Below are 72,089 nucleotides of genomic sequence, written 5' to 3'. Positions count from 1 at the left end.
GACTTGGATCAATTCAGAAAAATGCTGCTCCTCCAGCTGTGTTATCCACTAGCTACATATTTTCCCATACATCCCACCAGTTTGACCAGGGAGGTTGGACTGGCCTCCTCATCTCCAACAAATGGAAATTCACTACAAACAGTAACTCCTCTCCGAGGTTGTCATTTACTGTCCACCTGGACAAAATGGACAATTTTGTGGATGAGCTGGCTAGGCACACTATTCTATTCGAACATGAACTGCCTCAACATTTCCTCTTCATCCCTCAACCCAACCAGGGCTGTGGGAAACGTGGGTGAAAGCTTTCCTTCTCCGACTATGTTGTATCTGTCTCTCGGTCGGGTCGCCATGTGCAGTAAAACATACGAAATATCAGGCTTACCTGACTCATTATGCCACCCTGCTCTTGGTACAGGTCATCGTTATCGCTCAACTCGACTACTGCATCGGCCTTCGGACTGGCATCCCTTCATGTGCAGTGAAACCCTCTAATGTGCGGTGGTGCATCCAGTCTTCAATCTGCCTTAAAGGGCACGTCTCACTCGACTGCTCATCAAACTCCACTGGCTACCTTTGTCTGGAAGGATTAAATTCAAGTCACCAATGCTTTCGGCCTGTACTCCAGACATTTATTCTATGTAAGAATGCAAATGTCAGAGTTCTTCCTGCTGGCCCTCTACTTAATGACGTTTCTAACACGTGACAGATGCTAAACTAAAAAACGACTAAACAAATATCTAGGATGAAGAACAGGAGCCTTGTAGAGGACACTGAAGAAGATGCCAACTTGGAAACACAACAAGAATCAAGACATTTAGTGATAAGCGCCAATGCCGGTGTCAATGTCAGATTTTGGCTACATTTCATCCTGCCTCCTGCAGATGCGACTCCTCACGTTAGAAACAGTATTCTTCGTATATATGAAAGGAAAACTTACTTGTGTGCCTGCACGCATTTACTTTTACTCAATTCAATGGATTACAATCCTTTTTGGCCACGTTCTTTTATGGAACTGCAAACAAGACAATTTGCTATCAGAGCAAACTTGATACTGGTGTTGTCACCTACACTGAAGAAGTCTCTGAACCCACCAGTACATGCGATCAAACAATGGCAGGTCAGTTTCAGCTGTCAAACCTGAGGTTATAATAAATAATTTAAACCAAACATTTAGGAACATGAGCACTTGAATATCTAAAATGATCAAATACATCTTAGACAAATCATTTGCAATTCTGGTTTCAGGTGTGTTTTATTTTTGTAGCTTTCCTATCCACTAACATGGACAAGGCCAGGTTTGTTACCTATACTGCAGCCAGACACCAGGGGGCGATCAACAGCCTAAGCCTGAGAAGATTTTACCTGCTAAACATTAGCATGTCGTCACAGTGAGTATGATGCCATGCTAAGATTATAATCATTTGGCACAAATTCAAGTATTTAGCATTTTAAAATATATCTTGGGGTAGAGTCATGACACATTTTTATGGATATTTATAGAAATGTATTTGAGAATGTATTTTTCCCCAAATTTTCTCAAAGCTGTGAACAAGATATAAAAGTTGATATTTCTGTCAGATTTTTTTCTTTAAATGGTTAATTTAACTCACAGAATACATCAGAAAATGCATATTAAACCTATTGTTACTAAATAAAGGTTAACAATGCATTTATTTTGTAAGGGGGGGGCGCTGTAAAATATGCTCTCGCTGTCACAAAATGGAGGCTTTGAGGAGAGAAGAAAAACACATGTACTGTAGTTTGTAATACAGCATGTGCAACATAATCATTTCACAGGCTCATGTCAAAATTAACTCCAACAATCTGGGCACAAGGGACATTAGGGCGATGCAGAAGATGGGATCAGCAAGTCCCATCAATCATTGACGACAGCAAGCAGGACTCTGGCAGCGTGATGGATGACAGCGGTGAAATGAGACAGAGAAGGAATGCTCTATACAGTTTGTCACACTAAGTTTATACTGGCACACATCAGTGCTTCCACACATCATGATCAGGGTTAGCACAGACAGCTCTAAACAGGGTAGCCCATGCTAAGGGCTGCTCAATAAAATGGTGGAGGAGAAACGCACAGTGTTTGTCACCTTGCTTTCGATATGGTATTTTGTTTTAATCATTCCACAGCACATGATAGCCAAACAGCCATCAAGCTAACTATTTACTTACATGTGACCATGCAAAAGGATGTCTGTCAATGAGGAGTCAGTATGGAAATGTGCAGGAGGTGATAAGAGGGCAAAGACTCCGTGTGTAAATGTAAAATGCCACAGTTAAATACAGTATCAAAATCTTAGTTCTTCCTCCCCATCACCTCCCTTTGATTTAACTGGAAGCAGGGCAGGCAACACTGGGAGCTGCTGAGCTCCAGAGCAGCAGGCACATGAGGACAGCGTTAACATTTAGAGGCTTTGTAAAACAGTCAACATTGTCAAAATTACCAGGTGGTGATAAATGCACTGGGAGACAAAAATAGTTTGCTTTAAGCAGGATGCTGTCAGCCGTTGTGTGTCGCCAGCAGCCCAATAAACTGAGCACAGTGTTGGACATGCTGTCCTACACACTGTTAAAGTCTTCACGCTGCAGCACACTTGTGGCTCAAAGGGGACATGGCTGTTTATACATTTAATCCTCTGTTTGCAATGGCTGATGTTAAGATTACAGTTTCTCAATGTGTATGGGGTTGGGCAAAATGACACAATTATCAAGGGACGCTCCACAAACAACTTTAATCCCAGAATAGAAAACGTAATCTTTCCTTTGTGTCCAGAGCATGAGATTTTAAAAATATGGTGAAAGACAATTCTGAGGCATCTAATCAATCAATCAATCAATCAAATTTATTTGTATAGCCCATATTCACAAATTACAATTCATCTCATAGGGCTTTAACAGGGTGTGACATCCTCTGTCCTTAACCCTCAGCAAGAGTAAGGAAAAACTACAAAAAACCCTTTTAACAGGGTAAAAATATGTAGAAACCTCAGAGAGAGCCACATGTGAGGGATCCCTCTCCCAGGACGGACAGAAGTGCAATAGATGCCACGTGCAGGAGAACATCATCAATAATCAAAGTCTCTAGCAGCATTGATGAAGCACAGTCCATGCTCAGCAACCATCTAGACCACGATCCACCATCCAGATCGGTGACATAAATTTGTCACCGATTTATGACTTAATACCATAGACCGTCGCGCCATCGAGACAAGGAGCAAAGATATTCAGAGAACGAACGTTGCCATCTTGCAAAGACGTCATTCAACCAATCACGTGTCTCGGCTGTCAATCATTTTACTCTGTTTGTACAGCATCAACACACTAATTAAAACCAAACTTACCAGAACACTTACCAATTGCATGGAGGAGGTGGGCTTTGTGGCCTATAATGCAGCTAGCCACCAGAGGGCGATAGAAATGCTTTGGATTCACTTTTGGGCCACTACCATGTTGTCCATTTAGTCCGTCAAACGCCTGCAAAATAATATTTTCATCTGCAGCAGCTGTAATTCCTGTTTTGTGCTAATAAGGAGTTGTTATCATGCTAACTTCTCCTCAAGTGCAACCTCAAAGAGTGGAGCAATGTCTGGAGCATGGTTTATTGTCAGGTCAAAATATAGCCTCCTGTAACTGCAACATATAAACTAGAGAAATAAGAAGCATATCCGCTCACTTATAATGTGTTATTATCATATTTTAGCCTGTATATGAACATCTGGCATGAGCATATGAATAGATTACTGCTCATAATGATTTTGACCTCAAGGCTTTGATGAGAAACATGACAAAAAACACTGGGCTTGACTTGTATCACTTAAAGTAAGTTAGAGAAAGAATAATTTGCAGAGACCTGCAGACCAAAACAAACTTACAGCACATAATCAAATCCAAAAAAGATCGTCTTCACCCAAACACACTGTTTGACTCGACAATCAACCCAGCAGCAGTTTTATGGCTCATTGTATTCAAACAGCAATTATGTCCCTAAAATATAGTATTCGTCTTTCAGCAAGAAACCCAACCCAGTCGTCGTTCTCTTCCCACAGCTGAATAACCTTTATTCTTTTCCCCAACCATGGACTCAAGTTTCCAGCAACCGTTTCTTTATAAATGTTTACTTCATGCAATAAAAAAAATCTTATTTTAAACCAAACCTGTGGTGTTTATGACATTGTTAGTGAGCATTTGAAACCACTCATCACAGAGTTGTTTGACTGAAGTACATTAGGCTCATGCAAGTTCAACTGAACACATTTTGTTTTTTTCCATTCATACCTTCAGTGTCTGTGTACAAGTTCAGTTTTAGGTAGACATGACTCAGTCATCTCGCCTATTTAATAACCAGACGGTCAATTAAACCCCCTCACTAAAATTGTGAGGAAAATATCATTATTCTTTTTCCAGAAATGAAATAAAACTGTTACGAAGAATAACCTTGAACGGGGCAGTAGTTCAATATCATTAATAGAATTGTGTTGTGATTATGTGACCATATTGTGTGATTGCTATACCATTATATGTCTGGTGGCACAATACACAGAAGGTTTAGCGCTTTTCATTACACTGATCATCTATCCAATTGGTTTATAAGGACAATAATGCAATATTCCAAACTTTGTTTTAATTCACTCAAAAATCATAAGTTTTTTATAGTATTACCCTCTACGTGAAGAATTGAAGTCAGTAGATTCTCCTGAAATCCTGAGCGCTCGTTTTTCCAAATTTACTTTGGCACAGTCTGCCACCTGCTGGCTCTATAGTAGTAAGCGTTTACAGGATGATTTAACTCCTGCTGTGAATCATAGATATACAGGACTGTCTCAGAAAATTAGAATATTGTGATAAAGTTCTTTATTTTCTGTAATGCAATTAAAAAAACAAAAATGTCATGCATTCTGGATTCATTACAAATCAACTGAAATATTGCAAGCCTTTTATTCTTTTAATATTGCTGATTATGGCTTACAGCTTAAGAAAACTCAAATATCCTATCCATTAATAAAGTTACTTGATAAAATTATTTTGTGTGGGCTTCCACTTACATTACTTTGCAAAGCAGAGTCATATTCTTGAAAACACGACTTGGGGATTCTGAAATAATCTTGATAATAATAATAAAAAATAATAAAAAATATTAATAACTACATGATGATGATGATGATGATGACTATTATAAGTGTTGTTGATGCAATGCATCAGTTGATCTCAGACCTTTATTCACACAACACATTTGGAATAAAACGATGTCAATGTTTGCGCTGCTGACGCCGAGGCGCATGCGCAGTGGGCGGAGCGGAGTGTTATGGTTCTCGGGCGGAAGTGACGCGCGCACTCCGCAGCTCCGAGAAGCGCAGGAGAAGCTACAGCAGCAGCGACTCGAGCGACGAGAAGGGATCCCGCGGCCCTGTGGCTCAGCTATTCTGAAGAACAGCCGAAACCAGCGTCCATTACTAAGATGACTAGTGGGTACCCACACACAATCTTGTTGACAGGCTTTCACGTACATTGATCGATTGCATGTTGTCTAGCCTTGGCCGTTAGCCGACAAAGGATGGCGTCTATTTGCTGAGGCAGACGTTAACTTATTCGACTGGGATTCACGCCAGTGTTGTGTTGGTTTGTAAAACACAGACACACACACACACGCCACTGTTAATGCTGAGGTGGAGGCTTTAGATGGAGTAGACCAGCCTGTGTTGCAGTGCTGCTGTTTGGGTTTAGGATTATCGTCCGGGATGGGCCGCTGAGTTGTTAGCGGTCCAGTGGATAGTCTGAGCCTCGGCCTACCGCGTTAACCTCGGCGAGCAGCGACCCAATTCGACGTTTTGTGTGTCAGCACCGCTTGTAGCTCACAGGAGGCGACATTACTCACCGGTGTGCGTACATGTGTTCGCCTGCGAATGTTCCTGCGGCGTTTTTGTCCTACTTTCCCCAACGGCACAGGCCCTGGAGGTGGAGGCAGGATGCTCTGCTGCCCCCTGGGCTGCTGTTCTAACCCGTACACACTCGCTGCCACGTCGGCTGCTCTCGGGTTTCGCACCGGCCGTGTTTACGCCATTAGGCCGTCCCACTCCTCATACACACAGATTGTTTTTACAAATCAGGGTTTTTGACGCTCGTGTTTCGCTTGTCCCCCTGCTCCTCTCGTATGTATAATGGTAAAGTTTTTTAAGGGTGTAGCCCACACACCCAATGTGCTGCTGATAACAGTTTCACAGACTCATTGTTGTTGTTTTACCTTTTGTTTGGCACTGCAGGGGGAAACCAACGTGATCTTGCACGCGCCAAGAATGCCAAGAAGCAGAATGATGGGGGGAAAGGCAAGAGGGGCGACGACGGGCTGTCTTCTGCTGCAAGGAAGCTGAGGTAGGCAGCAGTGTGCATGAGATTTAAGAAACCCACAATCTTTAGGCAGCAGTGTGCATGAGATTTAAGAAACATACAATCTTTAGGCAGCAGTGTGCATGAGGTGTAAGAAACATACAATCTTTAGGCAGCAGTGTGCATGAGGTGTAAGAAACAGACACACACACAATATTACTGCAGCAGTGTGCATACGATCTAAGACACATTCACACACAAACCTGAGCAATTGATTTTTGCAATGCTGAAACATGTTTAACTGCAACTTAATTGTAACTTTTTCAGTCTAACATCCAAGATATGTCCTCCAAACATCCTAATGACACAGTTGATATTAACCGTGGAGCAAACAACAAGCTAATAATTTGCACTCGAGAATCTATTCCAGTTAAATCCTTAAAGATGTCACTGTTGTGTGTAAGTCAGTGGAATAACTCTGTATTGTTTTATTCTCCCAAAGGGATGCCGAGATAATGCAAGAGAAACAGAAAAAGGCGAATGATCCTGGGAAAAGCACCGAGAAAAAATAAAGACGGGAGATTAATTCAACTTTTCCAGATCATCTCCTGTTCAGTATTCTTCCTGATATTTATGAGAATGGATCTGTCATCTTCGTCTAGTCTCGAGATTCTAGGATCCCACCTTCTTCCCTATGGCAAATGACATTGCTTGTCGGATTTGTTATTTTACACGGTGAAATTATGTCTGAGCAAGATAGTGTTGTCCCACGTTGGTTCTGCATGCAGAGGACCATCAGTGGTGTAAGCAGCGAGAGAGAGAGATGAACAATTGCTGACACAAAACATCTGTGTAACACTCGTGTATTTTTGTAAGAGAATGTCCCCTGCTGGTTTCAAATAAAGTGTATCTTTTTATTTCATGCTGGCTTGAGTTACTCTGAATGTTGGTGTTATAGCTCAACAAAAGGCAAATGTTTACTTTATAATTATGTTTGGTATTTTAAAGGTATCTCATTAATATGTAATATACTGAATAGTAAAGGCCGAATTATAGTCCTGCGACTGCAACCGCGGAAGGCCACGCAGTTGCATCGACGGACTCGTTTTGGTTTATGCTTCTCTAACGTGTTGCGCCAGAACGCTAGGCGGAGTAACGTTTTTTGTCGAAGATAAAACACAAAAAGAAGAGACGTCTTCTTCTTGGTTGACTATTTATTTACATCGCCATTCTGGCCCCTCATAGCCTTTTTCTCCTTTTCACCATATGTCAGAGAGGTGCACATTACCCCTCCCCCCCTTTAAATGTACAGGAAGCTTTTAATATAGCATCTGAAAGACACTGCGGTCAAGTGAGCAGTCGTTTGTCTTTTCGTGGTCAAGTGAGCAGACGTTCGTCTTTTCCTGATTTCAAGTGCGCCCGTATTACAGAATGTATGGTAAATGCAGGTAGCCCATTATACGTTCACTCACTCAGTATCAAGCATATTTACTGTATCATTTTGGAGAAATTCAGCCTCAAACTTCCTTTTTTTTGTTGAAAAAGACATGCGCAATAGTTACTGTAATGTAAAATCTCTTTGATCCATAATCAATGAAGAGATTTTACTAAATAAAAATCAAACATTTGTAGCTTCAAGTAGGTAATTTCTGGATATTTCAAAGAACTATAATTCCAGAGTGAGACTGATATGACTGTGTTCAGGACCTCTCAGGCTACCCACACACTGAATATCAGACATTTTTACTGTATAAATTTTCCAAAGTGAAGTGCAACATTTTTACCGTGTAATACATAATTTCTGGATATTTCAAAGTACTAAAAAAATACTTTGCCCAATTATTCCAGAGTGAGACTGATATGACTGTGTTCAGGACTTTACGCCCCTTAACCAAATTATTGGTTTCGCAGCAAGTTTAAATATTCACTATGTTGGTGGCTTATTGCATCCAACGCGACCATGCACTCATGACGCGAACATTCTTCATAGATTAGTCTTTTTCCCCTCTCCATAATGGCCTGTGGGGAGTGCGGCGGTGAGCGCACGACAGCCACCAAGGGCATCCCCTTCGATCTCGCACTTGCTGCTTAGCTGATGTTAAGTTATTTTTGCAGTTGGATATCTTGTGTTCTCCCCACAGCCGACCTGTCAGCTTAACTGTAATGAAGCAGGGAGAAGGAGGGATCACGTGGAACCTGAAGCATCGCACTGCAGCACTTTCCTCCATCCCGCTCCTCAGTGATGAGGTCAGCCGTACTATTCCAAAACTCGCTGGCATTCCCCTGCACTGATGTGACGGCCACCTCTGCTGACAGACCTGTCAGGAACACATCACAGCAAACAAGGAAGAGTTCTCCTTTATTACTAAACGCAAAGTTCAGTGCAGACTTTTCTTTTGTTAATTAATTATTTTTTACAACATGGCGGTTGATTGGAGAGAAATACGTGAATGGTCAGATCCTGTCGTACTTTTGTTTGACAATAAAGGCTGGTTCATGCTGCCTCCATGTTGAAAATAGATTTCAAATGATGAACGAACTGTCACTGCCTCCAAACTTCCATCTTTTACATTGACATCCATTAGAAGGCAGATGTGAGAGGAAAGCAAGAAACATGGCGTCGTGGAGGAGGTTGTGATAATGTACGACTCAAACTTACCAACTCTTAAAGTCTGGCCTCAAAACGCCCTGCCATTGTTGACATGTTCTTCCTCCTGTTTCAACTGTTTCGTCCGTATACGAGAACGTTGAGAAGATGTGCACAAAAACTGTTGAATTGAATGCAGAGTACGTACAAAATGCTCCGTCTGATGCTGTGTACGTATCTTACATTGAGCTCAAATGACCCTTAAAGCTAAGTTGGTAATCCTGGCTATGATAGGGTTAGGGCTGCATCCCAATCCTACCCAACACTTGAACGCACACTGTCTAACAACTGCCAGAAGCCAACTTTTTGTATGAATCCCCAGCTGAGGTCTCTTTTAAGCATTGGTCGTGTTTATCACAGTCCTGCGTGGGCCACTTCCTTCTCAGATGACTTTACTTATTAATGACTAACCAAGTCAGAGAGAGAGAGGTGTATTATTATGTATGGGTGTGATTAAAACTGTAAAGATGAGCAATGTCCAAACTTTGATTTGTCTCATACACCGCGACAAAAGATTCAAATGATAATATGCACGAATGAAGAGTACTATGAGTAACTTTGTTTGTGTGGGAGTTCATGGGATGACTAGACAGGGACAGCTGTGACTCACTAGCAGGTAATTGTCGAGCATGTCCTGAACTGAGTCTTGATGCATCAAGTTAAGAGACAGGTTGTTGAACATTTCCTCTGTCCCAGAACTGTGTCCACATCTGCAATATAAAGGAACAACGTGCATACAATGACAGACGCAAAGGTCATGACCAGATACATTTCCAGTCACATAAACAAGAATAAAATACGTGTTTTTTCTCCGTGTGGCTTTACCCCCTGCAGGTCCTGGTGTTCTGCATCCTGAACCACAGCTGTACCTTGACGGGGCGTTTGTAGACTTTTCCCGTCTTGTTTGACAATTCTGTCATCACAGGTTTTCCAGAAAGGACATCAGAAATTCATGAGCATCCTACAAATGGAGAAATGCAGAGGGTTCAATGCACACAGGATAAAATCAAGATCAACTAAAGATTTTCTTTTATGGACAACTTTAGAAAATGCGCAGTAGGCTTCTGCGCAGGTTGTGCCCATGCATTATTATTTTTTTATTCAATTTAATGAAATTTTATTAAATTTAATTGAATTGTTTTTTAATTTCATTTAATTTCATTTAATTTCATTTAACTAAATTGTTTATATTTTATTTAATTTAATATAAAATTAATCATTTATCATTTATGACTGTGCTGCAGCTTCAAGGACTCTGAAAGACATTTATTATAAAGGAATCCCTTGATGTTTAAATTTAGTAGAATATCTCTTAATGCAAGATCGACCTTCCATTAATAACATAATATAACATCCTGCCCACACAACTTGTTGATACGTCTGTGTTGTGTAACACTGGAGTCTGGAAGATCCACAGTAAATAAACCACCCATGCCAGCAACAATATAAGGCTGCAGTAACACAGTGACCACTAGGTGGAAGCACACTGCCATGTAATTTAAATTCTGAACGTTGGGTCCATTCAGAATGATAATGAGTAGAAATTGTGTTAGCTGATGTGGTTATGTTGTATCGTGTGCTCTCTCTCTCTCTAGTGTTGAGTCAACAGCACACAGTTTGAGGGATTATGATTCAATCTGAAGGCTTTGGACGAACACTTATTCTGCTGAAATGAAGCAAAACACACAGACCCACATGTACCCTGCAACAGACCATTTTGTATTATGACTGTCATCTGCCAGCGTGAGCCCAAATGCATACTGCTGATGTTTCACTGAGCCAGTAGGCCACACCTCAGCCTATTTATAGTCAATAAGCTGTGTGTCTACTTACTGAGATCCAGTGGGTTTGTGTCCTCCGATTTACAGAGCGTATAATTAAGTCACCAGTTTAGCTTTCTTCCATCTCAGATATCGGGAGTGTGGCCGAGGAGCTGAATAGTGATGAGGGGCAAATGCAGAATCAGCAGGTTTCTTAAAACTGAGAAAATTCAAACCTAATCCGCCATCATTTTTCTTGAAACAGAACCAAGAGAAGAGCTTAGTGGTGATGAGTGATCAGCATTTAGAGAAAAGGACTTTGTAAACCTATCTCATTAAATTCCCACCAGCTCCATCTCTTTAGGCCTTCTTTCCTGAATTTGATGAAATATGGGAGCACCGGTAAAAACAGTGCTGTAGCAGAGCTTTGATACAACTCACAATTAGAATGGTTACATGAGTGCATACCACAACCGAGCGCAACAAGCTGGATCAAATTGTGCACACTCACATCTCTGTTTCCTGAAGGTGCCTGATTTTTCTTCATCAAGATCCCACACTGATCCCTAGGGAAATCAGTGAAAAGCCATATCCTGCAATGTTACAGAAAGTGAAAAAAAAGTAGAGATTGTTCCTACCAAATTCGAATGGACTCTTTAACACCCTACAATGACTCTATATAGCATACAACTCTTAAAACCCCTTACCACCACTGAGCACAATCAATGACAGAAATCTTGAAACAACTGAAACCATGGGATACATGTTAATTAACATTAAAAGACAACATAAGCAATATTAATATCCCAGGCTGAGAGACAGAAACCCAGCAGTCCTCACACAGGAGGCTTCTCCCTCTGATTCTGACACAGGAGCACATGCACCTCATTGATGACAGATTGGCAGAATCAGGGTGGGACTACAGCAGAGACAAGAGAGGAAACAAGGACAAAGCAGAAACAAAGGAATCTGTCCCAGACTTTTTTGCTTAATCCTGCTAACTAACAGATAAAACAACAAACAAGCAAATAAACCAACAAACACACACAGACGAAAATATAATCTCCTTGGCGGAGGTAATGATGGGGCAGAAGGAACAGACATCGACCAATAAGTCCTCAGCATCAGGCAGCATGACATAATTGTAATATGTCTGTAAATATTTATTAATTCAATTATAATTTTAATATCACAGCACCATAACATTATACCAACCTACAACACATCATTTACTCTTCCTGTTCTGCTTCATTGATTTTTAATGGTCTTGCACATGACTGCTTGTTATTATGGAGATTCAGACGCTGAAGATCATTTTATTTGAACACTGTTGCATTTTCTCTGAACCAGAGGCGCCTGAGCTCCAGGCAGATGCAGGAAATGGTGTGTGTGAGTGCATTTGTCCCCACGCAGAGTGTCGTTGGCGCTCGATCTTTGGAGAAAAATGATTGGCCTCTGGTTGCCTGTGAGATGGTTGGAAATACAGTCCATATACAGTCCGTAGCATATTCTACTCAACATTTTCAGCAGTTTGCGGGTGAAAAAAAGCCCTCATCAGTACTACAAGTATTTAAAAGGAAGAGTCGGACATTTTGTGGAAATGTGCCGTGTAATTCATTGGCCTCCGGAGAGCCTGAATACTGCAGGCAGTTAATCCAGCTCATAATCCCTCTGTGAGTTTATAGGGTGCTGGTTGGTCTGGTTGGTCTTACCTCTGGAAAGAGCAGGGGACGCTGCCACTGTGTCTAGTTTGGACTGATTTCCTTTCGTCGACTGGGAAAAGTAAATCTGCTTTTCAATTTCACCATCAACGAAGCATCACCATGAAATATGCAGTACGCAATCACCGCGAAAACGCAAGGTGACTGTAATTGTTTCCAAGGCTGCGGCAAACAAAAGGCCCTTTTCACAGTGCACTGATTTGTTAATAATGAATGGCAAATTACCGTCTTTGCTCCTCATCAAATGTTCGGTGACAGCAGACGAGCGGCTGGTGTTGAAAGCAAATGGGATCTGTCACAGGGTGTCAGAGGAGGGAGAGAATACATTGAGATTCAGAGTGAGAGACAGGAAGACAGACAAGGGCAGATATTGGAGAACAAATGCTTTGAGAATGGTCAGGCTTCTTTTATTGTTGTTGTCAACCCTGAGTCCCTCTTGACGAATGGCTCTGGGTGCTGGGTCTCCACTCCATCGCTTTCACCTGCATGTGCAGTCTGTGAGGGAACAGGCCTCTGATTCCTGCCGGCAGCTGATCTGTGTCTCAGCAGGAGAGTCAAGACTTCAGTGAGCTGAGCTTTATTCACAGCCCACTGTCCAGTATGAGCAGAATTCCCTGCAGGTTATGTTGCACACGTTGGGGCAGACTTTGGGACTGAGGCTCAGCAGCAAACTGACTGGGGTCAGTTTAGGCATGTCCATGAAGACACACTCCCTTATTAGTACGTTTAGTGAATTGATCAGTAATTTCATATCCTGATGCAGGCACTGACTCGGTTCCATGGAGCAGCCTCACTGGACTTAATCTCTGTGGTTGTCTCATTATTTCTCAGGCTTGGCGATAGATTAAAGGTTATGATTTCATCCTTACTTTACTGATGCTAAACTTGATGTGATCAGCTCGACTTTATTTAAGAAAACAAGGGTCCTAAAATAGATCTTTGTGGTGCACCACATAAAATGACAGACTAGAAGCCTAACCATTTGTTATTACATACTGTATTGCTTCCTCTCTCTCACATAGCTAATATTCATGTTTTTTCCATTGTTCTGTTTGATTTTGACACAAATTCAAACCCGTTCACATGTAGTTTGAGTCGGTAGTGAGAATTAAAATGTACTTATACTCCATTAATAAAGTTAAATATAGTTTGTATGTACTGGTACTTTACTTCAGTAGATTCATTTTCAGCAACTTGTCACTTTTACTGTACTATATCAGCAAATATCTGTACTACATTTTTACAATGCACCGTGTTGCATGGTCACATTGCTTTTATGCATTTTTTGGGAAAAAATAAATCAATATTGAGTCGGGAATTAATCCACTGATTAGATATTAATTCATATGACAGTGCAAGTTCTTTCAATAGCAGTCTGTATTATTCTTGTATTGGACAATATATACACTAGGCACAATGAAAGAAAACCCTTGCATTGGGGAATAGGCTACAATGTGTAAGCACTTGTATATATAGTATATATTTTTTGCATATTTTAAAGCCAGGACTTACATAACTTAACTCAATTAGAAATGGTAATATTGTGCTTTTACTTTTACTTCAGTATTTCTATTTTGATAAAATGCTTGAGCACTTCTGCCATCACTGGCATTAGGTCAAGCTCTGTAATACTCATATTGCAAGAGAGTCTAATGAGTTGCATTTGACAGACGTGTAAAAATGTGTTACGTAGTAATGAAGCTGGTTTTGATACTCGTAAATTAAAAGAAATCGTGTTCCACTGAGTCTTCTTGTTGTTTATGAGGCCAGATGGTCAAAATCTACATTCACAGACTGCACGCACTCAGATTTCTTTTAAGCACTTAACCATCGGCTGCAGATGATCGAATGGTCAGATAACATCTGTCATAACACAGCAATGACAGACGATGCATTTTTCTCTCTCTCTCTCATCTGTAATGTGGTCTTAATATAATAAATTGTGAGCCATCCCAACAGGCTGGATGTTTGCAGATGTGTTATGCAAAAGATGGTCAGAGATATACTGTGCACAGTTGTCAGAGGAGGTGGGGTGTTGCCTAATGTTTGCAACAGCTGTGGTCGGGAATAGATGCGAAAAACTGAATACATAAAAAAAACCCAAGAAAATCCAGGTGAAGATTCTCATATTTGTTGATGACTGCCAAAGCCGAGTGAATCACTGAAAGACGACCATCTGCAGGGGCGTCAGAGTGCAACAGTAAAACTGCAGAGGAATAATAAGAGAGAGAGATCTCCAGCTTTGAGGAGCCTGTTCGAGGGCAAAGTCCACATCTGACTGACAAACTGGAGAGAAAACAGAACCCAGTCTTTACCTGAGCTGTAACCCGATCTGACAGAAGAGCAGTGGGTCATCATCCGTCAGTCCAGGGCGTCGGCTACACACACGCAGCACAAAAATAACTATGTATTGATTCACTAAGCTGATGTTTATGACAGGGCCGCCCTCTGTGTCTGTGAGTCCAGGTGGGTTGGAGACGCTCAGGCATCTTCCTCCGAGTGGACAGTCAGAGCATACATTTTCAGTGTGGTGCTTAAATAGAATGTGGATATTTCTGAGGAGATAACGATTGACTGGTCAGTTGTACGAGAGCAGAAAAATACACTAGTAAAGTGACAAAATCCTAAATGATTTGATGGACTGGTGAGACAGCTATTTGCCACATTTCCTGATTTAGGAACGCATGAATTGACTTCGAGGATTGCAGGGGGAGCTGGAGTCAAACCCAGCTGACCTTAGGAGAGAAGCAGGGTACTCCTTGGACAGGTGGAATTCACTTTTTGAGAATCATAAATTCTCAAAAAGTAAATATAAATGATCAATAAAGATAATTTATTAAATTAAGCTGTAATTAAAAGTTAGTTGATACTCCAGACACACTAATCAACAAATGACATTGAATGTCTAAAATCTGTTTAGTACGGAGTCTGAGATGAACATCTGCATTAATTTGACAACACGTGCTGCAAAGTCACAACACATGAAAATACAGAAAATGTTTATCCAATGACTTCTATCTATTCACACACTCTTCTTATATGTTCCATTGTGATAGATGTAAAAAGCAGGAAGGGGTTTTAATCATATTAATCAAAAAAACATTTTTTCTTTCAAATCTATTTAACTTTGACCCCCAGATTTAATATGTTTGTTTCTTATGACTTGAGTTTGTTTTAACACCTAGATTTGCTAGTAAAGTCTTTCTCTCAAAAAACTGTTCTGTGCAAAAGCCGAGACTGAACACAGCAATTCACAATATAAAGTGGACTAAGACGTGCATGTGACAAAACATGTATTTTATTCATTTATCTTAAAAAATTAAAATAAAGTGCTTTTTATGTACAATATAATAAAAACAACAGTCACAAATCTCAATGATACAAAAAATACAGTTGACAATGTTATTTGTACACAACAAATAATAAAAAAAATCATGCAGGCAAGACCACATTTGTCTAATAGTAATTCAGTCAACTAGGCTTATGTTGTTCAGTATGCTGAGGCCAAGCTGAGCCCATATGGAGAGTTTGGAGCTGTGCTCGTATTGAACTGCAGGACAACATGGAGCAGCACAAACAGTTACTACTTCTCTTGTGCTGTGTTTCTGTTGTACGGCCGTTTCTACTAAACCCTAAACAGATGTCACAATGGATTGGCCTACTTACGCCAGTTTAGGAAAATAGATTGCTGAAAATAAAATATACTTGGCTACATTCATGTCCAGTACAGTATGTTGCATTACAGAGGAGCCACTCAAAATGAAGCATCAGTCACCGGGGGATCATCTGCTTTTTGAAATTAATAAATATGCACAACCTTTACCACACAGTATTTACACTTTTGGCGTTATTGACTATGACGGTAAAATGATTTCATTACGATTACAATACAAGATCAAAAAGTTTGATTATTGTTAAATACTGAACTGTTCAGATACGTTTTATTAAAAAGTTCCATCACATGACTTTTGACACAAGCAAAGACAGGGTGGTACAAGATTTTGAGCAGCTCCCAGGTAAAGTTAATGATGGCTTGGGTGAAACTGTAAATCTATAGTAGACCCGTGTTGTGGAGTTAAGAGCGCCCACGGAGGATTACAATCACGCCATTCACCACATTTCTGTTGGCGAGGTCACTGCTGGGTAGAACACAGTGTAGCACATGGCTAAAGGCAGAACTACGTGACGTCTAAAGGCATTTTATATTCAAATCTTTGTGAGGTTATCCATCAAGCAGATCAAAGCAGGTTCTCAGAGACTTTCCATACATCTATTATCCATTCCACTCATCCTTTTAGGGTCGTCGGGTGGGCTAGAGCCAATCCCAGCTGACCTTGGGCGAGAGGCAGGGTATTATACTGGACAGGTTAACACTTTCCAGAGACGTTTACAATTTCGTAGTCAGTTTTGATGAACAATGCTTTTAGAATCTGATTATTCGTTAAACATCCATTGGCGCATGACACTCACATTAAGCCATGGCACAAGTTTCAGTGGTGAAACTTTGCCCCCCCCCCCCAGTTCACGCTGAATTAAACATTTGCTTCCTGTGGTGCGACAAATCAGGGCGTTACTTCACGTGGAGTTCAACTTTAGTGAACTTTCACCCGTGATATTTGTGCCATATTTGGGTGTGTGTGACCAGGCCTTAATGTTAAAATAAATAATGTAGCTGAAGCCAGCAGCGGGTTAGCTTAGCATGAAGATGGAAATCCGGAGGAAACAGCTGAGTTCACTTGGTTATATCCTTTTTTTACAATGTACAAAAGCCTACTGCTGTTTTATACGCAGCCCTGTGCCAAACCATTTTTTGGCTGAGGACACTGACTTTGATGTATTTTCGATTTTCAACTTGAACGTGACACAACTCCAGGGATGCACAGGGAAAATTCTGTTCAACTGTTACATTCAGACCAGTTGTTTCCGTCGGTTTCCTGTCTTTGTGCTAAGCTAAACTAAGCTAACCAAATTAGCCTCTAACACTAGCTTCATATTATGCATACATGAGTGGTATCTATATTCTCATCTAACTCCTAACAATATGGTGATTAAACCTATTTCCAACAGAATCACACTACTTTAATTCGGTATGACATAAAAATCTAGACAGACATTACGTTAGTAGGCCACCAACTGATGAGCCAAGCACAAATACTTGAAATGGAGGAAATAGCTAACCTGGCTCTGTCCAATGCTAACAATAATAAATAATATAAATGTTGTACTTTGTTTTTAAAACCCCAAATTTTCACAACCTTTTTTTTTTTTTATACGACTTTTTAAAATTTTTACTCTGCTTTGATGTAATGGATGAAAATCTGTCCAGGTGCTGAACAGACAGCGTGGTCAGAAGTGTGCTGCGTTCTGTGCAAGAGTTGAAATGTTCGCTGGAGTAGGCAGTAAAGCATCATTATGAGAAAAAAAAATATCAGCAGTGTTCACTCTCTGTTTTCAAGACTATCTCTACAACACATCTTGCACAAGTCCCTTAAAAACACACACTATTACGCACATACACTTTATATACACAACAGAAACAAAAGAAAAAGAAACACTGACCACTGTTGCACAGTTTACTGTGCGGTTACTTTGTCAATTTGTAGCACTTGTAGCATTACATAGTGTCTCGTCGTCTGCTCAGTGTGGAAATAGTAAAAAAGCTGACTGTGTGATACTGGAGTATATACTGTAGGATTATTGACCATGAACTGGTGATGTGTTCTAAGACATGTGGGGCCATATTGTCCCTATGGCCACGCTAATGTTTTTCATCCAGATTTACACAACACTAACCGCCTTCTAGATCTTTGGGAAGTTCTGCTTGATAAGTCTCAGAAGTCTAAGCAATGTGGGAGTAATAGTGTTTGCAATGGCTGCACTGGTCCCTGCGATAACTGATTTCTACGAAAACCCCTTTTCTTTAGCAGCTGCTGTGTCTCTCGGTCTCTCAGTAGTTGCATTTCTTAGAACGTGGTCTGAATTTTTACTGAAATGTGCAAACCTGTAAGAATTCAACACCCTGATTACTTGTGCTTTCACATTTACAACGTATTGACACTTGACTGTCGTGGATGGCGCGTGTATGAAATGTGAGCTGCTGCGGTGGAGGTTATACTGAGTCAACTCTGTTTTTATAAGCAACCTCTTGATGCCATCTCTGCACTACAGCAACTCTTAGTGGGTTTAACTACATGGATTTCATTGTTAGTGCTCATCAAGCTCAGTCTAGTGTGAAACTAGTTTCACCTGTTTGTTTCAGTGTGAACACTGAGAAGGCAGATGAATCCCCTACGTACTTGCTGAAGGAGAAGTGGCCACCACACGGCAGGTAATCTCCACGCCATAGTCCTTATGCCCCAGTCCTGATATTACATGGAGGCCAATTATTGTTCCCCCAACACAGTTCAAAAATGAGCTAACAGTCTTACATTTCAACTTGCACTTCACATTTCACACAGTCTTGGTGCCACTTAACCTTCATGAAACCCAGCTCCGGTTCCATCGTCTCTCGGACAGTGATCAACGCTAACACATGAGATGGGAGTGGTCATAACAGAATGGCACTATTGCGTCGAGATAAGACAATCAAGTTATTTTTGTTGTTTTTTTTGGCACATGATGATTTTGGTGCTGCCCTGAACATGGTAGAGGTCTGGGTGGCCCCTCCCTGTTTTTTTTCACTTGGTGCTTTGTGTCTGAAATGTCAAGTCTCTTTTCCATATTCACCTCAAGAACAGGATATCTGTGTTTTTTATTTACTCATCATTGGTACCTGCAGGTCAATACTGAAGAACAGGGCGGTCTCAGATGAGCAGAGATGGTCCATGGGGCAGTTTTCTGTAAGTGAGACAGGCAGCGCACATCCAGGAGGCACACGTCCCTATTTAGGCCTCGGAGCATCACATGTGCTCACACATTTGTTTGATGATCTTTCTGAAAAGTCCTCTTTTTTTTTTTTTTTCAAGGTGCTGTAGTTTTCTCCTCGCCCGCCTCTTCTTTCATCGCCTCGTTCAGTCGTGACATTTATTCAAGGGGAACAAATGTGCTTCTGACTTGCTTCCATAAGGTTTGGATCATAACGAATATGCTCTCCTCTCCTGAACCTGACCTTGCGGACTCCGTGTAGCTGTAGCGTGGCTCGATTGTGTGTAAGAACGATTGTGTGTGTTAGGCAGCTGTGTGCAGTTATACATACTTGTAAAGAGCTGGACAACATATCTATAGTTATAATTTATTGTCTGTTGTTTTTATTACAGCATAGTGATGGACATTAACTAGATAATGTATTGTTGGATGTTGCATATCTAAAGAGATACTGGGATAAATATTGATGTGGAGGAAAGTTTGTTTCATTGTGTCTTCCCTAATATTGCCCAGCCCTACACTCGCACACACGCGCTTAGTGGCCATGACATGGACTAAAAATAAAGCCTGTTATTTGAACTATTCTTAGCAGCTGTGCCATGTTTCTTAATCCTGGTTGAAACCAGACTGTTGCGCTGCTTCGTTCGTCCGGCTTGTGCAGCAAACCAGACTGATATCTGGCTTCTAGAGTGGAAAGGATGAAATGAAATGACCTCCGCGCATTATCACAGAACAAAGATGGCTAAAATAAAAAGATGTGCTGTGATGTGGGAGGATGTCAGCATCTCCTCTCCCTCGCTCAGTGGCCCGCATCCTTCACGGAGATACAGGGCGGCCTCTTTCAGCTGGTCCTGTGCTCTCATACGATAGAGTCTTTAATCTCGGAGCCGAGCCTCACTCTGGGCCGGGGGCAGGTCGGGGAGTATTCCACGTGGCTCTCCTTCAGGTTGAGCGGCCGCCGGTCGGAGGATTCAGAGAAGCTCTTGCTGTTGTCTGGTGAGGACTCGTGTGTGGGCGTGCTGCAGATGTAGTTGTCATTTAACGTCTGGTAGCCCTTGTGATCCGAGGTGGAAACAGGGATGGGGTTACCGTTGAGCGGTAAGCTCTCCGCAGGCTTTCCCACTATCCTCGGCTTCTTCTGCTGCATGTTGGGGCACTCGCCCTGCTTCAGCATGGACTTCATGTGATCGCGGTTCCGGTAGATGATGAACAAGGAAAACACCACGAGGGAGAACGCCAGCAGGGCGCACACCACAATCAGCTCGTTCCAGTATGTCTTCATGTGGACCTGTTGAGAGCGAGACTCTCCAGGCAGGATCATGGGCTCCTCCGGCCTAATGTGCGGCGTGCGAGAGTGACCAATCAGAGTGGTGCTCTCCAGAGGGGGCTCGGCCCTCACACAGTAGTTAGCCAGCAGCTGACGGAATCCCTCCTCCTCTGACCAGCACTCGTAGGTCTCCATCCTGTCGCCCTGAGCCACCACGACCAGGTTTCCCTCAGGAGTGGCATAGACGAACTGGCTGGCGCTGTCACTGTAACTCCACCTCCTCTGTGCCAGGTTGGAGCGCAGCTTACAGGGGAGGACTCTGAACGTGTTTGCCGGGATTGTTATGAGCTGGCAATGGGAGCCACCTATAAACAAATATCAATAAAAAGAGAAAAATTATGCCCATTGAATGAATATTATACAATGAGCCTAACTTAAAGGAATAGTTCAGATTAATGAGAAGACTGATCCTGGCTGTAACTTAGTAAAGTAAAGGACGTCATCAATAAAGTAAATCAGTACTATAATCTCCTGCTGCGTTCTCCCTCTGACATTAACAGGAGTTTTTACTAAGCTGCTGGCAGGAGAAACTCTGGAGTTCATCCATTCAATGAAGTGCAGGTCTGAAAACAGCTATATACAGTGATGAGTATGATGAGAGGGAGGTTGACCTTCTCATCCACTGGAACTCTTTAAATCTTCTGTAAAATTTTCCAAAATGCTGAAATATTCCTTTAAAAGTTTTGTTCAATAAGTTGCTTGTGATGGATGAATGTCTAATTCACATGGATGGTTTACAGCACTGAGTAGCTCAACATTATTTTCCAGAGAACCTGGAGCCATCAGACAAATCAGCTCTGGCGTTGATGAGGTGACAAACAACATGTGATTAAATGACGGCTGCACAAAGAGAACACACACACACACACACTCACGAGTGGCCGCTGGTCTGGCAGATCTGGGGCTGGGGAACGTCTTGTTACAAATGGCTGAGGTGTCGGCCTCCTCCACATCCTGCTGCCAGTGGCTGAGGCGACAGGAGAGGAAAACCACAGGGAGAGGGTTAGCAGCTGTAATGAGAGGAGCGCTGTGTGGATGCTCTCTTTGGACTCTCTCTCTCTCAGAGTGTGACTATGAGTCCAGCTTCATCACTATGACAAAGACAAAAGTCTACTTGTTGAAGCACATGACTATAAGAGCTGCATATTTACTGTTTGTGTTTGTTTGTGGGCTCGTTCACAGAAAAACACATTTCATAAAACATTCTCAACATATTTTTCATTTCCTGTCATTGTGTTAGTTCTTATATATTTCCCTCTAATTGTCGTGTTTTCAGTTTGTTCTGTTTTTAGCCATGTTTGCAGGTTTGCTCTTTTATTGTCGGTTGGTTGGTTAACCGCTTTCCTCCAGAATGAAATATCTCAATATCTATTGGATGGATTTCCTTTAAGATTTGCTGCCCATTTAGATTAATATTGTTTTAAATCTCCTGAATTTTCATCTAGTGCCAGAGGTTGACTGTAAACTTTAGGACCCATGTTTTTGTGCATTTTTTAAAATGTCTTTCTTTATTTATTTAAAGATATTTGTACTACTAATTTGGAGTAAAGTATGGTCAGATTTATTTTTTTGTGACTTGCCAAAAATGCAGGGAAAACAAATGTAAAAAGATTTAATAAAAATGTAAAGTCTTGACCATGGCCTTTGTTAGATTTAAGATAAAGTGCACAAGGAAAAATCTCCTGCCAGCTGTTTTTTCTTCTTCTATTTTTTATTACCATCCTAACTTCCTACAATTTGTCCAAAGGTCCAAATATTAATTAATGTTTTTCCGGTTATTTGAATGTGAGCTTGTACCTGTCAGGTGGAGCCATCCTGACGTCCCGACACAGCCGCCCAGTCCAGGCGCAGTACGGGTCTCTGGACAGCACACACTCTCCACAGCTCACGTAGTTGGAGCAGTTGGCCACAGGAACCTCCACCAGCCCAGAATAGGAGGAAACAAACAACAGACCCTGCGGATGAGAAAACACCACGTGTGAGACGATGAGCGAGTCAAACTGATCTCCAGAAAGGTGAAAGCAGCACGGGAGAGATGCTCTGTTTTCAGTTTGGGCTTTTTGTTTCCAAGAAGAGAGACCATGCTAAAACAATTACTGAAGATGAACGGAGCAATATAACCCAAACAAAGGACTAACTCTGACCAGCTGAGTAATTGGACTGTGGGATTGTGGTCAGAACACATGGCAACCATGATAGTGGCTGCAAAGCTCAGTCCTCGATATATTGAATTTATTTGTTGTTGTTTTTAACACTTTTTAGATCTTCCTGCATCACATCCATACACTTCCAGCATGACTGTAACGTTATTATAACTGACACGCTGTGCACCCACAACTTCCCACAAGCGCAGTCTATTTTTAGCCCGTCTTATTTTCCCAGTATTAGATGGACATGATGTGGATTCTGTCTCAGGCCTTCGCATCCCTATTTGGAGCGAGAAATATACTCACCGAAAGTATCTCGGACTTTATTAGAATTACATAATCTTAGATGAGATTGCAGTTTGGCCCGGGGAGTGGCTATTATGTAATAAAGATTGAAAAGGTAATGAAATTTAGCTCTGTGTAAATTGCCAGGGACGACAATAAACCCAGTTCCAGGCGGTGCTGTAACTCACAGGGAAAACTCTGTGGAGCGGCCCCAGAGGAACAGAAAAGGTCTGGAGCCACTTGGTGCTCTGGTTTTTTAAAACTTTAATTTGATCATGAACAGAGACTGGTACAACGACATTCATTATAGATGTGTGTTAAGTTGTATTTGACCTAGATTGTATTCATGAAGTGGTGATAAAATGGTAATTCACCCTCTGAGGATCGAGTTCGATGTGTTGCACCGGCTGCGGCTCAGGAAACAGAATCAGCTCCTCGATGATGTGCATCTTATCGTTGGCGTTGATGGCCTTATGGAGTTTTCCATCATCTGGGAGGCAGAGAAAATAAGAGTAAGTGACTTAAATTGAAGCCAGGGGACAATTTATATAGGAAAGAAGCAACGTGTGCTGTTTTTACATCACAACTCAAACCCACAAATGTGTCGTAGCAGGAAAATACTGTCTTTTCTTTTTAAATATTTACCCTAAAGACAAAGCAAACTTTACATTAGGATAAACATGTTGTGTACTGATCTGTACCTGTTCCAATGAAGAGCACGTCGTAAGCCCTCTCCATGCCCTGGATCTTGTGCACGGCGATCTGCGTGTAGCGCACGCTGCGTTTCAGCAGCAGGGGGGCGCTGCGGATCACGCTGTCCATCAGGAAGTGGTCCTTCACAAAGTTGAGCACTTTATCGGGCATGTGCAAAGACGACTGGATGTCCATTTGCCTGGCGTGGTTCGTCACACACTGTATGGGGAAAACAAATATTTATGAGGTGATATAAGGTGACGACCTATGACCTAGGACTCAGGTGTTGAACAAGTTTGGTGTAAGAACGTCACACTCCTGTTTGGTTGATATTAAAAGGTTTAAATGGTGGTTTAAATAAATATCTACCAGTTCATTTGTTTTGCTCCAGGTACTTTCAAAGAGCTTCTGCTGCTAAAGTTCTGTTTAAACTGGTAAAGGAACTTAAAGATGAGCATCTGCTTCCCATGAAGCTCCAGTCTACAGCTTCACCTGGATGTTTTGTTGCAGCCTGTACAATACATTTATGATAATAGAGTAGATATCAGGGATAGTAATCTTTAACAACTTGTTGTTAACTTATCTGTTACGTAAACGTATATCTACTCGTATGAACAGCTGTGCAGATTTTACACCCAGAGCAAGTAGTAATGTCACAGGATATTGCCTTTAGTACTCACCGCCCCAGGCCGTGGCTCTGGCACAGGGTGGTTGTAGGTGTACCACTGCTGTGTCTCCCTGTTGACCTCTCTGTAGCGCCCGCTGAACGCTCTCTCCACTTGAGCCATGGTGAAGGCGCACACCGCCGAGCTGCCCGAGGCTCCTTTATACCTGTGAGCAAAGGAAACTTTTATATAATTTCTTTTGTTTGAGATTGTGTGAATAGTGCAGATTTCTTCTTTGAAAATAAAACGTGACACAACACTGTAGACAACAAAACTGCGTGTTGTGACTGAGATTTTTAGTCTCACATTTAGAAACACTTCCTCACAGTAGCGTACAGTTCTCTCAGTCCATCCTCTCTGCGATTGTTGTTACTCTCACTGGAGAACATCTGCGGTTTGTACTCGAATGATTTCCACATAAAAGCCTTATCTTGTTGATACATTAATTAGAAGTTGGGGTTGCCCGAGCTCGTGTTGGTGTTTAAGCTCATTACAGCTGCTCTAAACTCAGACGAGCAGAGACACAATCGGCAGCGTGCCAACTTTGAGGACAGATATTAAAAATAAAAAACGCACTGGTGTGTAACCATAAACTCTACAAGGGCCATAAATCAGGTGGATTCAAGTGGCTGTACGTCCCAGTCCCTCTGTTTGTCTCGTACCACTGTGAGGTGAAGACGCCGTAGAAGACGGTGCTCTCCCAGCTGTCCCCAACCGGCTTCAGGACAAACATGTCCTGGATGATGTTGAAGGGGAAGCCGTCGTCGGGGAGGGAACACAGCAGCTGGGCCTTCAGGAACGTGGTCCATTTCTTCTGCAGCACCCGCTCGCCACCCACATCACCCTGTAAACAACATGTTAGAAAGGTTACAGGTATGACAAGTACTCCCAGCGGTTCTGTTCAGCTGAGGGCATTCAGGCTGATGAACATTAACGATCCACTGATGGAGGTGGAAGGAGGGTGCAGAGGAGGTGTCAGACTCCCAGGCAGGAGCTGCTTTCGGGGAGAAGGAAGAGCAACAGGAGAAATTCAATTTTATATTCCACTTGGCTGCAATTTGTGTTTCATGTGGTTGTGTATGGGCTTCTGAGCGCTGGACCTACTCAGCTAAAGTTCAGATTTTTAATTGAAACGTCTGCTCTCAGATTGCTGGGTGAGGGTAAAACCAGAGAGACATGCACCACTGAAGCAGAGACGATAGCCAGTAGTTAGTCAGCGAGTCATTTGCCAAGGGGACTGGTGGGAGGGGCCAGGTGCACTGAAGAAGGCTTCTAGTTTGTACATCACACTTGTGCAATCGTTTGGGACAGTGAAGGTCAAACATCCAATAATGTAACAATAAGCAAAACACACTTTGAGTTGAAGTGTTGCAATCGAGTAACCGTTAGAAAGACCTGCGGTACTCTGAGTGGTTGTGTTGTATCACAGCTGGGATCCCTCCCTTTTATCCAGAGGGAGGTCAAACCAGGGAATCTAAAAGAGGTCACTGCGACTGTCGGGACCTCTTTCTTTCTTTCTTTTTTGAAAATTCGAAGCCAACTGGACTTTGTGCTGAAATACTGTCCTGTGATCCTGTAGCATGTGTGTCGTACATTTATACTGAATGATAAAGGATATTTCGACAATAATATGCTAAGGCCAAAAAGGCTCCCCACATAAAAAAAAGCCTTAGAAAAAAATGTCAGTTTGTCTTTGAAGGCGAGGGAGGTGGTGAAATGGAAAACAAACAGAGCGGGCACTTTAAGCCGTCACAAGATGCTCACATAAACAGTTATCAGAGGATTCTGCTATGACTGGCAATTATCAAAACGCTTGTGAGCACACAGCAGAAGAAACTCCTCCCAAAAGCTGCAGCAGCTGGACGAGGAGGAGGAGGAGGAGGATGAAGAGCAGGACCAAAACAAGTGGCCTCGCCCAATCTCCGGACGGTTCTCCTGCCTCATATCCAAACTAGCCCGTCGGCCCTCGGAGCGACTCCTACACTGCAGCACAGAGGAGGGAATCAGCCTTGAGGAGATAATAAAATGCAAAACTGTAACTACCTCTGTTTCCTCCTCTGTCGCACCACACAAACAATCAGCTCGCTCTCCGTCGAGGTGAAACCCCGAGGGACTGATGTGGGGCCCGGGAGCCAATTACTAGGCTGTGGCAGTAGCCTGTCCTCATAATGAGGAGACCACATTCCTGCTCTCTCAGCTGTCCACCGCCATCGTTGTTGTGCTCCGCTGCTCAGCTTGTACTTTCAATCGTATCGGGCCACTCCCCCATTTGAAGTTGCCCCCTCAAAAAATAGGCCCGATCCTTTTTTTTTGCTGTTGCACATTGCTCTCTAAGATCTTTATCTCTTCAGATTCCTCACATTTGTCAACCTGACAACTTGAAGAAGAAGAAGTAAAGAAGGTTGTGCTACTCAATGCTCATAATCCGCCTGCTTTCCAAATGTGGCTCAGAGTGCACACACCTGAATAAACAAAAGAAAGAGGGAGTGGAGCGAGGGAGGGCGAGCAGATAGGAAAGAGGGGAGAAAAACAACAACTCGGAAGCAGCGCTACTTGGCAAACACATGTAAAACAGTAGTTAGGACATCGTGAAAACCCGGACGAGACTTTCATCTTATCTTATCTTACGAGAAACTGCGAAGATCAACCAAATATGTTTCAAATGTTAAAATCGGATGGGGAGCGGCCTCCATGCCTCTGTGTTACTGAACTGGAGTTCACAGGGAGTGGAGTCCGAGGATAAAGAGTAAGAATGGTGATAGAAAGACTGCAGTGAATCAGAAGCTGGTTTAACAGAGATATTTGAGACTCGTCTGATGGGGCCAGTTATAATGATGCTCATGGATTATGGTCTAATGCAGAGGTGGTGCCGGGACAGTGAGGTGAGGCACAGACGTAGTGAGGTGACGGGGTCAGGTGCATGCACGTGCTCAGAACATGGTAGAAGCAGCAGTGACTATGAGATGCAGCTTAAAACACTCTGATTGCTGGAATTAGCTTCTTTTCAGAGTGTGAGACATTAAAACATAAAAAATATTAAGTTATATTTATTTTATTGTTGTTCTCACAAAAATTAAGTCATACAGACACAAAAATAAAGACTGGCTCGTTTTGGGCCTGTGAATTGGATCCATCCATCCTTCCCCCAGACTACCTGTGAACAAAGATCCATATTTCCATGTTCACAATTGATGACACGTGATTTAAATTGTTTTATCTTAGTACTAAACATTAGTCCTCATAAAACCAGCCTCAGATCTGTACAGCATCAGTTGTTCATCCGTAACAAAGCAACGAGGGTTCAGCAGTGAGAGTTTTGTACGATCTTAGTTAAAGGACGTTTGCAACAAGTTAGAGAAAGTATTTTTTTTAGAGGTTTTTTGGAACGGTGGAATTCCTCTGCGTCATCTTCACAAAAAGGTTTCTTCATGTTCTTGAGTGTTTACCCAGTGAACTGGGGAATGAACCACCTGCAGCACAACTGAACTGACACAGAGCAGCATGTGAAAAGACAAGAAACAGTGCAGCTGCATTCCAGGGAAATAAAGGCGCTTTTCTAAAGCTGAGCAAACCATTCTCCCGTGTCTGTTGCACAGCTCATCTGCAGCAGGTTGCCACAGACCGGGGGCCTTTCTGTCACTGATTTCCATATATAGAACGCCGGCTGCGAGAGGTGTCACGGCACTGAGTGCCAGAGCAGAGCAGGACCAAGTCATTAAGATGTCACTTAAGATTACATGCTGTCCCCACGATTACTCGCATTACTGCCTCTATGAACAAGAGGCATAAGTCGGGGAGGGAGGCTGAGTGCATGTATATCAGGCTGCTTCGTAGCCGTTTAATTGATCCGATGACAGGTGAGAAAAGATAGAGTCTGCACTTGACTATTCAGGGTTATTGACCAAACTAAATTCTTGGAGGAGGACCAGGAGAAAGAATGACGTCAACAGTTTAATGATTCCAGTGCCTCCCGCAGCCTGCGTGCTTTACCTGAAGCAAAAAGTAGAAGAGCGGGGGACGCATTTCTTATTGCTGCCAAGCCCCCTTGAATACTAATAAAGCTCAAAGCGCTGCTCGAGAAAAGGCGCAGAGCTGGGGGGACGGACGAGTGCAGCTGACATTGTGAGGGAGATGGAGGGAGAGGGGGAGATGACACTGCGGAGAAGAGGGAGATGGGGGGGAAAGGGAGGGGGAGTCAGGCGAGGGGAAACCAAATCTGTTGAAAACATGTTTGTACAGCCAAACAGGGAAAAAAAAGGCTTTCATGAACCAGTGACAGATTCCCACTGCGTCTCCACAGAGAGGATGTACAGTGAGACGTTAGCAGACGTGCTCCGACACGGCAGCACCCAGCCTTCTTTTGAGGTAACTCTATCAGGATTAGTGAGAGAGAGAGGACTTGAGCCCTGCTCGGCCTCCTTCTTTTTTGCGTGACCGTCTTGCGTAACACACCCGCCCCAATCCCGGGTGACTAACCTTACACACGCGAGCGATCCTCGACACAATGGTGTTGTCAAAGAAGTCAAATTCTTTGCCCGCCTCGCTGAAGAAGAAGTAGATTTTGTCGTCGTCGCCCACAGGGTTGCCCGCTGGCTGGCTCTCCTCGATGTAAGCTGACCCCACAAAGATGGGATCTGTCATGAATAGAAAAAACCCCAAAAAAAAACATGTTGGACTTTTACCATTGATGGATGTTTGTCTTCAGTCATCATCAAACATTGTACAACAGTCTTAATGATGTATGCAGGACTGAAAAAGAAAGAACACACACATGGCCTCCTGGTGAATCCTGAGGAGGATCTCCTGCTGGGTTCTAAAACGGGCTCCTCCAGACATTCTGCCGACTCATACTAGGGAGCAGGTCGGAGAAACTCAGCAGAAAGTCCACAGGCTCTTACTCATTACCTTCTCACAGAGAGCCCCTCCGGAGAATGTCCGGAGGTTCTCCAGAGTTCAGTGTATGGTTGTAAAGCATCAAAGATTTTCCATTTAACTTCCATATCAATAAATCTTTGAGTTCCAAAAAACAAAACTAATTTTGTTGATGTTAAGAGACAATATCCTCACATCAAACCAAGTTTCAAGATTTTTCAGCTTCTTCTCCGAAACTGTCTGGGTTTCTGCAGGAGAACTGGGTCTTGCAGCCCTGGCAGAGAAGAGGAGGCAGCGTCCTCTGTATAATTGCACTCAGATGTCTCATCAGCAGCACTCTGCTTGAATTACAGAGATCAAAAAGACAAGAGAGGTCCTAATTGTGTGAAACGTGCATCTTACTCTGGCAAAACCGGTGGCAGCCGGCTGAGGCGCTTTTGATGTGCATGTGGGTCGAGTGATAGGACCGAGCTCACGCAACCTCGGAGCGCTCGTCTCTCGGGCAGCATGTGTTAGCGACTGTGCCGTGCTAATAACCCTACTGTTGGAGCTTATCTGCTCTGTAGCGTACATGATGGAGGATGTGTAGAAGGACAAAAAAAGATCTCATGGGATAAATGGTGTTTACCTTGCAGCCATTTTAAAGAGTTTTCAGTCTTCAGTGCCGTTCCCTGACCCAGGCTCTTGTAAATGACTGGCTCATTCCCTTGGAAGTTGCTGACAGTACCAGTGTACAATTCACCATCTGTCAGAAAACAAGAGGGGAAGACGAAGAGTTTTAATTATGAACTTGATTTGCCATTAATTAAACACGATAAATTATGAAGACATCATGAGCTGTGAGACTGTTTAACTAAGTCAGTGACAGCTCCGAGGGAGAAGGATCTGCAAATCATCTCCTTAGCTCATATCCAGCTCCACTATTTACTAATTGCTTGTTAAGGAAGTTGAAAACAAACAAGAGTCTGTTGGTGCATTAGCAGGCAGCTCACGACTCATTACTGAATCAAAGACGCAGGAAGCGTCAGCGCAGCTTCACAACCAGCTGAGCCAGTTCTCAGACTCTCCTCCCAGATGGAAACCAGTCACAAGTGACATAAAGGAAGAAGAAAGTGCATATATGACAACATACCAACGATGATGGCAGTGGATTTGTACTCTGGATTAAAGGGGCAGCGACTGCGCCCATCTTCCATCACGACCTCGCCCACTTGGTCTCTCTCCAGCGTGAACGTTGACGTGTTCTGGAGACAGACACAAACAGCAAACATCTCTCAGGCCCAGTCCAATCAAATTCTGCTTATGGTAAAGAGTGAGCTAAGGTGAGCTCAGCGGCGTCGAGCTCAATCTGTCATTTACAGATTGCACAGAGAACACTGAGACTTTCTGAGTTCAGTCATTTTCCACTGTGTGTCTGTGGGATAAATAAACATTGCTATGCAGTATAGACAATTCAGTTTTTTTCTTTAAATAACAAATCCCACAAAAAGGAGAACAATCAACAAATCTGAAATAGAGCTTCTACTATTAACACAGCAAAGGTGGTTTATTCTGTTGTTATGTTGTCATGCATGTTCAGTAATGTGCATTAATCTCATCCTCAATATAGTCCTTGAACACAATTATTATTATTATTATTCATGGCATTCGTTGGCTAATAGAAAAATTATAGAATAAGGTCACGTTCACAGATTGGACCAGACTCTGACCAGACTAACCCATTCAATTCAGCTTCTCTTCACTAGATCTTACTTCTGGAGGATTGTATGGTTTTCTGAAAGAGTTATTCATAGTATTTCATTGATAATAACACTCTGATAAAGCTTCAGTCTATTAAGAGATCATTAAAGACATGTTAGGTATTTTAGTATGTATGGATCATCCATATGTATCTGGTATATTGTTCTCCAGTGTGTCTACACTAGGCAGGACTACAGTAGGTGTGTCAGTTAACAGTTTCTTATGACTGTGTAGCTCCGATGGACTTTTTCAAATCTGAGAGAAAAAAATCTCATAGTGACATTGGTTGTGTAATTCAGGGTTGGGCTTTTTAACAGAAATCCTGCGTCACAAACAATGGAGAGAGTTTGTCAGATGTTTGTATCGAACGGGCAGGGAGGGGAAGGAAAGTCTGGGTGACGTCTTTGTTTGACCAACTGCCCAAAACCCAAATACATTCAACTGGCTAAAATATAAAAACAGAGAAAAAACAACATAACCACAGTTTTGAGAAACTGAAATAAGCAGGTGTTAAACTTAGCAATTTTGCTAAACTAACTCAAAAACCAGTAGTTTGGCATCAAATATCATGGAACTTGACACATTCATTATAAACTTTATCTTCAAATCTGTCTCCTGCAGTTTAGTGGAAGTCATTGGAATGAATATCAAAGAGCAAAACACTACATAACCACCAAAAATTCTACGGAAGATAATATGACTTATTTTCACCATAATTGTTAAATCCTCCAAAAGCCTCAAATCAGCTGCAGCTGAACGTCAGAAGATTTTTTTACACAGAACAAGGACAATAGCTTTGTCCCCTCAGGCCTTTGTTAAAAGTGCTTCTTTCTGACTTCTAACACTGAAGAATAGATCTTCTTCTGTCAGTATGAACAGATGAACAGAGGGAACAACTCTGCCAAGTGCAAACAATACTGCAACAGATTTTCTAGTTCTTATTAGTGAAACATAACATCATTATTCAATATTAGTCATTTAATATAATTGAAAAAGGTAAATAAGACATTTTTGCCTAAATACGCATTTGCACCAAAATGTGATGCTCAATGTTAAATGCACATAAGGAAATGGACGGAACATTCTATTGGCTGTATCAGTGCACGTCCTCTGCAGCAGTACCACCAAAACTCATGTGAGGGCGGGGCAGCCAATAGTTCAAGCATGACGACCATAAGCCAGGAAGAACTTAATTAAAAGATGAGCATGACCAAAAATATGTGGGCAATTTGCAGTTATAGCAATTTCATTTCCTTATAATGAAATTGGTATGAAAAGTGCCTCGGTGCCTGGAGAATCTTCCCATGCTGCTTCGTCATTGTAAGATGTTGTTTTACTCAGAGCTCGTTTTAACTCCTGTCTGGCGCTCTGATCTGATTGTTTAGCAGATCCTCTCTGCTGCAGCGTCCTGCTTCAGCCCGCTGTTAAACCCAGAGAGAGAGAGAGGCAGAGAGAGAGAGAGAGAGAGAGAGAGTGTGTGTGTGTCCTGGGCTCTGTCACCATGATGAGTGTTGATCCGACTGGGCTCTGACTTGCTTGGAATCTCGGTTCAGGGCCTAAAGTTCCTGCCAAGTCATCTTCAGTGTGAGACGTCCCGGTTTTTCTTTCCCTCTGACGTCAAACAGGAGAGTTTACTGCCCTGCTTGAAGAGCTGAGCCGTCACCAGGCTCCACTGCCCCCCCCCCCGTTTACTGAAATCAATGTCATCCTGCTGCCGGTTTGCACTCGCTCCACATGTACTCCTCCGCTAGATAAACAGATCTACTGCTTCCCGCTTTGCTGGAAACCACACATCTCATGTACCCCCTGTTGACTTGTCCGGCTAAAGTGTCTCAGCAGGGTTCTGTTACGCTCGGATAACAACAGATCAAATGCTGACTTGGTGGATAAAAGAGTTTGGTTCATACATAAATTAATAATAAAATTGAATTCCCTTATGGAGTGGAGATTAGTTTCTTTAATGGCAGGAGAAAAATGAACACTTGCAGGAGACTGGGAGGACTTTACTTACTATGTAGGTGCAGAGCGGACTGAAAGCGAAGGTGCCACACACATAGAGATGAGTGCTGTTCAGCCGAAGAAGAATTTTGATGTAATTGAAGCAATCAGTCTGGATGGGGAACAAATGGAGAAAGAGAGATTGAGTTCTTTGAATCCACAACATTCTTTTCAACTGAATGAGTTAAAAAAAAAAATTAAAGAGCTCCTTAAAATCTCCTGCTGAAATACTGAGCAAACCTCAGAGAGCACAAATACTTCAGAAACTGTTACGACAGAAATAAAAATATTCCCTTTTCTCAAACCCTGCTGGGTAAACCTCCCAGTATCACACAGCGGTTGCCTGGTGAGCTCCCAGTAATGCACAGATCGGAGCGGTACTCTGCAGAACACAGATTACCGGGGCTTGTCGCCCAGGGATACAACAGCTGGCATGACAACAAGGCAACAGACACGCAGAGAGAAAGAAGTCTTACAACCCAAAAAAAAGAGCAATTCCCTGGCGAGGCTGTACACACTCTACAAATCCATTTGTAACCGGTGTAAAAGGTTTGTTAACATTAAACTCGATGCCCCTTTTATCCTCCCACAGTCAGTTACAGGAGAACACAAGGAAAGAGCAAACAACATGGAAATCCAGGCGATTCTTTGAGAACTGTGTTTTTAAAAGTTACTTTCAAAAAAGTTACTTTGGAGAAGAAGCCACTCACCTCCAGGCTCTTCCCTTTGAAGCTGCACTCCTCTCTCTTTCCTGCAGGAGTGCCCCACGTCAGCTGAAGATGAAACAGAAAAAACGCTGAATAAGTCATGTGAAAATCAGGGAACCATGCTGACTCGGCTGTTCTTCACTGAAGTCATGTATGGAGCAGATCAAAACCTCAAAACTCTTAATTATTTTAATGGCCAAACAACAAAGATTTGTTGAGATTTAACGCAGAATATTTCTATGTACAAACCACATCATTAAAGCTAGGGTTGTTAATCCTGGGAAAGCCTCTCCAGCTTGTGAAGACTCTGTTCATGTGCAGTGAGAGATCAGGCAGGCAGGTCGGCTAGTGACAGACAGGCCCGCCAACCAATCATTTCATTGGTCGTGTTTCTATAGTCCTGCAAGGGCTTTTTTTCCAGACAACTTTATTTATTCACACAAATCGGGACAAAGAGGCTTTCAACAAATAATATAAAAAGTGTTTCTGAAATTACCAGCCCAACCTTAAACTCCAACTGCTTAAATGAGTCTCATAGCGTCCGTTGCAACCATGATCCCAGTCAGAGTAAATCCTCATGTTCCTAAACAACAGCCCATTGCACTCCTGACTGTGGACATGCTCACGTTCTTCTGCAGCTTGGTCTTGCTGATGTCCGAGAGGCTGAGGGCGAAGAGCGCCTCCCTGGCTCCGACGTACAGCATGTCGTCCTCCTGGCTGAGCAGCAGAGACGTGTAATTGAAGACGCCGTCCGCAGAGAATCTCTTGGCCGACCTCTCCTTGGCGTCTGGGAAGGAGCAGAAAAATAAACACGTAGGGAAGATTATCACCGGGTAGCAGGACGGACACAGACAGGAACAGACTGGTGTACAATATTTCCTGATGCATAAAGTATGTGAACACACATGAACATGCTCACAAGCAGATAGATTTTGCATTCCTCAAACTATAAGTGATTTCCTCTTCCACAGTAGGAAGGATTTCAAGTAGCCGAAAAAATTTAACATGTGCAGTCTGCAAAACAAACTTTGAGATGACTTCTTCACATCCAATGAGAAAACAACCACTCACGCTAAAAGTGCTAAAGCTAAACGATAAAAGCTAATTTAATGAAGTAATACATAGTGTTGTTCACTGGAAGTTGACAACGATTGTGTTGCAATTTAATTTGGGCCATAACCTGCACCAAGAACAAATTCTCAAACTTTTACCAAAGAATCTACAGCAGCCTAGCATGTTGCGTTATCTTTGTTTTTTCTCCCTCAACCAATGATTTTGAGAGAAAAGTTACGCAAATTCTCAGGCTTGCCTAAATGGAAAATCCAGACAAAAAGCTCTTTAAATAGTATTTATTATTGCTTTTCATTTGATAGTTTATAGTCTGCAAGATTGCGTAAAATGGTCAAAGGAAGAGCCCTTTTCATAAGGGAGTGGATTTGATAAAAGGGGTGGATCCAGGAATTCTTCACTTTGTTTCACATTGCAAGGTGCAGCGTTTTCTGTGACTCTTATGTGAACGTCTCAAGAGATAATGCAGAGATTAAAGTCTTATTTAGAGGACTGAGATCTTTTGTGTCTGTGTAATTTGGTGTGGCTCGACTGAATTTGGGCCTTGGTGGAGGTATGTGCTCTACTGAGAGTCATTCTAGTTCACACTCGTTTCTCCTACATTCGTCTACATTCAGAAAGTTAGTAATCACGCTATGAGTGGAACGGCGAAGGAAAAGTTTAATTTCTTATGTAACGTGATCTAATCCCTCCCAAAGTTTTTGGAGATGGAGAAAAGTGTTTTGTTCTAACGCTTTGGCTTCACTTCATATTTATGGGCAGCGTATGATCCAACCTCAAACCACCAACGACTAATAATAACACATTTATTTGAATAGCACTTATCGTCACAAAAATCCATCGCAAAACATGAATGAACTAAAATAAAAAAGGTATCATACGAATGACAGAAATCTCCACGAGATGACCTCTGTCCTTTAGGCCTCGAAAAGTCTCTGTCAAAGCTTCAGAGGGAGCCTCATCCAGCAGGACACAGAACAAGTGGACATGACACTACGTCCCACCCCTGCACATCACAACACACAGTTCTGTCAAACACGTTTATGGTACAAAGCTGTTTCTGAGCATGTGGTCATGTCTGTACCCGTCACTTCTGTCCAGTAGCTACAGTAGCACCATGAGAACATGTCACGTGACCACGTCCACACCTTCCTGCACTGGCCTGCTTTGTCTTTGCTCTGCTCAGCACCTGCAGCAGCATATGAGCTTTATTGACATGTCCTCTGCTGCTGGTCCACCCTCTTCACATGGATCTTTTTAGCGCCGGGCTTTAAGTCCAGTGAGTCACTTTCCCCCTCTCATCGCTCCTTCCCCTGCAGCCTCTACGAAGCACAGACTCACTGTATACATTCCTCTTTCTATAACATTTCCTTCGGCTTTGCAATCTACTCCAGCTTGCCACTGTGAAAGTGAAGTTTGTGAGAGGTTGGAGTTGATGTTTGGAGCCTGTTTTTGTGAGCAGCATGAGGTCTGACAGCTGGTCACTTTTTAGGTGGACTCACTGGATAAACTGCTTAAAAACAGCTCATTTAAAAGCCAGCTCTAAGAAATCCTGGGAAATGGTTTATAAACTGTGGGGCCGTCAAACTTTGTGACCGAGCCGCATGGAGCCCAGGCCGAGGGGGAGGTCATCACTTGGTACTGCTGACTAAAGACACAGGATACAGTTCATGCAATCAAATATTTGTGAATCCTTTTTTTTTTTTTTTATCTGCTTCAAACTTTGCTGTTTTTCTGACCATATTTGTAAATGTTTATCTGTGGTCTCCCATTCCAAGCATATTAAACAAACTCCATGTTCCCCCCCGAGCCAAAATGCTGGGGGTCACGGTCTCCATTTGCTTGTCCAAATAAGTGGCTTGTATCTGGGGTTGTAAACACTAATATTTGCTGCAGTTAAAACCATTTACAGCCTTTCTCCGCCCCCCTCCCCTCTGTGTATAACCAGAAAACTGAATTTAAGAGACTTCTGATAGCAAGAGAGAGACCAGCAGTGCATTCATCTGGGCACTCCAAGTGGTGCGTTGGGTTGTAATGCAAATGGAACAGCAATAAATGTTTACAACCCGCAACTTAAACTTTTCAATATGCTTGCAAACAAATGGCTCATCTAACGCTCGAGGCACTTTGGCAGGATGCTCGTCCTCGCCTCGTGGGAGCGAAAGCCAGCTGCGCAAGCTCCATCTTGTCCAAAAATCAAATCTTAGCCTTTCTCCGGATCTACAGCCCTCATTCAGCTCAAAACGTGGTGACATCTGGAGTCAATGAGGAGAGGGGCCTGTCGTTAAAATCAAGGGGAGGGGAGCACGAAACAGAAAGAGACTTCCTATTGTCAGCCTCGGCTCGTTCAGTACAGGAGGGAGAAAAACACGTTTTCCCAATGTGGAGGAAAACTGGTTTTATTTCAAAAGGTAATTTAAGTCTGTTAGAAATGTCCTAACTGCTCATAAAGAGAGATGCTCTCGGTCCCGGTGGACCCTGCAGTTGGCAGACAAAGGAGAGCCAATCTCGCTGCTCAACAGGGGGACATATCATAGCTGTCATGGCTCCTCTGGGCTTTGGCTATTCACTGGAACCAAAACAGCCTTCCCTCTGCATATTAAAACTCTCTGACATAAATCACAGTGACATCCTGTTAGACAGACAATGAAATAACGAGCAGGGGCGAGCCGAGCCATGAAACTTAAAGTTGCTGCTTGGCTGAAGGGGTGGGAGTGTTGACCGGAGAGAGGGGACTTCAGGTCGGGCTGTTGTAATCAGGAAGACAGGCTTGAGATGTTGACCTATGTAGAAACATGGAGCGATCGGGGGAAGAACATTTATTTTCAAACTACTCTGGGATGTTGTTGTGATAAGAGCGGAGGGTCGAGCGGGAACAAATGTCAGCGCTGTGTCAAGATGCAGCGATTTTCAAACCGACACTCAAAGCTCTCTCCTCATTTTCCATCTATGTAAGGGATCTTCAGAAGACTTCAATTTTCTGTACTTTCAGACAAGATCTCTATACCTGCTCCATATTTTGAGGTTTTTTGTCCAGGTTCTCTCTCTGACCCTGTTCAGGTCTGGTATTAACATCTGTCCAGAATGTGTCGCCTGTGATTGGATCTCACTTTCTAGGAACAAAAGTTGTATTTTCGAAAAGAGCAAATAATGTTGTTTTTTCCTAGTTTGATCTTACAGATGTGTCCGATGGCAATGTTTGAGTGTGATGGCGTCTGGGTGTTTGTGCGAGCCAGAGAGAGAGAGAGAGAGAGAAGGCGAATGAGTAGCGAGTCAGAAGGGACTGAAGGACTGAATGTGCACACTCTCGTTTTGAGTTGGAAAGTGATGATATTGTGGCAGAGGATACAAACAATTCACTGGAGCCACACGGGAAATTAAAAACATGTTTGATTCTTGGTGAAACTGTAGCAGGTCAGAGGACGTCCGCTGAGTCCTTCATTTGTGGCCCAGAATACTTTTGCGTTCACACAGCTAAAACAATGTGTCCACAGGCGTTCCAGCACTCCTCTCAGTGCGGCTGAGTGATCGGAAGCTTTTGGCGGCCCTCCACCTGAACTTAGATCTGACCACCTGTAATCGGATCTCTGAGCACGGACGGTAAAACCAGGTCTGACGGACGTCTCTGATGCAGCAGGTCACTTGTGCGTTTTGACACCCTGGAACCAGAATGCCAAGCAGCCACAGAGAGCGGCAGGGAACCGCCCTCCCCTTTAACAGCCAGGCCCAATGTCCATTCATCACCTCCGCTGTTTAATCAGCTGGCTGTCACCAAGCTGAGACCCTCAAGCCCTGCTAATGCTCATCCCATCACACCTAAACCGTCAGTATGGCTTTTTTATTGTTGCTGCTAACAGTCTGAATTAGCACGAGAGTCAACTGAGTACATTTGCCCTGTGGTTATAGAAGGCTGCACACTGCAGGAGAGGCTGAAAACGAAATTGGTGCAAATCTGGAATAGTTAAATAAAGCCCCATTTAGAGACAGTTTCCAGCTGCAGGAACAGAGAGATGCCAGACCGGCACCATTCAACTGGATATCTTTTTTACCACCGGCAGATAAAAACCTCTCAGTAATTAATTAGGTGGAATTAAATGTTGGCAGTGTGTTCATTGTATTCAATGATTCTCTCCCTCTCTCTTTTTTAATCAGTGGAGGTAATGACGGCAGAAACGAATTACATCAGGGTTTGAGAGCAGCTGCTCTGTGATCACACAAACTTTTTTTTTACTTTACACAGAGAGAATATGACTCACACACACACACACAACATGCAGCTACAAACGTCTTGAAACAAAACCGATACACACAAGGTGAAGTGTTTCATCTGTGCCAGAAAATGGTGGAATTTTTCTGTTATTGTCAGAGTCACCTTCCACATGTAAAACATACCTCTACATGTTCTAGTGCCGCCTGCCATTTTGGATTGGACAGTGAAGTGTGAAACGGGGGCAGAACATGGGGAAGACGTGCCGTGAGGTTCGGGCCTTAAACCGAACACGTGGCTCCTACTGGATTAGTATGAGGTGACCACTCGCTCAGCTGGTCGAGCTATTATCTGCATCACCTCAAATGGATGGCATCCTTCTGTCAGATGAGGTATTCTGCAAGACTTAAATATTATGTCTGCATAGAGGCATAAATAATACATCGAACTGTTTCTTATGCTCTTGTCAGAACAAGGTTACAAAGTGCTTTACAAAATTCATGGGAACAAAATGCTGCAGAACAAAGCAAGACAAAAGAAAATATTAAAACAAAAAACATCTGTGTCAAATCAGGCACTAAAAGGATTTTTTTATAAAAACAATATGTTGTATGAAGGGGGCGAGTGCTGGTCTAATCTACCCAGGCCAGCAGTTCCACAGTCCCGAGCCCTGATGGCAAAAGTCTGGTCTGCCTTAGTTACCCCCCTTGACTGAAACCCCTTTTCCATTGATCAGAAAACATCTAGCATTTGTCTCCAGTAGGAATGAATACATCAGCATTCACCACAGGGTTAAAAAAAACTGATTATTTATCGGGTCTGGCTCCGATCACGGTGACGAAAACGTGACAAACAGATGAACGCCCAAATTAGGCAAAAGAGCAGGCAGAGAGAGATCCTCTGTTTTGGGAGTGTTTGGGACGTCGAACATGTTGCACCAGGAAAACTTGTTTACTGGCAGTGGGAGTGGAACCAGCAGGTTCACCCAAACGTTTACCAGCTCATTTTGGTGTAAGAGAGGTAGGAGGGACTACCAGCAAGTGTTGGTTGCAGGATCATGTGTAGACAGTGACGGAGGCCTGACAACGTTGGTCTGTCGATGCAAAATGATTCCAACGGTCTTTTAACAGAAAGACCTTGAGCTGAACGTGTTCATGTGTAAACGTTCTTTTGTAAAACCTCACATCTTGTTTGAATGTTAGAATAAAATGTGTAACTAACATGGCAGAAAGACCACACCATCAAATTGCTCCTCTGAGTCACAGTGGAGTGTGTTCAGCTCCTCCACCACTGAGCTATAAACTGAGACATCACCACAGGGTGCCAGCTCGCCGACATAATGTTTCTGAGAAATCAAATACCTGCCGGCACGTTGGCGTGCATCATGTTTCGGAGAAAATAGAGCAAGGTCAAGTGATTTCTTTTTTTCTAAAAGGTTTAATAGCACTCCAATGGGCGGGGGCGATTGATTGGCTGCTTTGTAGACACCCGCCGCCCAAGACACTCCTAAAAGCCCTGACTGTAAACATGCCCCAGATTTACTGGAGCAGCCTGAGCCAAGTCACAAGGCAGCGGGGGCAACGGGGACAAAGGGGTTCACATGCCGGGTGGAGAGGATCCAGGGGAGAGGAGTGTGTAGCGCAGCTGATATTTATCTCACTGCGAGCTCTGCTCATCTCATATGCAAGACACAAATGTATAAAAAAATAAAAAAAACTATCTGTCTCTGCTCTGTCAGCCGAAGCTAAACTACAGCGCACAGCTTCGAGGCTCACCGGCGTGATTTGACAATGGGCCTGATAGCGGCGCTGGAGCTGCTGACAGAAGTCACATCAAGGTCACTGCAGCACTGCTCCCACTGATATCTGGGCGAGGTGATGGTTATTTCGTCGACGCAGACGACTGGCAGCCGAACGCAGCCTTGTTTCTCTGCTGCTGTGCTGGAGCGTGCCAGACATGAGGCCACAGAGACACAGAGGAGAGGGCAGACCCGGACAGAAGAGATGGGTCAAACTGTTTCCACACTTGTTTGTGTCATTTTAAACTCAATTTGAATTGAACTGAGGTGAATGTAGTCGTGCTAGTTCACTGCCTGTTTGGAATGGACTGGTAGTTTGGCCTGTGGTGATGCTGGTTGCAGTATTCTTTCTGAAACTGCAGTTGACCTGGAGTAGATTAGCCACACCAAGTAAAGCTCTGCTGCTTGACTCAGTCCATACAACCCTGGAGCTGCTGCACAAAGAGCTGTTTACCTGTTTAGTCAAAGTTCTGTGAAGCTGGAATCGGCCACTGAACTTCAAACTGGACCGTCAGTTGTCTTTGTCCTGAACGAGCTGTTCTCATGATCAGCATCAGCCGCTACAGAGCTCTGGTTGTCTGCTTATTCAAATATTATTAACATGAAACATATTGCACCGGAATCAAACCAAATTCTACACCACACTTACTTGGACAACATACATGCCAAGTGTAAGCTTGATCAAATGAATGGTTCTCAAGATATGCAAGCCAAAGACAGGGATTTCTGGAATCAGCCAAAAAGACTTAAAAAAGGGAACATTTACACATGGATATATAATCTTAATATAATATAATACATGCAATTATTGGAAATTCACGGAAATGTGATAAAGAGAAAACCTGAGGGAAGATGGAGCAGAGAAAAGAAGACTTAGCACTGGACCTGGAGTCGTATCTACAGTATATCTACAGTATCTATAACATCGAGGCATCTCATGTGTGTTATCACTGGAACCAACAGTGTGAGTTTGCTGCTATTTTGTGTGTTATGTTGTGTATTGTGTTTAAAATCATACTGAGAGACAGCTGCACCTTGCAGATAATAACCAGAGCCTACCAGTGTGTAAATCCTGTGTCCACTGTGTGTGTGTAAGAGAGGAGTACGCTGGGACATGTGCTAATGGTACCACATGATCATATGCAGGGACACAACATGGTGACAACAGACCAGCATCAAAATGACAGAGTATTTGTTGGAAATGTTGGACAGTCGTGCGAAGATGAACTGAGGAATGCTGGTTCTCTGAAGAAACAACAACAACACGCACACATGCCAGGGATGAGGTCAGGGCCTGAAACACAGCATCTCTTTGAAAGCAGATAACAAAAAGAGCCTGACAGGGTAGAGGCGCTCTGCTCTGTAATCATTGGCTCTCAGGTGTCGTCTTGATGCACAGTGGATTGGCACAGCCACCTACCCACCACTCAGAGAAGCAGTGGATGGAGGGCAGCGGCCTATCGAAGCTGAAAGCTTTCGAACGCTGGGCTCGCTGAGATGTGGCAGATGAGAGGGGGATTCAGACACAGACGGCGGAGGGAGAGACAGAGAGTTGGTATAATTTCCTCACTCAGTATTCAAAACAGACGTGCCCGTGCTCGTCACGTGTGGGATGACTCTTCAGCCGCCCCCTCTATCATGCTCCTACACTCGTTCTAGAGGGAGAGACAGTACATGGCACTGGTATCTGACACACAAACACACACACACGCACACGTGCCTCTCACTGGTCGTTTTGTACTCTCACAGTTTTGGCGACAAACAGGAGCAGAGAGAGAGAGAGAGACATTAAGTTTCTAATGGAATTTATTCATGTATTTGGTGAAGATAACTATATGACTATGAATTTGCGATTTTTAAAAAGCAAAAAATGTTCAATCATTTAATCAATGTATCAACCAATTAATTAAATTGTATTTGTAATAAAAGATTTTTTAAGAATGTAATTTTTCAAAGGGCGATCTGCTGCTGCATTCAAGCTGTTGCTCACTACAGAAACTACAGGTGTAGAATTCAACCACAACAGAAATCTGCAGAACAAACACTCTGATAATGTAATATTGTGCAGCTCCTGACGATCCACATCCTAATCCCCTGTCCACTACCTCAAACGTTTTCTATATTACTGTAGTTACTTCTGTCCTCCTTGCACACAGAGAAAGATCGGCTTGATAAATAACCTGGTGTCTTTGGTTCAGCCAAGTGGACTTGAGGAGAAAAAATAACATCTTTTATGTCGGCACTGCAAATATCCAGATCCAGCTGGCGTGCACATGGCTGCAGATGGTTCCTGCTGCAGCCAGAATCCCATCAAAGCCCACGGCCACACAACTCTGCTGCCGTTCCTCAGTCTGCCCACTTGTTGATTCTGAAGACACCAGTGGAGCAGGCAGTGGTTTACTGAGGTCTTTCACTCTGGACTGGGGCTTGTTGAAAATCTTACATTTCAACCAAAGCATACACACAACCCTCTGCACTTTGTGTGTGTGTTTGTGAGAGAGAGATTGTTTTTGTATAACAGTAAGGAATTTGTGAGACTCCTCTTATCGTGGAGCAAATAATGTAAGTCAGAACAGGTAGACTGATTTTTCAGTCTACGCACGCATGCACGCACACACGCACACACACAGTCACTATGATTTCCCAACATTATTGACAGCATAGTGTACATGTGCACACAGCAAAGTAAACAATAGAACATGAGGATTCACACATTGTCACACACATGTAGCTGCTGCGAACAGAACACAGCACATTGTTTCCTGCTAACTGCCTTGGTCTCATTTGTCCTGTCACTCCTCATGGTAACATGAAGCATCACACACTTTATTGTGCTGTGCTGTGCTGTGCTGTGTCTGTCTCACAGACACATTGACCCGTCTGTCATAGTTGGACCAACCCTCTGCAGCACCTGCAAATCTCCTGCCCAGATGGCACCAATATCCCTGGGCTGCAGAGGCACTGACTCATTACAGTGGCCAAGAGTGTGTGGAAATATCAATATATTCTACTATTTGACTTATTAACTTTATTAAGTAGAACATCCCACTACCAGGAGCCTGAAGAGTGCGATATCTTCATATGCTGCATTAGCCCTCACATGTTTATGATCATAAGGGTCACTCTGCCCGGACACAGTTGATGGTGGACAGGTCGCACTCGTATAAATGAGAACAAACCTTGCTCTCGTGCGTCTGTGAGCATCACAGGCACTGCAGTCTGTCACCTACTGTTATGTAAAAAAAGAAACATGACTCAGGAATCAGAAACTTTAAGTGAATCCCTCAGCTCAGTGTACCCAGACAACCAACCAGGCCTCACAGGGACACACACACACACACCTCACTCTCTCTTTTCACACACATCCACCAGCAGGAACACGAGGCATGTGGAGTGTATTAACATACTGGAACTGAATCAGGAAAGTTCTGAATTTTAAAGATACATGAGACGGCAGATTGTAACCCTTTCACTTCTGCCAGGGGTGGAACCTGGAACTGGAAAATATATTGGGACACACTTATCTTCAAAGTGTGGTTTTATTGTGAGATAATTACGACGGTAACAGTGCTATTTTTTAAAAGGAATACACATTTTATACTGTCATTTTGATGTACTGTTTTTTAAACGTTGATGCATTAATGGAGAAAAATGCCCTTGAACAAATCTTCCATGATAACAAAGTACCACCTTGTCATATTCTTTACCAGCTAACAAAATGAGCTTCCACACAACAACCCTGTGAGTGTGTGTTTTCAGTTGTACCCTCAGATACACAGTGTGAGGGGTGGAGGCTGCAGTGCGACAGTGACAGCGAGTGAGTAATTCATGTTAAACCAGCTAAACATGATAAAAAAAAAATGTTAAGGTGTGTAAAACGTGAGCAGAATACCAAGTTAGTCGGATATTGATTGCGCTCTTAGAGGAAAATAAAGTGCACAGTGATACATTTATTCAACAGCATTTTAAATCCTGAATGTTTTGTGGAAAAAAGCAGATGTGATATTAAAAACAAAAAAAAATCCCTATTGGGCAAAAAGACTAATTCAGATGATATTTTCTGTGTCGCAGCAACTTAGCTCATTTTTGTTTTGGACCGATCCACCGCTCATCACAGGGATCCTTAAAAAAAAAAAAAACACACACTGACACTGTTTAACCTCACATTCCTCTCCGTCCGTCTCAATTACCGGCTACACCGTTACTCCTCGCCACTCGCCATTTACTTCAAAATCAAACGCTCCTGATGGAGATCGGCGAGGACTGAACTTTTCTGTACGTTCCCTGGAGCGTGCGGGCGACGAAAGCCATTAGAACGTCTGCAGCACACGCAGTTGATGAGCGGCGATTACGCCCCATTGGTGCAGCTGTTGTGGCGTTACATGGGGGCACTTGCGAGTGCCACCTCTGCTGGAAGCTGCGAACCGGCCTCTCTTTCGGGATCAGTGGGCGTGCCGGGTTTTAGGTGAGCACCGGAGCATGTCTAAAACCCCACGAGTATTTGGCCTGACGTTACAACCCCCCCCCCCCCCCTCTCCCTCCCTCACTGGCCCTCCTCCGTTCCTGCACTGCGATCCACACACTGCCAAGGTCACCGGATTAGCATGCATGAGGGAGAGTGCACAATATTCGGCGAACGTAAACCAAACGTAAACGGGGAAGGACACTGTGTACACGGAGCGTAAGCAGCGTGCTCAACAGCTCGGCTGAAATGGGCGTTTTGCTTTCTACTGCACAGACGTCCCTTCTCACGTTAAACTCTCTGCAGGACAGCAAACATAATGCAGCCTTATCCCCAGTGACAGCATAATGCAGTTGATGCACCTGAGCTTTAAACAGGAGAAACAACAGTGAGCTTGCCAAACGCTCTCACCAGCTCATTAAGGTAAACGGTTTTTTTATTAAGTGCTGCAGCTGAATCACTTCCTCACTTGTTCCACGTGAGAGAAAACCAGAGCAAAACAAATCACCTCCTCAGCACCGAGCGGAGTTTCTGAAAACCAACAGTGCTACATGCAGCACGCCTGACCAATGCTCGCCGCTTCCAGTCCCATGATCCTTTGTGCTGCCTCTCTGCACAAGAGCCATAATGAGAAACAGACAAGCTCTCCCACTGCAGCGACCACAAAAACCTCCACTCATTGCACACGAGAGATTAGCCCGCTCATTAGCAGAGAAGGAAGGAGCGAGAGGAGAGAAGACGGAACAAGAGTCCTCGCTCGAGAAAAACAGCTCAGGTCGCCTTTTCCTACAGACCAGAGACATTTTAAGTGGTGAGCAGCTTCGCATGTTTAGTATCAGATGTGTTCCCTAAACTGTAGCTACAGGGTTGTTTATTTGCAAGGACAAACATGGTCTGCATATATCACAGTAAATCACGTTATGATGATTCAATTCCATACGTATTGCCATGTATAAAATGAGAGCCTAAAATACAACTTACCGTGTACCACCCATAGACTGTATATACCCCCCTGATGTACATTACATAGTATTGATAACTCTGCTCTTATCTCAGTGCAACAGTGTCGGTCACAAAGCACTGTGGCTTCTGAACTTATTCCATGCTCACACATCCGTTTCTCCGAACTGCAACACAACGAATCCACATCTGTTTATATCAGTGCACATTTTCCACAGCGGCACCAATGATGGTTCCCAGTTGGAGGCCGCTCTGCACCGCTGTCCTCACATTTATGTTTAAATAAAACTATTGATAAGAGGCAGGACTAATCATGCTCTATCGAGGAAAAAAGGATATTGCCATAGTTAGCTGTCCCGATGTTTTTGCACAGCCCTATAGTTGTGTACGTGGAAATTTACAGTTTATAACGTGAGCAATGCTGCAGACCCTGTTTATGTAAAGCTGTATCCTTAATGAAAACAGGTTACTCTCAGTGCCAGTGATGTTTTAAAAGGATGTTCTTACACCAAATCATCAGCTGAGAAGCGTGTCGTCTCACACTACTACTTATGCTCTCAAGCCGCAATGATCTCAATCATGAATTTTAGATTAGCAATGCTCAATGGAGTTAAGCAAAGTGAGGGGGGGGGGGCATCAGTGGTTTGCTTAACACTTAGCTGCTGGGAACCAGCTTCGGGCCAATTTAATCCATTTAGTTCTTTGAGAAACAAGTGAAATGGCTCAAGTATGTGAAAGGTTGCTCTCGGGGTATGAGCGATGCCAAAGATGGAGACGGTGCGTGTGGATTACGGCACGACGCCTCGCTGAGTCGGCCAAGGACTGAAGAAAACATCAGAGTGCTGTTTTCGGAGGGAGGGAACTTCAAACACAGAAAGGCAGTGTTTATCGGAGCCAGAACACCCCTGCATCCACATAGACCTGTACTTTGGTTGTTGCTGGATCGGCATATTTGCCTGTGTGAGTGCTTCTGACACCACAGACATAAAAATACAGGACCCAGAGAGCCAATTTAAAGAAACATGATGACGAACAGTCCTTTTTTACAGCTACAACACAGGATGTTAAAAAATAAGTGTTAAGTGACACATCCCTGAAAAGCAATTTCCCCAGTCTGCCAACAACAACCTGATTCCCCGACGCCCTCCTGCATTTGTTATAAGCTCCCATAATGCATCAATCAATTACCCAAAAAGCTGTGTGTGGGACTAATTACATGCAGCGGTGAAGTCAGGTGGAAAAAGGGTCCTCTACTCACTCAGCGGATTCACCAGGAGACACGTGAGGTTTCTGTTTGTGAGGTCGACGGTTGCACTCAGCTGAACATTATCAAAAAGTAGAATTAGACTCAAAAAGGTAGGAAGAGCCGAGTGAGCCGAGTAATGCACGATGTAAAACAATATGCGTTGTGCAATAGTTTGTAGGCCCTAAACTGTCGCACTTTGTGTGTGCGTCGGTCTGAGGAGTTGCATGTTATTTTCCGAACAAACTTCTCCCTGTCGAGCCTCAGGGTGTAAAAACAACAAAAATGGCCAATTTTGGAACAAAGTGACATCTAATCTTGAAATAATTGCCTGCACTTTAGAGAGGTGGTGTTTGTAGTGCAAGCAACTTCAAACTGGCCTGTGTGTGTGCATGTGCTTGTGCTCTTGCACATCAGGGGCCAACAGGCACTTGTACTCTATGAATACACTGTAGCAATGGCTGCTTTACTATACATCACTAATGCACGGCTGTGTTTGCTTGGTTTCTTCACCATTGACCCAAATTTTGGTATTTCACTCAGACCCAGTTCGATTGAATTGTTGTTAGACTTGTCAAGCTTCCCAATTTTGTACAGAATATTACAAGGAAAACTGTGTAGGATTTATCCCTCAAAAATTATTAGGAATCTTTTAAACTACAGATCCTTGATTTCAGACAGGCATAAAGAACCAAAAAAACAGGTTATTCAGTTATTGACTGTAACTGTTTACTTTGGCAGCTTAAAGTATAACTGTTGGAGCGAACTTCTTAGCTGAAGACGGCGTAACCATACATTTTTGACACTCGAACTGACCTCTCAGTACACAGACTTAAGAGTTAAGAGTTAAAGACACGTTCTTGCATGGGATAACTACATTGCTACCCACTTGTGGGTACACTCTCGTCTGCAGCATAAACTAGGAGGTCTGACTGTTTGCATGGACAGTAAAAACTTTATGGACGATAGCACAAGCACAGCCATACAATGCAACAATTAAACAAAACACCAAGTTCTATTGATAACAAGTTTTTCAGGTATTCATTTAGACTTACTGTATGAGAAACTGATGCGCGGTGTGACATCATCCTCCGTGGCCATCCCTGATTGGAAGTAGGCGGCCAATAACAGCATAGCAGCAAGGAGAGAGTGGACAGTCACAGCTAGCGTCCACATGGTTACTGGATCCTCTCACACAGACATAAACAAATGCACGCTGCTTGCTAAGATTCCTTGGTTTTCATTAAGCTCCGGGACTGCAGAGCTTTATATTTCCACTCTCATCTTCCCGCAGGCTGAGGGGAGGAGGGGTGAGGGAACGTGTCCTTGACTTGATTCCTGTACTCCCAGTGGTCCTTACACACGGTTAGTAGACTCTTATCACAGAGAAGAGGAATCCTTTCTGGATTAAAAGCTGCTTGTTTTCATCCACTCGTAGTAGCTGTGCGATGGATCAGCGCTAAGCTCCGACCAGTGGCCACTTAGTAAAAGTCATTTTGGATCTGTGGAGAGAAGAGAGAGAAGCGGCTTCTTTAGGTTTGATCCAAAAACAAGTTTGAAAGAAAAAGATGAAACACGAGCGTGAATAACATATTTTTCCAAACTTCAAACGCAACAACAAACAACTACATAGAGTAGATGAGTAGAACAAAAGAGTGGATGGATGTGGGGATGGGTTAATCTGGAGGATGGTGAGGAACCATAACACAACAGTTGACTTATCTGTTCTGACAGGAAATGTTGGCATCACCCAAAGATGACCTCATCTCTCAGAGCCGACACTTTAATATTTAATAGTTGCACACTGGTGACTCAGGCTTAAGTCGTGAAGACTAAAACAACTATTTGTGCTTTCAGCATTTACTGTCATCGCACTGCCAGAGAAGTAAAACTCAGCTAAAGGGGGTCATGTAGACCACCAGCCAGCAACGTATACACACGCATCACGTTGTAGCTGGGAGGGTTTAGGAAACTTTATAATTTAAGTGAACGTCTTGATTTGCCGTTTGCACTGCATCCCACACAGTTTCTCTGTGAGACAAAGCGTCCGTTTGATTTTGTTTTAATCTCTATATTTAATTAAGCTATCATAAACAATTGGTAAGAGATAATGGAGAAGGTCCTGTGGGAGCTTGGCTCTAATTTTGTGGTATGTGGAGAAATAAATTAAAGAACAGGGACTCCCAAGACCACTCTGTAATTTGTTTCAAAGAGGCGCAGTGAACATGACTCTGACTTTTATTGGCTTAAGTGTGAGTGTGCAGATAAGGTGCACGTTATGTAGCTATATATGCTGAGATTGTATTTAGTAGGGAGTCAGCTTTCTTGGAAAAAAACCTCCCATCTGTTTCTTTCTTTTTTGTTTAAATAAAAATACAGAAGATATATCTGTGTACCTCTTTTAAAAAAACATTTTAATTCAAAAGCCTGATTATTTATCATCAAGATCTATAAATCTCTAGGAAAACAACACACTATCCCGAAAGTGAAATAAGATTCCTGGATCCATCCCCTTAAATTGAATCCTCCCCGAATTTAAGGGGTTCTTTTTTGGCCCTTATGTACCATCCTCCCACTACGTTTGTGGTTTGTCCAGTGAATTTTTGTGTAATGATGCTACGTTATATACAAACCATTTGCAAAGTGAAAACTCTTGCGGGAGGTGATAAATCGTGGTAGTTCTTAGACCTGCTATGAGTTAGTTTCCGATACTCAAAGACACTAGCAGCAACATGTAAACACAACACTGACCTGAAGTTCTTAACAAACAGCTGCACATCCTAGCCACGTTAGCATGCATTTGGAGTGTGAAGATTGTTTATGATCACATGATGAATTTGTTTCAATATTCATTCTTCTAAGTGATATTTGAATAATTCCAGTTTTGCATCAACAACATGATCGACACGTCATTCACATGCTCACTTGTAAATCCGCTGGGAATTTCCCTAAAATGTTCCTCCATTTCCTCCAAAATGTTCTCTGTTTTCTAGGGTGTTGCCAAGAATAGTTCCAGAAAATGTCCTGAGACCCTGAGTCAAACAGTTGCGTTCTCAGATACAGCTTGTCAATAAAATGTCAGGAATATATGCCTGAAAGCAAAGTAGTGACCCATATTTTCTATGGTAGCCACCACCGCAAGTAACACAGACACTAACATGGTAGAAAGTTAACAGTAAACCAGGAGAAGCACAGACACCTTAGTTCAGTGCGCACACAACTCTGCTCCTGGGATGCAAAACAACTCACTACTCCTTATTTGGCTGACAGCGCTGGATGTCTCCCCCGAGCTCCCACATACATGGTGACGTTTACAAAGTAAACACTGGAGAGCACATGGCGTCTCTGCTTGAGAGCTTGCATCACTGCAACAACTCCCTAAAGACCTCTCTCAAATATTTACGGTGGCTAATAAATCAAACAACAGCGCAAGACAAGCGGGGGTCAGCGAGTGGCCCCTGCTCGTCTGGTGAGATGGAGCCCTGCTGAGGAGGACCTTTTCAAAGTTCTGGTAAACCTGGTTAAACAACAACTATGCGCAGGATAAACAGATTTACAACCACATTTCTAACAGGGAAGCTGGCTGGGGCAGGCAGCTCACTGACTGAATGACCTGTTGACTTTGTGGCTGGTAGCAGGCAGATTGTAGTTGACTGACAGGCATTGCTCCTCGAAAGATCCCTGAAGAACAGATCTTTTTGAAGGGTAGGTGGAAGGTTATCTGTCTCACCTTTTCCGTGGTAACACCGATCGCACAAGTTTTACTGAATAAAGAACCTTTTCCTCTCAACTCTGCATCCGTGTCTCGCTGTCACACCCTTGTCTCTCACAATTCCCAGGTTCTTGAGCAATGAACCCATGTGTCACTCCTCGCTTCACTAGCAACCGCTCCAGTGAAGCTGGCTGAGTCACGGGAGGCTTAAAACCCCAGCCATGTTCCTGTAACATCTCCCTCCTCCTCCTCCTCTGCTGGTCCCACTCATGCCTGCTGAGACTGCAACAACAAGCATGGCAGCCCAGGGCATATCCTTATGTAACTCCAGAGGCCTTTAAAATTTTAATGAAAAGAGACGGGTGCTGCTGCAGAGGGTTGTCTGTCTCTCTGAGGAGTTGGGAATGATGAATTCTTTTGGGGTAATTCTCTAGGGCTGTATTGCGTAAAGGACCTCAACACCCCTGTATTGACCTTTCAATGTCCCAAAAAGTTGTTATTCCAACAGACTTACTTTGGGCCACGACGCACAGTTCTGTTGTCCAGGTATTAGTGCTCAACTTAAGAGTTTAACGGCCTGAATAAATGCCATCCACATATTTTTTTCTCATTGATTATTTCCAGATGGCCATATTATTCACCACCCTAAACACTTTTTTAAGTCTTCTCCATCAATGTACCAAAACAAAAAGCATACCTGCAGATGTCAAGGACACCTGAAAAACGTTTAAACTAAAAGTTTAATAAAAATTCCAATTTCTGTTGTTGCGATTACGCCTTCTGGCCTTTTTATATCTGAGACATTTAACTACAAAAAAAAAGTTAGCGTGCGGAGTCGTAAATAAGTGATGTCAATATAAAGAGGCCCCTGCAGCAGAGTGTGAAATTTAAGGTATCTGGGGAATCCAAAGAACAGGATGACTCATGGGTGTGAGGCCTAAAATGTTCATCTAACTGAGGCCAGCACCTGAGGAGGACAAGACGGATGTTCCAGACCCCAGAGGCAGATCCTTGGAGGCTTAGCAAGGGCACGAAGGGCATGTAAACTCATGTAATACTGCACTTGTTCTGTTTTCTTTTTTCATATTTTTGGCTTGACAACCATGACCAAAGAACATGCATTTTAGTCAAATTAATCATGTAGAGTCCTAATCCATTCTGAGGACCAATGAAGCCCGGATCTGAAGAGAAAAAGTACTAAATCATGATTGACAGAAAGTACTTGAAAAAAGAAAGTGATCTTATTAGAAACAACAGTTGTGGGATTTATGGGACTAGAGCTCTTTTCTGCTGCTACAGACAACCCAGTATGGTCAGTGCCACAGGACCCATCTGCTTGCCTAGGGGAGGGTCAGCTGCTGCTTGTGTCCATGCAGAGGGGATCTGGTGCCATATTGCCTCAGGCTACCGATTCATTAACCTTTCTAACCGCCCACAACCCAGAGGATCCCTATTAATACCTGCATCTGTTCACAGAGAAAAAGGATGTGACAGATACATTGGACGACGCACTCTGTGCCAGGTCATAGCAAGGTCACTAGAGGGGGAGCAGAAAGAATGCTTACCACTTGGCTGGCGTGGAGTAAACCACTTGGCTTTGCGTTCCAACCCCGTCTCCCAATAACTCATCTCTGAGAAGTGACTTGTCTCTCATTTAGTCTTTGGCACAGACCGAGGCACTTATGGAGATGATCAGCAGCAGCCAGGCACGACCCTGTGATGAGAGTACTATCACAGATCTGGACATGAGGCTACATTATGTTGCAGTCAAATCCATTAACAATATTGTTAAACACCAAAGTGATGGGGAACTATGAATGCATCTTACTTTTTGCCAGGTTAAAAAGGTGACATTGTGAGAACACATCCAAAAGGGTCATTGTTTTAGTTAGGCATGATTTAAAAGTAAAAATGTTCCACACGTGACCTTAAAAACAACATGGCCTCTTTGGTCTAAATGACTATTCAGGATTTATGATGCCATTATGTTGGGCAAAAAAAAGACCTCAGGAGGTGACTGACAAGGCGGAGACTCCTTGCTGTGTCTGTCATTATAACTCACACTTATTGCCTAGCTGAGTGGGGCAGTGCATGATTGCTTTCAAAGCAGGGAGATGGGAGGAGGGTTAAACTGCCCCCCCACCTCAATAACAGAAAAATCAATGGTTGACCATCAAATGACTATAGCTTTTTTCAGACATGACCTGCGAGTAAAATCCGGAGAACTGGCTACGGAGTTTACCCCGCAGCCTGCTTTCCACACATGCACAACACAGCGGGAGCTCACACACACGTTAACAGCAGTACGAAATCCTCAGGCGAGAAAGTGAAGCCGTCGCAGGCAGAGGCAGGAAGAGACGTTTCAACTGTGCAGATGATCCGGAGCATCTCCCTCGCCTTTTCGTGTTCAGCCCACCACCCGCCTGAACACAATTTAGTCCATTTGATAAAAAATATTTAAAAATCTATGATGTAGGGCCAATACAGGCACTCCACGGTAAGTAAACTATTTTGAACATTTTTTTATCCTAAATGGAGTCGGGGTCCAGGCTGGAGGCCACCTATTAGGTACAGCACTGTGCATAATACATTGTGTGAACATGGGGTACCACATGTACTCTCATCCAGCCAGTGAAGTGAAGATGCAGGTTTCAGCTGAGCCGACTGTTCCCAGCACCATGAAATGAGTCTCCTAAATAAATCACGACCGGGTTAAAAATAAACTGTGAAAAACCCTCCTGATAGCAGTCCAGGCAGCAGCAATTGTTTTCTGAGTTGGTGACTCAGGAATTTACACAACGTCTACGTATGAATCAGCATGTCTGGGTGAGGGAGCTCAGTGATTAAGAGGATGTTTTTTAAAAGATGAGCAGTGGTGACGTCACCAACAGTAAACTACAGGACCCAAACAAATGAGAAGAGTTGTGATTTCTCAGATGATTTTCACAGAGAATACATGAGAAATATCACCAACATTTAGTGGAGCATTAAAAACGAATTGCTTTCTAAGGAATGTATAGTAGCTTCTGGGTAATACATCTATCAAAGACAAATCTCCAGGATATCCTCTCACAGCAGCTTTCTACTAGTTTTTAATATGGATGCACCACATCGCCATAACTCATAAGCTGCACACAATGCATGTCCTGGAAAAACATATTTTCATCAGGATACTGTTTTGTTTTTAAAAGGAAATACCCGCAGAGCAGGAAGTTGAATGCTGATTAAATGTAAACATATTAAAGATAGTTTTAAATGGCAACAGAAGAAAAGGAATAAACAATTATCAAGACTAAGAGACAAAGTGGCTTGATTTTTTGTTTACACAAACAGGAAAATTATTTCATATCATCTCTTCAAAATAATTTCTACCCTGCAGGTAACATGATTTTCACTGGCTCTGAAACTGAGGACTCAGTGTCACTGCACAACAGAAGAGATTTGAACTAGGATAAAATACAACTTTTATGCAAGCTCCAACTTTTAGGTCTATAATATGGAACAGATGTTCATTGAAGAGTCGGGAGCTTTATGCCTGAAGGCAAACTTCCTCTGAAAGAAGCAAATTTGTACAAATGGCACAAGGAGGAAAGAAAAAACGATCTGACTGCAAATCAGTCACCATTGATTCAACATATCTCTCTCTCCACTTCCTCTATGCAAATGATTTCACTTAATGAGAGCAGGATGACATAAGTTGCCAGACAGTAGATCGATTTACTGCTTCCCCCTGGGTCACAAAGACGATGAAGATTTTATTAATTAATCAGCAGATCTCAAAAGCTACCGAGAGATTTTTAGACTGTGTACTTTGATGCAAATAAAATTAAAACGTGTTTCTGAACATTTTAAGAGATCAACCCCTGAATGCACTTCTGAAAACTTTTTAGGCTTATCTCTGAATTAATTATTCACATGATCCCAGAGTGATAAGAGACTTTTCCCGACATATATTATTAATTATTCACAGAATCATGTTCCTATGGATGACAGCATCATGTGGTATGCCACTGAAGCATTGATGATGATTTAAAAGATAATTGTATATTAAAAAAATGGTCGTGCAACAAACTAAATCCCATGATGCTCAGGTCAAATCAAAGCCACATCAAAAATAGACAGGCTACATCCATGCTACTATGTTTGTGTCGGGTTAAACTGGAATCTCTATAATAATATCGTTCATCTCCTACACATGGAAGCGTTTCATTGTAAAATGCAGACTTAAACTGCAAAGAGCTGTTAGCAGAGACAATGGGGTCAGCAACGCTTGTATTTGATTATCCATGTTTAGGTCTATGCTGCTAGCCGAGGCTAACGCTGCTTGTTTTCTTCTGGAAGGGGTTCGTCTGATAGGCTGACGAATCAGCGAAGGCTATGTCATCGCATCCGGCCAGACTAAAAGCTCAGCGTGGACACCAGGCCTATCCATACCAGAGTAGATGCACTTTTAAAAGCATAAGAGTATTGATGTAGCCTGACTCGTTGGCCGTTCACATTGTCACTGAATAAATAAGGATGTTTTAGCTTGACAGACCGTTATATGAGAAAACAATCTGGGATGATGACCCATGACAATAATCACACCATTTTAATGAAGTTTTAAAAGTGCATATAAACAGTCCCTGACTAATCCCCCTCTTTGCATCAAGCCGTCTTCACATGTTAATCAGGTATATGGTTAACATGTGAATATGCCCCAATTGGATTTGCATGACCCTAAGCATCCAGACAGATCTGTGTTAATTGTTGACTACAGTACGTGCAGTGTTTCCGTGATCCCGTCATGTCCGTGCCTCGCAGTCTAAAAGGTGTTCATTAAAATGCAGCCATGACCTCAGACTTTCCTCTGCCGTGCCTCTTAGGTTAGCAAAGAGGGCTGGATTTTCCGTGGCATCTATCCCAACATGCTAAATCTACACTGCATTGAAATGAAGGGCAAAGACTGAGATGTGAGACTTTTCAGCTCTATCTTATGAGCTCACATGCGATCTGAAGAATTTTTCAAACTTCCTTCTTACATTGGTGTACATACTGCTCAGCTCTGCCGCGCAGGAAAGAGCAATTATCATTTCAAACGAGCGAGTGAAGCACAACTGGCAGAGGAGATAAGTGCTTAAAGGAGAGTTGGGGTCACCCTATTCCCTCTGATAAAGACTTGCCCTTGCCTGAAATTATTCTACCCTGATGGGGGAACAGTGGAAGAGCGCATCTTGAAAGATTTGCAAAGCATCAATTATGAATTGTGCATGTCAATCAAAGTGCCGTGTGATAGGAGGCATAATATCCCAGACTTCCAATAGATCATAGTCCAGTTACAGAAACTAAGGCCGTTTTCAGACATGGACTCCGGTACAATTGGGTCCAAACATTCTACAGACTTTACATTTCACATTTGAACAATGTCAACAGGGAAATGCCCAGAGCATTCAGATGGGGGTTAGCGCCTTGGTAGAGCATGCAGGAGGATATGACGTATAAATTCCACTGCAGAAATCCCATCTATTTGTTCACAGCACATCAACACAGGCGTTAGCCCTTATTGCCAAAAGCTCTCGGATTTGCTCTGTATTTTCATCAGTGTGTTGTTCATATGGCAATTCTTTCTTCATCTTGATATATTTGTTTTCCTCTTGTTTTTTCATATTTCACATGTTAGAAACATCAACACGCCCACTTGCTCACAGTGAATCCTGTGGACACAATCCAGCTGTATTCTCACATGGGCTCAGTTGGACGTTTACCAGGCTGCTGGTAGAAAACATTCAAAAGAATATCTGAAGTAACTAAGTTGGACATTTGCATCCTCACATACAGCCCCTGATCATTTCAGGAGAAAGTCTGATGTTCAATGCATGTATGTAAACTGTACTTTGGAACCTTAGGAGATGTGCAAGGCACTCCTGAGGAAATCCCTTCGCTGGATTTAAAGTAATTTCTATTCGACTATAAACTGACTGGAAAACAGATTACACTAATCTCCTTTTGTTTAAAAGGTGCTTCTGGCTTTTAATACGTACTTTTATCCACTTAGACTAATGATGAAGTGTGCTGACCGATCAGGAAATGATCTTGATTAGAGGCGAACATTTTTCCTCGGGCTGGAACCCCACAACAAAAAGAGACAAAAGGAGTTTTAAATGTCCGGTTGCTTGCGGCTCTACAGCATGACAGAATGCAATTTAATGATTGTTCAAGCCATCATTGGTGAACCAAAAAAAAAGAAGAAGAGGCATTTCATTTATTTCCCTGCCTCTCTGGTGTCGTTGTGACTGATGGAGGAACACTGTTGCTATCAAAGCTGCAAATGGACGCAACACACAGCGTCTCATTCGTCGGCCGCTCTGATGATGAAGTCAGGGGAGACCGTGGACAAACTCTGTGGCGTGACAAAGGAGAGTGGACGATTTACAGTCTTGTAAACACACAATAGAGGCCTTTGTGAGGTCTGGACCACGCCGTGTTAGCATCACAGTTCATCCTCTAATTACGCCATCAAATCCACAGACTTGGCTATCCGTAGCAGGTTATTCATCTCATGATTTAAACATGGAGTTGGAGGGGAGCACAATTAATCCCCGCAGTTAAACCGATGTGAGGACTCATTTCCTTACAGGTTTTGACAAGCGGGGCAATAGGATTTTAAAAGCGAGTCAGATGACGATATTCTGGCTTCACCTTTTCAGACCCACAAGTACGAGTGTCGACGACCACGACCACTGAGCATTGACCACAGGACCGTTCACGTCACTTATCCAGAGCGGGAACATGACACAGTTGGTGCGAGTCGTTTGTCTGGCTTGTCGCTTGAAGGCAGGTGGCGGTCTACTCCCAGCAAACATGTCGACTTCAAAGAGAACAGCTGTAGCACTTCTGCTTTGTTTACCGTCAGGTAGGAGATCTGTCTTTGTCTTCACTAGCAGTTGCCGCCAATAAAGGAAGTAATAAGTCTCCCCTGGCAACTCTCCCACTGATAACAGCTGATACATGGTGCAGACGAGGAATGGGGTCATAATGAATTTGTTCAACTATAACAGTTAAGTGGGGAAGTAATTGGAAATTATTATTAAGACTGCCTACATTACGATGAATTGATTTCCACTTTAAATGCAATAGAACAGAAAATTAACCTCTTTTTCATAAGCAAGGGGCTGCTCGCAAATTATTCGGCCCGGGAGGACACAGAACTTTTTCTTTCTCGCTAAAAACAAAGGGTTACGGAAAGAAGTAATGTTCTCCAGAACAGACTACCCCCCCCCCCCCCCCCCCCAGTCTTTAGACAAAAATACAATACTCCTGTTCACCCTCAATGATTTCCATACAGTCTCTAATGTCACTGGGGTTCTCTGCACTGAAGCATACTTAAATTGATTTATACATATGGCTTGTATTGACACACAAAGTGAATTAAAATGTGATATTAACAGCAGCATCTTTATTCTGTTCTAAACAATGAAACAGTTTTTTTTTTGCAAATTTCCGATAACGTTCCCCTTTCTGCCGCATGAATGACACACTCTTTGTTTTAAAAGTTAAATAATAAAATATGGACTCTCAAGACAATCTTAGAGGCAAATAAAAACACAATAACTGTATCCACACCAGCCCAGAGCTCTGAAATAGGAGCCTCTGATTATCGGTGTAATTCACCAGGAAAAACACATCTGACGCGTCTGAAAAGTCTGCTTTCCATTACAAAGTCACGGTTTATCTTTTTCCTCTTCATTTCTTTCAAAACACGGGAAGGAAAAGGGAGAAAATGTTTTGTTTCTCTCTGCGGAGGAACACGTTACATAATACATTCTCATACCAGGTCAGCCACCTCAGATCAAGTCCCTAACACAGGTCACTTGAAAAACTGACTTGTGACTGGCACTCGTCACACAGATGCAGAGAATTGAGTTAAGTATCCACACCAGGAAAACCTGGGTCTGTCACTGCCCAGCTTTATTATGGGGTTGTGAACCCAACAATTATAGGTTTACTTTATATCTAGTGTAGCACTAATCTGAGTATATAGTAGCTATGCTAGTGCTCTCAACCATTACTTCTCTCCTGAATCTTACACATGCATGAAAAATGATCCGACTGAAAACAAAATATATATATTAGAAATGCTCTAAGAGGTTCAGTCTCCAGCAGGAATACTGCAAAAAACACATTAAAGACATAAAGACTGTTAATATCAAAACAGCATTTTCCTAAAAGAGCAAAGATGCAGTGTCTCTTTCAACACTGGGGTAATTTAGTTACAGATTAAGGTCCAGAATGAAACCATTACCAGGAACTCTGATATGAAAAGAAGTCCCACATGTTTTTCCTTGCTAAAACATATTTGTTTGTGAGGCGAATGCTAGCGTGGGGATCAGCAGGATATAAAGTTGTAGAAAGGTCCAATTAGGAAAATAAATTTACAGGCTAATTAGCATGGCCTGAAAGGAACCTGCCTGCAGAGATCTCCTTTGGCCCGACACCTCCTCCCCTGCAGGGCCTGGCCAGAATTTCTACAGGACCTGCAGGTCATTCTCAATATGAATGGCCGGGTAACTGGCACACAAAGCTGTGCACAGACACAGCAGAGACAGTCAGCAAACAGGGCCTGAGCCAGGCTTTAGTGAATGCAAATGTGAACCATTAAACCTTATCGCCCATGTGTAAAAGGCGACGTGTGACTTTTCACAGTTGAGGCTACAAGAACTTTCACAGGTTCCTTAAACTGAAGCTGCCAAATATCCCAGCAGCTCCAGGAACATTTGCATTGGATCTTTAACACATTTGAGGTTCATCCCAAATAAAAAAAACATTTTGAGCTCATGTGCACAAACTCAACTGAGCTGGCCCCATGCCTGCACCGTCCCTGGGTACAGTCTGGCTTCAGCCCAACCAAAAGGACCGTTTCCCACGTCTCAGCACAATACGCAAAGCCGCACAGGGACCCTGGATGTGCGAGTCCCATCAGTTTGCACTGATCTCCACCGGTCCCTGTGGACACTATGTGGGATATCACTAACTTCAGGGAGTTTAAAAGCACCAGTGTTTCCCCTCCCGGGTTTCCACTTCCCCTCCAGCTCTTTTACCACAAGCTCTGCACATGCTGACCATTCCTCTGAAGTTGTTACAGTGGGTGGAGTGTTGGGTGGAGTCTGTGTATTTGTTTTGAGTGTTTGAATGTGTGTGTGTGAAAGTGTGGGTGGGGGTCTCCATGTGTGCACATTGGGTCTGTGTGTGTGTGTGTTTCAGAGAAAAAAGACAGGGAGGATGATGGGGAGAGGGTGTCAACATGCTTTGTAAGTGCCCCTGCACATTTGCTTACAGCAACAAAGCCCGACTATCAGTGTCATTAGTGTTATTGATACACCATCACACACTGGAGAGGGGAGGAGAAGAACAGCAGAGGCCTGGAGTGGAAGGACTGCTCCACTGGTCATTTACAGTCTGACTCCAGCAAAGCATACCAGCACCATGTAAACACTGAACGACGCTCGGCTCTCTACGGAGCCCCCGGAGGGTCACGATGAGAATTTGTTCGAGGATTACTTTTGCGTTCCCTTGCAATATGTTGTGTCTTACTGAGGTAACAGCAGGCTCAACATATTCTGGAATATCAATAACATTGCAGCAAACTGTGGGACTGGACTCTGGTTGACATATTTACAATTATCCCAATACTTTTCTTCTTCTGTTCTTTCGGAGACATTTGCAGAGACTTTGGCTCAGTCTGCATTTTCTGCCTAAACCCATCCAAGCACAACACGACAGGAATTTACATATTTTGTGTCCCCTGTCCCTGACACACATGGTTATTGCGTAAAAACAAAAAAGGACTTAACATTTTAACTTTTTAGCCCGAACCTGGACTAGACTTTTGGGACCCAGGCCCAAGTATGATGATATAGTGCTACTGCTCAACAGACATGTTTATATAGTTAGTTATGACATTAAACTCAAACAAGGTCTATAGCTCCAGAAGCAGGCAGTACGGTGATCCGAATTGGAACCAGTAACGGTTCTTAAGACAAATGGATGCACATTTGTGCATCGACGATGAAATATGATGTTGCATGATGTCAATAGTAAGCTGTTGCAAAATAACACAAAACTATCACAAAGAAATGCAAAGGTAACACAACAGTTTTCTGTTAAATAATTCCTAGTGGGACCCTTCAGGGACTCTGCAGGCCTCACAGCCTGTGGATCCTCCAGATTTGCTCCATCAGCTCAGAATAAACCACACATTGTCTCCTCTCTCCTCGTGAGCCTGGAAATAAACACAGGTGCTTCATCCAGATTCAAACCATGTGTATACAAGCAGATTGACACGGGAGGTCATCAGATATAAATAGTGTTTGGAGGAGAATAACATTAAAAAGTTCCAGAAAAACCCATGGACCAGTGTTTCCGTAGGTGTGGTGGAAATCAAGCCCAGAGCCACCGCTCCCTGTGTGTTGTTAGAGCTGGATGGAAGCAGCAGCTGTTTGCCCACATGGCGACCGAGGGGTCAGTCCATCAGCCATCACAACAAAGCTGCATCACTTTATCATTCTTCATTCGCAAACAGGCGCATGGACATGACACGAGCGGCCCCACGAGCTACACCCAGGAGTCAGATCAACGCGACGTATCGATACATGAAAAGATAAAACACCACCAATCAAATCAATCCATCAGAAATACACTTAGGACTGAAACCTCAGTGCAACACTTACACGTGTGTGGAGGCAGAGAGTTAGTCCTCTCGTAAAAACGAGATAAATGGGCCGATTCCAAATGTTACTCCGCTTCTCGTGTGTCCTCGGTGTAAAAGGTGTGAGACCTGGAAACCGGAGCCGAGCGCTGCGCACGGAGCTGGAGCCTCAGAGCCGACACCCACACCCACACGCCCCGATGCCGCTGAGCAGCCGTCCGTGGAGCCGCGTGGAGCCGAGACCGTCGCGAAGAAACAAGTCCAAAAGAAGAGTTAAATCCGTAAAGTGCGCCCCGGCTGCTTCGTAGACCCGAATGTGAGCGTGGAGACCATCCTCCTCTTCGTCCGTGTGTGTGTGAAGAGCAGACGCGCCTCCTCCTTCTCCTCAAACCTCCAAACTTTAGCTCCTCCCACTGCACACGCTGCTGAACCCACACACCGAGGAGGCCCCTGTCCGTCACAGTGGGATCCAAGCTTTCAATGTTCCCTCTTCTCGTCAGAGAGAATGGTTCTAAACGAGCCTGCAGGTGTTCATGAATCATGCAAAAATACATTTTCTTTGTAATAAAACGTTGCAGGAACTCCTCTGTACCAAAGCAAAGGCCCTTACACTCTTTTGGGTCGTCAGTCAGACTTTTAGGAGCTCTCAGAAAATTCTACTGTTTCTTGATTGTTTTTGTTATGCATCGTTTTATGGTAGTATCGATGTTGAGGGTTAGTGCAGTGGCTGAAAGAGCTCAACGCCCTGCAAATTAAAAAAATACATGCAAACAGAAAAAAACTGGTGCAAATCAAGAAAACGATTTTTTCCAGGGGACCCAAAAATAGTGATGAACCTGCAGTTCAACGCTCTGTGACGTCTGCTCCTCATCAGTGGTGATGGAACTTCACAAGGCATCACGATTATGACCTTTTTATCTAAATTGCACTTCTTGTTTCTATTTGCAAGTGTTTCTTATATTTTATTTGCAGTGTGCTGAGCTCTCTCGGCCTTGGTACTGAACTGCCAAATAAGAAAACACAACAACATTCGCTCATTGCTGACTTGACGGAAACATCGGCCACTTATTTGTTGTCTTCCCTTATTTGCCATTGTATTTTTTGTTTTTCTTCTTCTTCTGTTGTTTTCTGACTTGCGGTATTGTATTTTCTTTTGCTGCTCTTTCCTATTTGCTGTTCTTTTTCTTATTTGCTGTTGTGTTATTTTATTTCATGTTGTGGTTTGCCTTTCAAGGCCCCCATTAGGGTTAAGAATAGACCATGCAGTATAAAATAAATCAAGTGTACTCGATTCCAAGCAGTCGAGTATGAGAGAAGAGAGGGGATACAGTGTGGTACAGTGGTTCCTCTCTTCCCCTCCAGCCGTCACAATGACAAATGACAGCGTCCACCACAAAGAGAATTAGAGGGGATTATGTAGAACGGGCAACGACCTGAACACAACCAGACTCAACCATTCGTGTAATCTCTTTTCAGCCCTGGAAGAGAATAAAAAGTACTGTGGACTTTTGTCATCTCATTCCTTCAGTCTGTCAGTCTGCTCCGCTCAGGACGCACAAACAAAATCATCATGATCTCCTCTTGACGAGGAGGGACACACACAATCAGCCTCTCACGCATCACACACAAATTCACACCTGCAGGGCAGCAGATAACGTTAACAATTAGTCTGCTGCTTTTGCTCTCACCCAATGTGTGAATATGTCAGATATTTTGACTGTTAGCGCAGAGCAGTGTGATGACAAGTCACCAAACCAGGCGCACAAGGCTTGAGGCTGCATCCTGAGACGTATATGCTGACGCTTTATTCTGGAAACGTTGTCATCGTCTGACTGGTTCTTTATGACTCTACAGCAGATAAGGGCCAACGCCGCCCCCCCCCCCCCCCTCCCTCCACCCCCTAAGAGATAGGTGCGTCATGTAGGGTTTAAACTCATGACTCTTATTCTGACTGTGTGCATTACGGCATATTCTCTCGCAGACAGATGCCAAATCTTAGTTGCCTCCCATTATCTGCCGAAACCCCAAGTAATCCCCCAAATTAGATCAAGGATTACTTTTGAGAAGATTAAAATCATCCATCTTATCCAAAAGGTCCGGCTTGGAACAGCAGGGGGTGGACGGACCACTCAGCAGCAACAATCCCTCTAAAGATGGAAAAATACTTGTCTATTCTTCCTGATATGGCAAGAAATCCTACAAATAGATAAAAGAAATTATTAATGTAATTTCGCCAGTGCGTCACAAAAAAAACTAAATTGAAGTGCCTTACATTCTTCAGATATAACTGAAGATGCAACAACAAGATGCTATGTAACTGCAGGTCTGTGTGAAGCACTTCTCTAAGAAATAAAAGACCCATGGTATTGAACATGACAGTTTTATTTATTGAAATTATTCCTGTCTTAAAAAGACAAAATCCTCCGCTGAGGCAGTTTGAAAAGATTGCTTTTCCCGATTGCTCAGTCATCTACAGAATCAACCTTAATCTGCCGCTGCACTTAAATAATGTCCGTCTGTCGTGGCACGCAAACGCACCAGGGAGCACACGGCCGCCATTCATATTAAGGTCACAGCCACCCAAGGGGATTTTATTGGGGTTAAGTGTATGACGGGCCCTTTCAGTGATACACAACACCAGATTAAGAGACTCGCCTAAATGTTTTGTGTAGTTACCCAACAAAAGCTGCCAAGTAGCGGCTCAAAGCAGAGGCAATATGTCGATGATATCAACCAACTGTTTTTCTCTACACTCAACGTGTGGAAGGTGAATTGCTTAGTGGTACTATCAAGGACATTCAGAAGGAAGAAGAGAGATAATGCAAGCTGTGTGGCTCTATGGATATCGTTTTGATCCATAAGGAGGTTTGTTGATTTATTTAGTTTTGGGTTAAGGTGTAGCGTTAGGTGTAGAGCGAGGTGGTGGGGAAAAGGTGACACTCCACGAGGGGGGGGGGGGGGCACAGGACTGTGGAGACAGTAACCCAGTTCTGGGACACTTTCTTATTACTCGTGAACTGAAACCATGCGTCAACGACCATTGCCTGACTTGGTCGAGCTCGGAGCAAGGCATCTTTGGAGGGGAGAATCAAAGGACCTAGTCGTTGGTTAACCGGTGGAAGATGTTCGTGAAGTTCAACTGAACAGTCTGAGCCATCAAAGACCTCCCTAGTCCAATAGTCTGCCTGCACATAGAGAAGTGAGGTACATGATTGATGTATACTGCATACAGCGCAGGGACTGACTTAAGTGTTAGCAGGTGAACGTGCAGGAGCCATAGTGAGGAGAATAGGTATCTCTCAGTGGGTAGGTCTACGATTTTAGTCCTGATTGAAACATCTCAACAACTATTCCTTTGTCCATGTTCTCCTGAGGATGAATCCTGCTGACTTAACAAATCTGCTGAATTTTCCTGCAGAGCATCAGTCACTTGCCCAGTACTGTGGTTTATGGCCACATGCAGACCTTATGGCCTTTGTCTTTATTGCTGCACAAATAGTCCCTGCTGGAAAGTAAGAGATGTTGACATGCAAGAAGGTCGAACTCATGACTCAGGGGGGTGGGGGGTGGGGGGGGGGGTGCTCCCCCCTGACCAGTACACTTCGCCCCAGCATGCTGCGAATGAAGTCAGAACAGCCCGCTGCCGCCGTCTCACGCACGGCTGACAGCACCATGACTTATGTCAGTGTCCTCACCTTGCCCTGCTCCGCCAGTTCCAAAAGCTCTGTCCCCACATCTCACTCACCCTCTCCCTCCCCACACCGGAGACCCTCTCTCTTCACGTCGATGATTCATGACCAACTGATGCAGAGCTCCAATCGGAAAGTTTCTCCCATAAATATCCAGAGTTTGCTTGTTTTGACAAGTTGGTCACATATCATAGACGGGAGTGACTTGCTGTTTTGATACCTTTAAATCAAGCTGTAAGCCCTCCCCCCATGTCTCCAACACAAACTGACTTAAACTTCTCAGACCAGATCGTAATCAGGATAAATGCATTAGTATCTTTTATGTTCATGTGAAACCATCATCATATATTATTTGCGGGCTGGTTGGTGGAATTTCAAGGTAAAACATTTAATCTCTCCTGCAAACTTGTCTTGTCAAACCTGCCAGAACTCCGCCAGAGAAATACTTGGACCTTGATACAGTTTGTAGTCAGCTCATCCAATTGAAAAAAGAGTTATATCTTCTCACTTACTCCTGGTGTTACAGTGATGCTGTTGTCAGACATGCACTGAACTGGGGTCATATTCCTGAAATGTTGCAAACAGGCTTCATGTGAGAACACAAATTCTAACTCAAATGTCTGGAGAATGTCTGAAGCCGTTTTCAGACAAAACATCCAGAAATCGGGCTAGAACTTTCACTAGATGTTGCCTTCCACATATGGAGAACGCAGCAGGAGATTTTCCGAGTTGGATCCGTTCAAACAACAGGTAAATGTCTGGAAAATTCAGGTGAGGGGGGGAGTCTGGGTAGAGCATGTTGTAAAAAGACAACATTCATTTAAGTATAAATTCCGATGCAGAAATCACATGTATGTGTTTGCAGCGCATCGACAGTGGTGTCGGCCCTCATCGCCAAAAGCTTTTGAATCTTGCGTTTTAAGATGCTTGAATCCTTTTTCTCCTACAGTTTTGAATCTGTCACACGTTAGAGAAGCCATCAGCGCCCACAGTAACCTGCTGGATCTCAGGATGGAAACTAGGTGTCACACATGTAGAGGAAGATGTCAACTTGGAGAAGAACCAATGCCCTTTTCAATGTAATGTGAACAAAATATACGTAATTACTGCAGCAGAATTAAACAATATGTCCCGCCTCCTGCTCTACAAAGACTCCACCCCTCTTCTGAACACATCATCATTTTCCTGTTGTTATGAACGCGTCTGACCCGGACCATCTCCTGCTGCGTTCACCGTATGTGAAGGGCAAAGACAAGAGAATGTCCAAACATTTAGCAGAGTTCATGTCAGTAAACAGCTTCACAGACAGAATGAAAGAATAGAATACAGAGCAGAGTAACATAGATAGAAAATGCTGAACTGTTTAATATGTTTAATCTTGTTCTACCGAATGAATAGTTCCTACATTTAACAACGGTGTTGTGTAATACATTACCACTTTTCTTTGCATTGTGTTGGTAACAGCAACAGTGTGGAGGAATGAAGTATATATTTCTCTCTTTTTTTATTTAACAGCACAATGCAGCTTCTGTTCATATCAAAGAAAAGAGAGGTGGTTTCTATTCTTCCCTGCTGCTTCACACCCCCCCTCTCTCTATCCCTCAAGCTCACACATGCCAGAAGTATGCCTGTGTTTTTATGGTGTCAGGGAAAATAATTAAACAGCAGACACAAATCCTGTCACAGACTTTAATTGACTCTAACTTCAATTCCTGACGTGTTCAATCACCTCAGTGACTTTTTTTCCTCTTTCGTTCCTGCTCGTAATTTAAGCTCAGAGGTTTTTTCAATCCAGTTTATTATAGAAACCGGTAGGAGCTGAGGACCGGACGAGCGAAACTACGAATGAGCCGAGCGGATTTCATCTTCATGGTTCTGCAGTGAGTGAGGTCGTGTTGTGACCAGGCTTTACTGTCTTTGATTTGTCTTCGGAGTTGCCTGCTCGGAAAAAAACCTCCACAAAAGGAAAGCATGTGAAGAAATGTGAAGATGCTGAGGGAAAGAATGATGTGAGCGGTCTGTCTGCGGATCAGCTTTGTGGCATGTCCGCGCCACGGGATGGTAAACTGCATGTTGGGCTGCCGAAAAAAAGGAACGAAGAGACTTGTGATGAGATTCTGACACGAAATGGTCTCGAAACCTCGATGCCAGGGTCAGCTGAACTGCTTTGGACGTCTATTTATCTTCTGTAATGAATTAGAGCCAATATCTGCAGTCTGGACCGCCTCTGTGCACACACTGGGGGGAAGGGCATGTGGTGTTAATAAGAATTCTATAGGACGTCACTATAGGACGCTATGAAATGAATGCACCTTAATGTGGTTTGCTTTTCCCCGGAGAGCTTCCTGCTGAGGGAAATGACATCAGTGACGACCAGCTCAGTGTAAAGGCAGACGCTGGTGTGTGTGGGTGTGTGTGTTTGCTTGGTACATAGATTTTCTTTGTCTGGCTCGTTTCTTAAGGGTTTTGAAGCTGGGAGGCTGTGGATGCAGCAGTGAGAGGGCAGAGGTGAAGGTCCAGCACAGCTGCACAGTGAGAGGAGGAGGAGGAGGAGGAAGAGGAGGAGGGCTGTGGGAGACAGCCTCCAGGCACTAAGAGTGAATTAATTAATTTTTTTTAGAAATCTTCAGTGAAAATAACTGTATTCCTCTTGACATTAAATACTACACAGGGTTAAAGGGGAATACCATTAACAGTAGGAAATTCTCCTTGTGTTTATGAGGTCTGATGGCAGGTTTATCCATTAAGGTTTTTGTGATTCTTTCCTGAAATTAAAGACCAGAAAATCAAAACTCCGAGCGGCTCAGCTTTCAGTCAGAGCTCTGTGGAGGTTTGTGGAATGTAAAGATAAACAGTTCGTTGAAAACAGAATGAATTTTCCATCAGCTGCTCAGGCAGCAAAGCAAGATATTAATGAACCTGTGTGGTTTTCATCAAATATGAACTCCATAGAAACTCTGACCTGTTATAGATGATAATAATACCAATGATTAATAGAGATGGTATGAACTAACAAGATTTTCTTATGGGCGAGAATCATTCTCCATACTTTCATTGTTTTCTCCCCTACTTCACTGTCCAGTTCCTGGTGTCCTTGTGCTCAAAGCCTGTGGTTCCCAAACTAGGGGCCAGGACCTCCTGAGGGGAATGATACACAGAAGGACGGTCACAAGACAATTTTCTGAAATCAAACACAATCCTTAAAATCATACTTAGACATAAAACCTCTATAAAGGTCTGTATAGCTGTTTTCAGACATGAACTGAATTCAGTTATCTCCTGAAATTACCCTGGAGTTGTATGTGAGAACGCAAATATTCAACTTGCAGACAATAGAAGATATTTGAGTCAGAAGGTAGAGGGCATGATATCTGCAGGATGAAACTGTGCATCGTGTTATAATAGAACAGGATGAAAGAACCAGAGCCGCTGTCCTGGGTCTGTTTTTTTTCCATAAGCAGGCCTCACATCTTCACATGTTTTATTCTCAGGAGTACTTGTGGTTTCTCTGTTGAAAGCAAAAAAAAAAAAAAAAACCCCTATCAAACACTCACAACCTTTGATTAAAAAAGAGACAACAGCAGCTGGTGGTGTTCATGTAGAGGCCTGCGTACGAGCGGCTCAGAGTCTACAGAGGAATCTGAGGTAGGAGGCGTGAGGGCTCTTCAGGAAGCAGATCCCTTGTACAGTCGGCAGAGTCAGTGCAGTACTGATTGAATTTATCCTTTTTGGGGTTTTCCAATCTTTCAAAGTTCAACCTCCAGTGATTTCATGCCCTCGTATTCAGCCCAGCTGACGGCAGTTCCCCCACTGAGGGCAGATCGGTGTGAGATTGTTCCAACTACTTTTCTCCAAAGCTCCAAAGTCAGAATTTGTATCAAAACAGATGAAAAGAAAAGAGACGTCTCACGATCGGGGGAACGATCAAAGAACTGAAGGACGGCTGTGACGACAACATTAGCTCCTGGTTTGACTCTGAAAGGTCTTTGAGCCAGTGGAGAGACACAGTGTCTGTCGTCGGCCATAATGGGTTTCAAACAGTAAGAGATCAATAAACTATCTCAGTATGACCACATACTAACCTTTTAAGGACCCAAATAATGCATTGACAGCCAACGGGGAAGTGGCTATGTGCAGCCCTTCCTCATGCCTGTTGGTTTATTCGTTTGTAGTGGGACCATAATCCTAATTACTTCCCATTTATGTCGACAGAGGGGATGTCAAACAGCCTCGAGCCGGAGCTGTTTCATGCTCTAATCGTCGATTTAAACATCCACCAACATATTTGCGCACATTGCTCCACAAGGGGCTTTGGAGAATTTGAATAAGGCCAGCTGACTTCCAAAATATCTTTCTCTTCCTTTTCTGTGTGTGGTTCGAGCTGCAATCATCGATAATAATGAGCGGGTTGAAAGGCACAGCAAAGCTAATTTGTTTGTTGGTTAATTGGAGAGCGACATGCAGATTATCTAGCGTGGAGAATATATTGTTTGGTTTGCTGCCAGTGAGCTGGTGTCATCTGATGGATTACACTGTCCTCCAGACTTATTTGCTTAAATAATGGATCCCACCAACGTGCTAATCAAGTCAACAGGGTAGAAATACTTGAAAATTAACAGTTTTCTGGCATTTATGCTGAAGTAGAAGAGCAGTGAATCATGTCTGGCTCTCTGTGATACAGAGGTGCAAAAACATCTGGATGAATTAGTTATGAGAGTGTCCAAATGTGAAGTGGACCAGACATATGAAATATTAACATTTAACATCCAACACACTGGATTAATACAAAGGTTAGTTTACAGAGCAATTCTTCTCTAAAGTGGAGAAGTGGTCGACTTATCCTACAGCCAAACACCTAAACAGTGTCTTCAAATTAAAACAAGCTCGGTCCACACAAGCTTTGGCTCTGTGTCTGTTTTTAATTGTTGCAGATTGCTCAAGTAAAATCTTTTCTCCTACAAATTTGCAGTTGTATCATTTCAAAAGGCAGATTTGATCTTGTAATTGATTATGCATGCTGCGTTCTACAATGGTGCAGAGGCTTATATCAGTCATTTTCTTCTGAGAGGGACATGTGACAGGAGCCTGACGAATCAGCGAAGGTGCTGATTCGAAAGGACCCAATCATGTTTCCAAACGTCTCAGTTTCAGCCCGTCCAGACTAAAACGCAGCCCTGGCGTTTTCAAACTGAAACTCAAAGTATTGTCACTCTAAAACTATAGCAGTGTGGACGGGAGGCGGATCCTTAGCAGAGTTGATACATTTTCAAATGAAAACGTAGCATTAAGGACCTACAGCCTAACTTCACCCACTTCTATCATCATGCATATCTTATTTAGCAGTCAAAAGCCGTGGCGATAATAGAATTACTTTTCTTTTTAGACTCAATGTCATTGAGGCTTGGAGTGAAAGAGGTCAGTGCAGATAATGGAGAAGGAGAGGACCAGAGAGAGCGTCGCAATTGTCCAAATGTCACAGTTCACACCTCGTGCACACACCCAGTTTTGTTAGTGACACAGCGGGGACAATCCATACGTACATAATGAGACTGTCAGGGCTTTATTGTAGCCAATTTATCCTCCCTGTCCAGCTGGCAGGATTCGGAACTAACTCAACTGACACAGGAACTAAATGCAGAGGCAGCAGCAGCAGCTTTGCTTCTTACATTCATGTGATTCAGATTTTTTTCCTTCCCACTGTTATCTCAAAGCAAGGGTACTGACATCTTTCAAAGAGGAAACCAGATAAGACACAACACCCTGGAGCATATTTAGATGTCCTAAATTAGGCTGCTCCTGCATGTAAGTAAATTTTGCATCTCACTCAAGACACACACACACACACACACACACACACACACACACACACACACACACACACACACCATGAGGCGTACCGGTACTTGATAAGGTCAGTGTTAATACTGGAAAAGGTGCTAAAGAGACCCAGAAACACACACACACACACACGTGCCCGCCCTCAACACATCTCCGAGCACCTCACTGAGGACGCAGAAACACAATGAGCCAGGACCCTGACCGCATGCATCTATTGCCATGGCACCCATCCCCAAGATGACCGGTATCTGTAGTAACTGAGCAACCTCACCCCTACTTCCCATCAGTCCACCAGCACAACTCAGCTGTCAGCCTCTCCTCTCCTCCCAGGCTGCAGCACAGCAGTGATGCCTCCTTGGTGTTCTGTCCGCCACGCGTAATGCCCTTTCATCCTTTTGTCTTATTGAGAACCACAATTGCCTGCTGTCATAGGAGAAGAAGGGAGGGACTCACCGTGCTCTTCCCCCCCACGGCTGAAGACGGGAGCCAAGGTGGTGTGAGCGGAAGCTGCAGTGGCGGAGGAATCCCCCTGGTAGTGTATGTGTAAGAGTGTGTGAGAGGGAGTGGGGCTGTTTGTGTGAGTGTGTGCATGCAAGTATGTGTGTGAGTGAGTGAGTGAGTGAGTGAGTGTGTGTGGGTGTGTGTGAGTGTGTGAGTGTGTGTGTG

General features: G+C 43.3%; 2 protein-coding genes across 2 annotated transcripts; one reads left to right on the top strand and one right to left on the bottom strand.

The window, feature by feature from the left end:
- Window positions 1–5,317: 5,317 nt before the first annotated feature.
- Window positions 5,318–7,258, top strand: LOC133954019 (small EDRK-rich factor 2-like). Its single transcript, XM_062388273.1, has 3 exons — window positions 5,318–5,477; window positions 6,273–6,381; window positions 6,839–7,258. Exons 1-3 carry the CDS (start codon window positions 5,471–5,473, stop codon window positions 6,906–6,908), a joined length of 186 nt encoding a protein of 61 aa, XP_062244257.1. The 5' UTR covers window positions 5,318–5,470; the 3' UTR covers window positions 6,909–7,258.
- Window positions 7,259–15,740: 8,482 nt separating this feature from the next.
- On the bottom strand, window positions 15,741–62,230 carry LOC133954010 (semaphorin-4B-like). The gene is made up of 15 exons (XM_062388260.1): window positions 61,919–62,230; window positions 48,556–49,002; window positions 34,389–34,549; window positions 33,766–33,828; window positions 33,069–33,167; window positions 30,450–30,561; window positions 29,946–30,062; window positions 28,922–29,079; window positions 25,108–25,289; window positions 24,461–24,611; window positions 23,789–23,999; window positions 23,462–23,577; window positions 22,453–22,610; window positions 21,531–21,622; window positions 15,741–20,960 (listed from the first exon to the last, which is right to left on the bottom strand). The coding sequence occupies exons 2-15, from the start codon at window positions 48,674–48,676 to the stop codon at window positions 20,188–20,190; spliced, it is 2,514 nt and encodes an 837-aa protein (XP_062244244.1). The 5' UTR covers window positions 48,677–49,002; window positions 61,919–62,230; the 3' UTR covers window positions 15,741–20,187.
- Between the last annotated feature and the right edge of the window lie 9,859 nt (window positions 62,231–72,089).

Source organism: Platichthys flesus, chromosome 1 (assembly GCF_949316205.1).
Source record: "Platichthys flesus chromosome 1, fPlaFle2.1, whole genome shotgun sequence".
NCBI classification, from domain to species: domain Eukaryota; kingdom Metazoa; phylum Chordata; class Actinopteri; order Pleuronectiformes; family Pleuronectidae; genus Platichthys; species Platichthys flesus.
Note: the sequence above shows the minus strand (reverse complement) of the source record. Positions and strands in the feature narration are given on the sequence as shown.

Coding starts and splice junctions, on each gene's coding strand:
- LOC133954019 (XM_062388273.1), top strand. Junction 6,382..6,838: donor TCTGCTGCAAGGAAGCTGAG/GTAGGCAGCAGT, acceptor ATTCTCCCAAAG/GGATGCCGAGATAATGCAAG.
- LOC133954010 (XM_062388260.1), bottom strand. CDS start 48,676: ATGTGGACGCTAGCTGTGACTGTCCACTCTCTCCTTGCTGCTATGCTG. Junction 30,562..33,068: donor GTCCGCTCTGCACCTACATA/GTAAGTAAAGTC, acceptor GTCTGTCTCCAG/AACACGTCAACGTTCACGCT. Junction 20,961..21,530: donor TGCCAGACCAGCGGCCACTC/GTGAGTGTGTGT, acceptor ATTTGTTTATAG/GTGGCTCCCATTGCCAGCTC.